The 72,089-nt window shown below is 43.7% G+C and overlaps 1 protein-coding gene across 1 annotated transcript; it reads right to left on the bottom strand.

Moving 5' to 3' along the window:
* Positions 1–33,193: 33,193 nt before the first annotated feature.
* LOC138579936 (sulfate transporter-like) lies at positions 33,194–69,047 on the bottom strand. Its single transcript, XM_069650156.1, has 2 exons — positions 68,436–69,047; positions 33,194–37,062 (listed from the first exon to the last, which is right to left on the bottom strand). The coding sequence occupies exons 1-2, from the start codon at positions 69,045–69,047 to the stop codon at positions 35,440–35,442; spliced, it is 2,235 nt and encodes a 744-aa protein (XP_069506257.1). The 3' UTR covers positions 33,194–35,439.
* Positions 69,048–72,089: the final 3,042 nt, after the last annotated feature.

Here is a 72,089-nt window from a genome sequence, read left to right as displayed (position 1 = left end):
CTTCCGCCTTTCCATCAATCAGTATTTTAGGGCTATGTGTCAATTAGTTGGCTGGGTATGGCCTCGGAACTGTAGCCTCTTATCAGGAAAAGTTATGGCATCCTCAGGTTCTGGATGACATCAGGCAGTGGTACCTCTTCGCGCCTGGCTTGTCATGTGTTGGTTCACCGTGAATCTGCTTCAGTTTCTAGCCTTTTGTGCATTTAATTATGTGTCAGCCTAGCCTCCTGCATTGGCCTCTCTTATCTTGACCGTCAAGCTGGGCTGGTATGCTCTGTAGTTGGAGTCTTGTGAGCTCATGCTCTCCTCCACTTCTCTGGTTGACCTCGATTTCCTAAGCATGAGTCGCTCTTTGATGAGTTTCGATTCCTCTCCTTCTCCTGCCTTTGGCTGGGTTTCGAAACCTGGCCTGTCAGGCCTCTGGCCGCCTGGTCCCTTTCTGCTTTTACAAAATGGAGTTGTACTTGTATAATGTGCCTTATTGAGGTATATGTATGATTGGTGCTTGCCGCTCTATCTTCTACTGAGCATTGCAAGCACTAACGATTTCTTAGCATCTTGCGTTTCAAGCCTATTTACACACGTTTAACAGGACGGTTGCTTCCATCTTGTCTCGTAGCACCATTTCCTTACGTTTTAACATTGTCTCTTCTCTGCGTACATTACATTTATTTTTGTAGCTACTTGCACTGGCGTGCTTGTCTTCAATAGCCACTTTTGCTCATTCATGAGTCTGTTCAGGCCCTTGTGTCATTTCCACTGGCCTTCCATTATGGCTTTTGGGTCTGTTCGTGGACCGTGTGTAGGTATTCCTCATTTTGTATCAGCAGTTGGTATGGCTATCTGATAGGGTACCGTGCTGCCCAGGGTTGTCAAGTTATGGTTGCTTCAACCGGTACAGATCTTCTTATGTAAACAGGGCAGAGTCCCAGTGCGGCTCTCTGTCAGTTTGTTTGCTCCTCATACGTCAGGGTGAGTACCCTCTTGGTAGCTCAAAATAACAGGCAGGGGTGCAGGTCATGTCTGGGGCCTACTTTACAGAGTGATAAGCTTGCTTGAGACCAAGCCGGAACTAATTACTTATCCTTCAACTCCTGCCAAAAACCAGTGCTTATCTTGTTCTCGAGGTACTGCCAAATTTAATTGGCAGCTCTTATGAAAAACTTCATGAGCTCATTTTATTTGTTGCCAACTAAGCAGTTGTTCTGTCTGATTAGTAGCATTCCCATGCCTTTATCTGATTTACTATCTATCATTGTCTGCTTTCCTTGCCAACATTTCTAAATATACCATCCCAGATATGCTTATCTACAGTGAACTGATGCCAAAGAATGGGGGTCATTATGACCTTGGAGGTAACCGTGCCGCAATTTGTGGTATGGTTACCCCCTTACCGGGTACCGCGTCCCGGTTCCCTGAATGAGGAATTACCGGGCCATTCCAACGTTGGAGGACCTGGTAATTCCTCATTCAAGGAACCAGGACCCGGTACATCCCCATTCCCATTCGAGCCCCCATAGGGCTCAATGGGAATGGGGAGGGAGCTAACAATGGGCCTGTTAATAACGGGCCCATTGTTAGCTCCCTGGTCTGTTGCAGGACCCGCTAAGGGTGCCTGGTTTTATCATGCGCCCTTTGCGGGTCCTGCGAGCAGACTCGTAGTGGGGCGGTAAGGTGTTGATGGCTCCGGCACCATTACCGGCGCCATTAACCCCTTACCCCCAAGGTTGTAATGACCCCAATATCTACTATTTGCATGAGTAAGGCTTAGCCCACCTGGCCCCCAAAAAACGTTTTTGTATTTGGCATCGATTTTCAAAACTTTCTCAGCCTGTTCAGCCTCGCTACCAAAAGGTAAATTGTTATTCATTTTTGAGTATAACTAATTTTCTATACAGTGTTCGGATTACATTTTTACATATTCATGATGTGCGTGTAACACCTGAGGTACCCTTCACTTCCTGAGTCATTTTGACCACAAAAATATCTGTCATCTCACATGCATTACAATACTGGAACCATCGATCAACCTATCATGTTATCTACACTCAGTTTGAGGGGGGACTGGTACCCCTCTACACACACACCTCTGGTCGATATTCGACCACTGTTCAATTCACAACCACTACGCCCAGTGTCCACCCTCCCCCCTGTAAAGTTTACCTATACATCCCTGTCTCAGTCACCACCCTTAGTGTGGTGATTTATCTCAACATGGGAGGTATCATAAAACATTGTCTTCAATCATTTTGTACTCTCTTAATATAAAAAAAAGATATGTATCTCCTTTTACTAAAAGACCATTGCAACGTTTTGCCTTCTTTGGACTTTTTTTATGCGCGCATCCTCAAGAAAAAATGTATTTGCTTCTATCTGGATCCCATCCCCATTACCCAATTAAATGTAAACATAATATACACATCAGGTGATTTCCCTTTTTCCACCATGAGAATCGAGAGAAATTCCTTGAGGGAACACACCAGCCCCTTTTCTCTTATTTTTTCCATGTGCAACTTTTACTGTACAAGTTTTCCTTCCTCCCACACTGCAACATTTCCTTGTTTCCCGCTCTCACCCCATGCACATTTTCTTCCATTGCCATATCTTCCACGATATTCATCTTGTTTTAGCTTATTCCGCATCCACAGACCTTCTTTAAGCTCAGTTCATTTATTTTTATTTATCCTTTGAGCTGCTTTACAGCAAGTTTATAGAACCTTTGTCCAAGGCCAGTCCTTTTGGTTTTCATTACTCTTTACAACTCAGAGTACTCAAACTCTTAGTTCTTTGATTCAAAGTCAGATAAAGGGGTGGGCATACATTTGTTTTTGGGGAACACAAGGATGGGAGAGTCTCATACGGACAAACATTCAAACACAAAGTGACTGCAACTGGGCATCTTGCTGGGTCCCTCAATCTTTTCTCTCTGCTTGCAGGATCGGTTGCCGTCAATCACCTGGTATGTAGGTATCTCTCGCCCATCTGTAATATAAAGCTGAATGAGTTTCTTAAAAAATAAGTGTCTCTTTATTGTCAGTACTGCCTCCTCAAACCCAACCCTTAAAATACCTATGTGTCTCTTTTAAACACCCCTGCCCCCTAAACACTGTCTGCTGCATTTTCTCCTTTTCTATTATAATAGTATGGTTGCTCCATTCTCTCTACTTGCACATTCTGGTTTTAGTTTATACTAAATACATACCGGCTCATACTGGGACTTGGCTATAATCTCAGGTCATAAAAAATATGCATGTTTTTACTTTTTCTGCATTGACCTATTTTTCATGAGCTTCTTTCTTTTTCCACAACTGTATAGTGCACTAGAGAAAAACATTTCCTCTGTGGTTGACATTCTCAAACCAAAGAATCATACATTCTCCTTCTTTATGATAAAATAATAAACAACAAGACAGAAAACAACAAATTCAAAAACATTATCTTTGAAAAAGGATGTGTTTTCTTGAATATCTCCCTTTCCATCTTCTTGGTGCATCCGGGGCAGTAGAAGAAGATGCTGGTGTGGGTTCCTGCTCTCTGTAGATATCCGAAATAGAGACACAGTCATGTTTTAGCTGACAAAGTGATCAATTATTTCCTCAGGGTAAACCTTTATTTCCTTTTCTCAAAATAATATTACTCAGATTATTTCTTTGGCATTCTCAGCCCACTGAATTGCAATCTGCTCTTCTGTAAGGTTAAAAATGTCATGCGTGCACTTTTTAAATGATCTGTCATTAATTGTCTTTTTTTAGGTTTTTCTACCATGATGAAAATATACTCTGTACTATTGAAGTCCTCCTTCTAATGGCGTGGGACCACAGTCTCTTCATTCTTTGTTGTGTTTATTCTGTTTAGACATAATTGACACTTTCCATAGTCCTACCTACACTAACCTTGCCTACCCATGTTATTTAGAACTCAGCACTGTTCCTATTAAATGCATGCAAGTGTAATATATAGGTTTACATTGTTTTGCCTATCCGCAAAGCCTTATGTATTTGCCAAATATACCTATTTGGCCCTTCTCTTTTACCAGAATTACAAAAAGGTTACTCCACCTTCTATCCAAAGTCTTCTTCGTTCTTGTCGTTAGATATGGCCATAATTGTACATCATATTCTATTCTATGCTCACACTTGTTTGCACCCTTCTTGGGAAAACTGCTATTTATTTAAAAGACTATCTCTTGCTGCCTTTTTCTGTTCTCACCTTGGTCCTCTTACTCCTAATAATGATCAATAGTTTGTTCACACACTTGCTTTGTCAACTGGTACTCACCTTTTCCTTCTCTACTTGTCCACTTAATACTTACCTTCATCATGATATAATGTTTCTTCTCATTATATTGCTATACTCTGCTAAGGGCATGTAGACATACCTACCGTGCTCAAAAACGACAATAATTTACATCTGTAAACATAAATTGACATCATCATATACATACAAACAATGTTTTTGTTACTTACTCTCATATGTTCTTTGGTATAGTTCTATTAAACAATTATTTTATATTATCAGATCAATTTGTCCATCCATACCCCTTTGGCCCTTCATTAATCACATTGGGCCTCATTAAGAATGTGCTGGTCCGGTAACAATGGTGCCAGTAAGCCAACCGGCACCATTGTTACCGGACAGGCACACTCAGAGTCTGCACGTGGCTTGCATCCCACCTGCCAGATCAGACCTGGTGGGCAGGACGGCACCCGCTCACAGACTTTCACGGAAGCACCAGCACAATTATTAACAGTGCCTTTGCATCCGTCATCCCCATTCCCATTGAGTCCCGTGGGACCCAAATGGGAATGGGGATTAACGATTTTCCGGCACCTGACTTCCAGGAACACCACGGTCATAATCCACTGATTTTTTCCATGAAGCCAGGCACTGGAAAAATTCACACAAGTCCAGCGGCAGCCCGCCAGTTTTACCAGCAAGGCTAGCGCCAGACTTGTAATGAGGCCCATTGTCTCTTCATCAAAATACACTACACTACTCAATTGTAACTAGCAACATCCATTGTGCCTTTTGAGTACAAATCTGAATATCCATTCATTCATTCATATATTCATCATTTTTTTATTTATTTATTTATGTATTTCACCCCCTGATTTTTTGTCAATCTCTTAAATATGAACTTCTTACTTCTGCGCTTGTATCCTTATCTATTTATGATTATCTTACTTTCATTAGTTTAATTACAACACAAACCTCATATGTTTCATATTACAATCCCTTTTACATGTGTGAATTTTATTTTGTTCCCCTATTTGTTTCAATAGACCCATGTTATAAGGGTCTGTGGTTCACAGAACACTTGGCTCTCTCTCTAAATCTTCCTGAAAATATGCTGAGTGCTGTCAAATTTTTATCATTCGCTGTAGGATTTCCCATTCTCTATGTTTGTATCCAATATGTGGTGCTCATAAAAAACAACACTTCTTCATTTGTTTAGTCTTCTCTAAATATGTCGTCATCAGTGACATCAATCAACCTAGACCCTTCTTCAAGAGTTATCCCTGTCCTCCATGGTCCACTCTCATTGTTCATTTCTTCAAGCATTTCTATTTTCTGTGCACTATGGCTGCATTCCAATTCTTCAAGGATTGTCTATCCCCCCTTTTTGTCCATAAGCATCCATAATTTTGAACACAAATTCATCAAATATTCTCACAATTTTCTTCACTAGGCCCGATAGCCATGTTAATAGACTCTTCACCTCATGGATAGAAAAACCTCCAACTCAACTGGAACATCTCACAGAGCCACTTGTCCTGCGAATGCCAGTATGAATTTGCTGCATTTAAATCGTGTGCTCCAGAAGTGGAACAGATTAATCCTTGTTCAATACATAAAATCATCATGTTAAGTTTTGTCATTAAACTCCCTTCCCAAAATATTAACTGGTGCCTGTCACAAATAGAACAAAGGATCAGTCATGTCACACTCTCCACAAAGACTGATAATCTGTCAACAAAAGGAACTCAACCCATAGCTCCAAAAGAAAAACTGATCACCCATGTCAATTCACACAATTGAACACCTTTCCTCCTTCGTTCATGGACGTACAGTCCCAGAGTATGTTAATAAAGCAAAGGTTTCACCTCCTACCATCACATTAGCCCTTGACTCTTCTTGGGGTTCTAATATCACTGATAATTCTAAACACATCAAGTAGTCCTGTGAGCTATCCTATTGTGGGTGCATACATACCTCTTTTTCTGAGAAAGGATTTCCTCCTACCTTGTTGTGCCTCCTATCCTGAGTGTCAATACCTGTCCTGTGTTTGCATATTGCTGAATTTGCATGGGGACTCACTGCAATTGCCCCTATGGTGAATTTGTCTTGCACTTTCTCTAGCTGCTGTACCTGTTGCACTCTTAGTGCTTGTGTCTGATACAATGTCTGATCCTGGGTGAACTCTTCCCTAGCTTGTGAGCTATATGCAGGAGGATAATATGTGCCCCCTTTTGAGAATTATCCATTTTGTACAACTCCTTGGCTCCCGCATGTGCGCGCAATGTGCCCTGTCATCCTATATATCCAATACGCAGGATGATGAGCACTTCTGATTACTCCCCCTTTGGGTACATGGTCCTCACACATTCTGATTATCATTCTTTATTTTCTGAAATCCGCCTTGGTTATTCTGCAAACCACATCTTCCTCTATTTCACATTCCTCTACCTAGTGGCACAAATCCATTCACTCCTTGGCCCATCTGGTGCTGATTATCCACCTGTAATGTACCCATTGCTTTCTGTATTTCCAGTCCTTCTCCAATTTATCAATACTGCCCCTTCTATGGCACATTTTTACAATTTATTCTGAACTATCTTGGCTTCCTCAATTTTCCTATCATCATTTTTCTTTTTATCCTTTTCCAGTAACAGTCAACAGTAATGTACTATAGTCAACTGTATCTCAGGTTACGGTTCTGCTTCCATTCTTACTTACTTCTTAAGCACCTCTGTACCTGCCCAGACAACCCCTGACATAAAATACAATAAAATACTGCCACTACTTTTCATCTCAGCTCGCAATCTTCAAGTGTTCAGTGCTCCTGAACATATGCAAGCAGATACTCATCTTCCTAAAAAAGGAAATCAATTTTTTATATCACATTTTTAGCAAAACACAATATCCCTGACTAGTGTTCCTAATATAAAGCAAAAGCATCCTGTATATATGTGTTTGGATTCTTATTGCGGTATTGAATTCCTTTTTCTGATTACCTGTGTGTGTTTTTGTGTGCATTGAGCCTGCAATCCATTGATTGCCTGTACTTCCACAAGATAATTGATGTACTTGTATGTGCATGTCTGTGTGTGTGTGTGTGTGCATGTGTATCCATGCATGTGTGTGCATGCATGTGTGTGTGTGCATGTGTGTGTGTGCATGTGTGTGTGCATGTGTGTGTATGCATGTGCGGGTGTGTGCAAGTGTGTGCGCGTGTGTGGGCATCCATGTATGTGCATGCATGTGTTTGCATGTGCATGCATGTGTGTTTGCATGTGCATGCATGCATATATGTGTGCATGTGTGTGTGTCTGTGTGCGTGCATGTGTGTGCATGCATGTATGTGTGCGTGTGCATGTATGTGTATGCATGTGCATGCGTGTATGTGTGTTACTCCTCCTCTTCTTGTAAGCATATCATGACAGAGATTGTAACCTTAATCATCTCTATTTCTTTCCCCCATAAATCAATTAATCACATATAATAATAATCCATGTTGTGCTTCAATAATTGTGCCAAGCCTCCCTCATTTTTCATTATCAGTGCTTATCCTGCTTATTCAAAAGTACATCTTCATTTAACAAAACCCTGCAAAACCCCTAAATAGTGGACAACTTATTCTTAGAAGTAAGGCCACTCAGGGTATTTACTTCTATAAAAATACTTGTTTAACCTAATGTCTTCTCAATACAATTGTTTAAATATATCATGCCCCTTGTCCACATTGTGTGACCTTAGTCCTAGTGTGTTTTGCAAGCACTTCCCCTCATTACCCACTGCTTCCTTGTTTTAAATACAAATTATTGCATCAATGAATGCTTTTCCAATATTTGTCCCCAAAAAAGTGATTTTGTTTCATTTATTCTTGTTATTCCCCATAAATATTCACTGTGATTAGTTTAATGTCACTCATTACTGAAGTAATGCCTTTTTTTACTGTACTCATAATTATATTTCTATTCTCGGTGACACCTTTTCGTAATTTGTGTGATTCTAGACACATTCATCATTTTTCTTCTTTAAAATGCTCCTATATTGTATGATTATATTTTTATAACGGGGAAAACACTGTCCCCCTCTTGAAACCTATCCACTCCTGTCCGGCCCTGGTGTACATGCCTGAAATGTGCATGTTATAATATCTCCATGATTCTACATTGTATTGTGGTGCATGTAACATGTCTTCTCTCTGTCCCCAACTGCCAAATATTCTCCTCATTCTGGTCACCCACAGCACTCTCCTGTGCTTTCATTTATAATCTGTCATTCATTTCATAGCACATTTAAAACCACAAACCAACAGTACAGCCAGTGACATAGTGCCTAAGAAAGCATGAACCCTAACCAAAGTTAACACTCAAGTATATATTTTGGCAGTATATGTGTTCATTTCTTCACACTGCCATTTAGCTCCAACATGTTTCTGTTCTTCTTGTTTTAGAGCAATCTTAAGGCGTAAGGGAGTATTTCATATCTTGCAGCCCCATTCAAATGGATCTGTTCTTACAAATTTGAAATATGCTGCATGTTGTGAAATGGATCCTTAGACTCTTCATGTCTATCAGGGTTTAAATACGCCACCCAATATTCAGATACCCTAAAAATAGAAATGTACCCTTCTACTATGCTTTAGACAACAAACAGGATGTATTCTCCACAATTTTGTAATGCTCCATTTGTATTTATTCAATGCTGTTGTATGGATTGGACGTTTTAGACTCGTAGATAAAATCTTCAGAGGTGTACCATGAGTGTCTGACCTCATTCAGATCCACTCAATGTAGTCCGTACATGCACACTGGGGCATCTAATATTCACTCTCGAAGAGACTCAGGTTCTTTCCCAGTCTTCATAAAGAAGGAGTATTAATTGTCTCCTATACTTTTATAAGTACCACTAAGTGCCCTGGAAGCATCCAAAACTATCCATGCATACTTAATTTGTAACACTTCTGACAATAAAAGTATTACTCTTCTTAAAGGGAAAATAGACCTATTATTCTCTTTGTACTAAAAGCAATGTTATAAGACAATATATAACTTTGTTGTTCATATTTGATTACAGTGAATAAGGTGTTGGAAAGGCAACTGTAATGCTTGTGCCATGCACAATGCAAAGTACTGATTGCTTTTTTGATACCCTCTGCCACAAGAACCAACACGTGTTTGTTTAATGATATTTGAACCAATCAGGAGATTGATAAGGTGCATGCCAGACATTCAATTTTGAGACACACAGTGATCCCACATGCTTCATTCAGCAGCGTAGTCATTCACAATGGATTTGCATGACAGGGTGTCTACGCACAGCACGGAAGTGCTCCCTCTGACTCCTATCACTCTGCCCGTCGCTTCTCACCATCCTTGCAACACTGCAGCAGTATAGCTAATGCAACTGCATGTACAGGGCATTCCATTATGCGATAGAGACTTTGGACCACTGTTGTAATGGTTTTTTGATAAGCCACCCTCAACAAAGGGAATACCTTCCCTGCCCACTCAAGTGGTTAAGCAGCACACTATTTGACAGATTATTTTTTTATTAGCCCTTTCTCAGACACATATCATGCCCCTTGGATCCGTCTCTGCTGAGCTAACAATGAGCCAAGAACCAGTCGAGTGTACGGAAAATATATTGCTATTTATTTAAATTAACATTAATAGAAATTAGCATGAAAATGTCAAAACACCACTTTATCCGTGGCATAAAAGAATCAACTTCTCTCAGAATAAATAAAACACACAAGTGAATTAAAAAAACACAATCACAAGTCTTACTTTCTGCAAATTTCACTTCATGAAATAATTGCACTGATTAATAACAAAGGGACGTATGTACTGTTGTGTGATTTTGATTTTCCTGTAGGATTAAAAGGGTAGCAGTAGGATTTCAAGTTTGGTAAAAATACATATGACAATTATAGTTTTGCCCACACATTTGGTTTAAAATACACACAGGGTGATGTATCGCTTTGTTTTTCAGAACACCCCCTCGCTTTGGTCTAGGTTGGGAAGTCAGACAGAAAAATTGGAATGCTTTAGGGAATTTTGGATTTTAGCCAACCCCTTACTGAAAGACCTGTGTTGGGGAAGCTGGATAAAAAGGTTGTACTGATTAAGAACAGAGACACCCCTCTGTCAGGGTCAGATGGACAACAAGGATTACTAAATTAAATTATAGGCTATAGTTTTAAGCGTACACTGGGAAGTGAGCTTTGTTAATTTCAAATTTTAACAAAATCCACCCTGTGGTGTTCTGCCAAATAGGAAATTTATTTAATTAATATTTTTGGTTATATAGGCCAAGGATCTACACAGTTTTGCCCCCCCACCCCAACTATAAAGGGAAGGGATTCAAGGCAAGCACACTGCCCCACCTTTTGGTTTCCCAGGGCTCTGTTCTACTTACATAGCAAGCCTCTGTTTAAGGTTCAGAAAAGCCAGCTGCACATCAGGACACTCTGGAAAGATACAGTAGGGGACTGGTTACTCCACTCTCTAAGATGGCCTCCCGCTCTCCACCATAGCACCCAGTCAGCTTTGAGGCCTTCGTAGAGACAGACAGCTCCACCCAGATGCACTCTCAGCATTCTCCTCTGGTGTTTCCTTGCAGCTGTCAGATGGTATGTTTCAGCAGCCTTCCTGATGATCTTCTCTCTGTCCTTCCTTCTGCCTCTGTCATATTCTGCCCCTCTGTCCTAGTGCAGCCCCCCCTTATATAGCAGCAATGACACCACCAATTTTAAAATCTCGGGGAAGTACCCTGCAATAATTGCTGCCATTAGGATTGGACAGTTAACATTCTTTCTCCTCCCAAACCCAACCTCGAAGTTAGGATTGGTTTGGGGGTCTGGAGCAACATATTGTAATTCACATTTTTCCTTCATCCTTTGTTCTCTTTTCAGATTTTTGGCAAAAACTAGGTATGTATCACAAATTTTACTAGCAACTGCCAGACTAAACATATGTTCTATTTCAGTTAATCATGGGAAATTAGATAAGCCAAACACCAAATTTGGCACCTTTCAGCTGTTTCCATAAAAAGCACAACAGCTATGAATATGTAAATTATAAAGCATATGCCTAATTTCAATTTCCACCCGCTCACCAACTCTCAGATTTGGAACATGTTCAGATCAGCCAGAAACCTAGTCCAACTAACCCTTACAGTTCCCAGAGTCACAGGAAGATTTATATCTCCAGAACTGCCCAGAAATTAAATAAACAAATGGTACATATGATGACTGAGAAAAAGGTCTAGATGATAATAGTCCTTTTAAATAAATTGTGAATCTTCATGTGGGACAAATGGTCCTGCTCCTGCTTCAGGCCATTTTTGTTCACTGGGTCAGCCCGTGCTCACAGTTGTTTTTTGAATTTTTTTTATCTCCTTTGTGTCGGAAGCTTGCTCTTTGAAGTAAGTGCCCAATTTTCACACATATTAGTCATGCTCCAGCCAAGGGTAACTTTTGCTTTGAGAGCCAGCTGGTCTGGAGAACAATGAATTTCAACGCCTTTAGCAGGACACTTTTATTGCAGTTGCGTATCAGACGGGAGATGTGACAACCAGGCTGGGAGTGGGAGTTTTCCTTGTGAAGTTTTGCCCTCAGCAAGCAAAAGGGTCTGCTTTGGGCTGACATTTTTTTTCATGAAGACAAAGTGGCTCGTCAAATGTCACTGAAGTTTTGTGGGAGAAACATAATATACATTGCTCTTTGTAAACCACACATCGTGTATTGTTCTCATGACATTTTTCTGTGAGCACCTGACATTTTTCTGTGAGCAGTGATATTTTTTTCACTTTTACTTTTTCAAACCTTTTTTTATTTGCACACACATGTGCAGGCCATTTTTGCTTTCAATGTTTAAAAATCTTGTTTCAATATGACAGGGATCTTCCACTCCTCCTTCTTTTGTAAATTAAAATGCTTCTTGTCCATTTGTAATAACAGGTAGGCCCATTTCCACATGGCTCTTTAACTTTACTTGAAAAACAAAAACAAATGACAGGCCACTTTAGTTTCCCATGCCATTTTTGTTTCAGTGTTTAAAATCTTGCTATTCATGTCAAAGGGGCTTCTGTTTGTGGCCTTAAATGCACCCCACAGTTTCCACATCAATGTAATGGGGTAAGTATGTGACATGCATTTTAGTGTTTCCTATAAGTGAATACTATTGCATTAGTGTACAGGTAGGGAGAAATGCCATATGAGGAGGGAAACAAAGCTTGTAGGTGATTTTTGGTTATTTGGCCACCAATTGATTGCCCATGGCCATGCTAATTTATATAGCCATTCTCAGCCAGTTGCTGGCCCTCCCCATCCCAAACACTGCCTTATGGGAACTCTTTTAGCTCACTTTAATCAAGCCTTACCATCAAACATTGCACCAGAAGCACCTGCCAGTGTTTTCTCAAAGCAGTTTTCTGAGATTTAATTAATTGCCCTAATAAAGACTGGTGTCATTAAAATGTTGTAACCATGTCTGCTTCAGCTACTCGATTAATAAGTGCTATGGGTCTCCTTGGTTGGAGTCATGTTAAAAACAAACATTGGCAAAGCCAAAAGATTTGTCTTGGGTATAGGTATTAGGCATTTGCAGGCACTGCTATTAGATGCCCAGGTACTCACACCATTTTGCACCTGCTACCATCAATAGCCAGTTAATACCACGGCTGCACTGCCCGGCAAGTGCCTTTCATATGCTACACACAAGCACAAACTCTTGGCATTGCCAATGCTTGTATTTATATCTTGCTAGTTCTTGGCTGTCATCCCCACTCTGGCGCCAGCAGTGACCAGCATGTGTTCAATCAGCAAACAGATGGTTTCCCATGTGGTGGGGGCTGGGAGGTCCACTAGTTGGGCTAGTTGTTGGCAGAGTCACCTATAAGCCAAGACTCTTGAGTTAGAGTACACCAAGTGAGAAATTGCATCTTAGGAGGTACACAAAGCTTGAAGGAGTTGTTTGGTTATTCACGTAACCATTGCCTGACCATGACCATTCTACTACCTATGGCCATTCCCACCCTGTTCCTGCCATCCCACCCAAAACACCTCCTCATTGGAAAATTTCAGCACACTTTCATCAAGCCTTACCATCAAATCTTGCTCTCAAAGTGCCTGCCAGTATTTTTTCAAAGTAGTGTTTTGACAGTTAATTACTTATTTTGAGTTCTAAACATGCTACTGGTGTAATAAAAGTATCAACCAGGTCTGCCTTCAGCCACTCCATTTTACCTATGCACTTTGAAACACTTGCCTGTGTATAGGTGCTATACAAAAAACATTACCATTACTATAAGCACTATGCATGTTACAGAGGAGCAGGAGGACATGTCATCCCAAGCACCTGCCCCCTCACCTCCATCTTATTGGAACAGCAGGAGAACAGCCCATTGTGGGATACCAGGTATTATCCCAATACTGCATCAAGTGTATGAGATACAATATGCACTCAGGCAACTGTATCGAATGTGCCCCCGCAGTGAAAGGCTGGAAGGATGTCTACACACACCATCGGACATCAAAGAGATATAAGTGAAATCTGACGATAGCAGAGTGCCTTAATGAGGAAAAGACACAAAGACACACTGAAACAATATGCAAATACTTAAAGAATAAAGATGTAATTGAAGTAATAAGAGAAACATGTCATCAAAGACTTACTAATCATATGTACAAAAGAAATAGAAGCGTAGAGATCAAGTGAATGTATATACGTAGAAACGCAAGGTAGCTGAGACATATAGTAGCTTTCTGCTGAAGAAAACTCAACATGGCTAAGGCGACCATTAGAAAAAGATGGGCATCAGACTCGTGTTGAAAACTATCAAGCTACCTCAGAGACAGATCAGGGCTACAGAGTCAAGAGATGCTGAAAAACAGCTTTGTGTGAGGAACACAGAGGATTCTATTAGCCTAGGATCAAGGATGCCACATCAATTAATAATTGCAAGGCACAAGGGGAGTCAAAAGACTAAGCCATGTACATAACACGTATTTCTCTTAGATTAAGCAAAGAAGTAGACATATGCAAGTGCCAAGCATTGGGTAATCAAAGATACGAAAAGCCTGGACAAGGTGGAGTGAGCAAGTCTCCAGAGTCCAAGAGCAGTAATGACAAAAACGAGTTATGTATCACAACTTCATAATTTTACTAGCAACTGCCAGACTAAACATAGGTCCTCATTACGACCTCGGCGGTAGCCATGCCGCTATTGGCGGCATGGCTGCTGCCGAAATCACGTCTGGGTCCGGGTTCCCAGAATGAGGAATTACCGGGCCATTCCAAGTTCGAAGGGCCCGGTAATTCCTCCCTCCAAGGACCCGGACCCGCACCTTCCCCATTCCCATTTCAGACCCAGAGGGCTGAATGGGAATGGGAGATGGAGCAAACAATGGGCCGATTATGAGTATCCCGTTGTTTACTCCCTCTTCCCCTCGCGGGACCCGGTAAGCACGCCCTTGCTTTCGTCTTTATTGGGAATTCTAGCAGAACAATTAGAATGATTTGGGGAATTTTTGATTTCACACCCCCCCTTGCTGAAAGACCTGTGTTGGGGAATCAGGATAAAAAGGTTGGATAGATTTAAGAACAAAAACTCCCCTCTTCCTTAAAGAAGTCGGGATCAGCTGGACAACCAGGATTACCCAATTAAATTATAGGCTATAGTTTTCAGCTCACACTAGGAACTGACCTTTAATCATTTCAAATTTAAACAAAATCCATTCTGTATTTTTCTGCCAAATTGGGAATTAATAACATTAATATTTTTGGTTACATAGGCTAAGGATCAACACAGTTTTGCCCCCCCACCTACTATAAAGGGAACAGATTCAATGCAAACAGACTCCACCACCTTTTGGTCTCCCAGGAATCTGTTCTACTTACATAGCAAACCTCTGTTTAAGGTTCAGGAAAGCCAGCTGCATCTCAGGACACTCTGGAAAGGTCGGGTAGGGGCCTGGTTGCTCCACTCTCAAGGATGGCCTCCCGCTCTCTACCATAAGACCCAGTCAACTTTGAGGCCTTCCTAGTGATAGACAGCTCCACCCAGGTGCACTCTCAGCATTCTCCTCTGGTGTCTCCTTACAGGTGTCAGGTGGTAAGTTTCTGGAGCCTTCCTGATTGTCTGTCTCTTCTCTCTCTCCTCCTGTCTCACTGTTTTTTCTCTCCCTCTGTCCTAGTGTAGTTCCCCTTATATAGCAGCAATAACACCACCAATTTTACAATCTTAGGGAAGTACCCTGCAATGATCCCTGCCACTGGGATTGGACAGTTACCCTTCTCTCTCCTCCCAAACCGTTGTTCTCCTTTCAACATTTTGGCAAAAACTAGTTATGTATCACAACTTCATAATTTTACTAGCAACTGCCAGAGTAAACATATTTTCTGTGTCCGCTAATCATGGGGAATTAGATAAGCTAACCACCAAATCTGTATCATGTAAGATGGCCATGTGGCACCTTTCTACCATTTCCATAAAAAGCACAACAGTTATGAAAATGTAAGTTATTAAGCATATCCCTAAATTCAATTTCTACCCGCTCACCAACTCTAACATTTGAAACATGTTCAGATCAGCCAGAAACCTAGTTTAACTGGCCCCTACTGTTCTCAGAGTCACAAGAAGATGAATTTTATATCCCCGAAATTGCCTGGAAATTTTCTTACAAAATACTACATAGATGAAATCCATCCGCCTTATGATGACTGAGAAAAAGACTTAAATGATACTAGTCCCTTTTAAATAAATTGTGAATGTTCATGTGGGACAAATGGTCCTGCTCCATCTTCTAACTACATGTTTTCACTGGGTCAGCCTGTACTTCTATTAGTCTCCTTTGTGTTGTAAGCTTGCTCTTTCAAGTGGGTGCCCCCATTTTCATGCATATTAGTCGTACTCCAGCCAATGATTACTTTCATTGAAGTCCCTGCTTTCAGAGCCAGCAGGTCTGGAGACAACTGAATTTGAGCACCATTAGCAGGACATTTATATTGTGTTTGATCATTAGATGGGAGATGTGACATCCAGACTGGAAGTGGTAGATGTCCTTGTGAAGTTTTGCCAACATGCAGCAAAAGGGTCTGCCTTGGGCTGACATTTTTTCATGAAGACAAAGAGGCTCTTCAAATGTCACTGGAGTTTTGTGGCTGAAACATAATATACATTGCTCTTTGTCAACCCACACATCATTTCCTGATATTTTTCTGTGAACAGTGATATTTGTTTCAGTTTTAGTTTTGCAAAAACTGTTTGTATTTGCAGACGCATGTGCAGGCCATTTTTGTTTTCAATGTTTAAAAATCCTGTTTTCCATGTGAGAGGGTTGTTTGATTCCTCTTCCTTCTGGAAATTAAAATGTGGCTTATATATTGGTAATGGCAGATAGGCCCCTTTCTACATGGCTCTTTGATTTTACTTGAAAAACAAAATAAACACCAGGACGTTTTTGTTTCAGTGTTTAAAATCTGGTTATTCATGTGAAATGGGGGCCTTTAAATGCACCCCACACAAAAGTGCACACTTCAACTTGTTCTTAATTGATCATTGCAGTAGTTTACTAATGCAGGAACATCTAAACGTGTTAGGTCAAGAGGTAGTGCTATCCAGACTACAATACTGCCTATTGGTCTTTCTTGGCTTATCCGCAAAATTACTTTCTAGACTTGAGGCTGTGAAAACCATGCAGTTCGGGTGATTTCTGGTCACCGATTGAGAATCAGATTCAAATGTGGCCCTTTACCTAATTTGGAAATTCCTTAATTGATTAGTGCTGAGTTATCTCTACTCTGTGGCTCAGGTTTATGTTCCTGCCCGCACCCTTAGGTTCAGTTTAAAGAAACTGCTAGTGTGGGACGGCACAATACACCTCGCTATGAAGGTAGGATGTTGAGCTCCCTTGGGTGTGTACTATTGTACAAAGTGCCAGCATACATTCAACACAGTGTGCCCTTATTGATTTTTAAATACAGAAATACGCATTTTGATGCTCCTGATGTCAGCTAAGTTTTAATGTAGAACATTTGCAGTGTTACAGCCCTTTTTTAATATATTGTTTGGCATTGTAGTATGCAGTCCCTGCTGCAAGGTCATATTAATGTCTATGTTATCAACATAAGGAATTGTTGAAACATCAATCTGAAATGGCAGTATGTGCTGCCATTTGTTATGTAATGTTGGAATATGTCCAACCTAATCTGTTGAAAGTGAATGGCAGGTGGGCAGGGCTTACACCATGTGACATAGATCCACTTGCACCTGCTCCCCAACTGCAAAGAGAAGAGGCTGAAGGGATGCTTAAGAAGGGAAAAGGGGACAGCAAAAACAGGAAGTCACCAACAGTTTAAAGTGATTGACAGGCGGTAGGGGCTTATGCCACATGACCCAGATCCATTTGCACCTGCTCACCAACTGCAAAGAAGAAGAGGCTGGAGATCTGCTTAGGTAGCAAAAAACTGCAGCAAAACAGGAAGGCACCAACAGTTGAAAGTGATTGACAGGTGGGCAGGGCTTAGGCCACAAGACCTAGATCCACTTGCACCTGCTCACTAACTGCCTTTGTTAGGTAGTGTTTGAGTCTGTCTTAAATAATCTGTGTGTGATCTTTGAGACACTTTCCCATATGGATTTTGGTTTTAGCCCATGTGGTCTTGTTGTAGTGCCAACTTGTGGCCAGAAAAATACTTCATTCAAGAGTCGGAAGTAAGGTGCACTGAGAATCAGAATATTCAGTTAGCAACATCATCCTGAAGACTAAGGCAAACTGGGACACTTGCCTTCAGTGTAACGCGCTGCCGTTGACAAGACTCAGCGGGCACGGGTATGAAGAGTGGAGGGACTTAAACTCCTTTTATCGGATCTGATCAGTATTATCCGCACCTGGGAAAGGGAAAGACAACATTTGGTCTGGGGAACCAGAGAAAGGGGATAAATAATGGAGAGAGAAAATGGAAGGTCAAAGGGAAGGCAGGAAATAGGAAGCTGTAGTTTGTTCCGGAGAGGCACGAGGAGGCAGAGGCAGACCCAGAGACCAGGCAGAGGAAGAACGGTGCAGAGGAGCGCGGAGGCGGAATATTCAAATAGGGTTCAATGCAGGCTGGTGAGAGGAAGTGGTAGTTGGTTTTGAATGAGCTTGTGTTTGATTGGAGTGGAAGGGCACAGTAGGGAGTGAATGAGAGGGTGGCTGAGAAATGGATGAAGGAGCAGTACAAGTGTGGAGGAGGGAGTAATAGTTCTGTGGAGGAGGACGTACTAGTAATGTGGAGGAGGGAGTAACAGAAGTGTGGAGAGGGGAGTTACAGTGTGGTGCAGGGAGTAGTAGAAGAAGGGGAGGGGGAGACAGTAGTAAGCATTAAGCGCAGAGGGTGGAGGTAGACCATAGAAAGGGGAACATTAGAGGGAAAGAAGAGGAAGAGGCATGTAAGGATAAGGCCAAGTGGAGCCTGAGTGTCTGAAAGGCGGGAAAGCCACATCCTAGTGGGACTTTAGAATAGGGACCCACAGATTTTTCCATGGGGGAGTTTAAACTTATGCAGCATTCACCTTTTGCCCATCACCTTGTGCTAGGCACGATTTTAGATTGCAGGATCTAGCCATTTCTAGTTACCAGCTTGGGGTTGAGGGGCACTTGGGCTAGGGGAGACTGCTAATTCATAGTTTAGAGGGACAGCCCTTACAGCCCCCCTCTTGAACGGTCTTTGGATGTTGGTGTATTCTTGAGGTCATCTGTAGCACAAGTTTATGGCGTGCATTAGCTGCATCAGTGATACCTATTTCTTGTGTGTTTGGCCATGTCAACCAATGAGGGGTTATTATAGTAAAAGAGTCCCAATCAGGTGTAACGATGTATGAATGTTCTCTGTCCATGTCCTCTGCGACCCCAGACCTCAAAGAGCCTGCCCCTCTTACCCGAACCTCCCTCTCCATGCTCTTTGACTTTCCCTGCCTTCTGGGATATCTCTAGATTGCTTTAAGGTGGCCACAATTATAGCCACTTGAGTCTTAACACCCTACGTCACTTCCGCCTCACAATTCTAAAGCCTTAGAGCACCTTACTGGAAACACATGGACTCACTGAACCCGTCTAGTATGGGTTCCACAATTGTCACTCGACAGAAACTGCTCTTGCCAGGTCTCTAACTTCCTTACAAATGCTCATCACTCACATCTATCCTCTGTCCTCATGTATCTCTCTGTTATCTTTGATACTGTTTCCCACACATCTCGCCTCTGGACCCACTCTTACCTACGTTTGTTGGGCACTGCCCTTCGATGGATCGCCTCTTTCCTGGCCAGCTGCTTCTTCGGTATAGCCTGGAATGCCAAAACATCACCTGCAATGCCCCATGGAGTGGAGTGCCTCAAGTGTCCGCTAGTGTCTCTTTTATGCATTCTTTGCACCATCTCCCTTTCCCAATGAGCCTCTTGCATCATCTCACTGAGAATCCAATCTTTGTCTCCTTCCCTTCCCTCATCCTGGACTTATCTCTCTGCATTCTATCCTGCCTCTCCCCTATTTCACACTGGGTAGCGTCATGCTCAAACACTTAGCTCCTCCAAATACTCGGGTGCTGTATCTGCTAGCTCCCATCATTTCAACCCCCATTGCCGCCCTTCTATCCCTTCCTTCAGTCATCCTCACCCCGTGTCCAAGAACCGGGAGATCTGTTCAACAGGTGTCTCATACTACAGCATTACATTACCTTTCCCACAATGCTTACCAGTCTAAACCTCCTGACCATTGGAATATGACCCATCTCACCTGTCATTCCACCAACACTCTCAATCCACCGTAGTCATCTGGAGGCGGGATTACTGCTCCAGCCTCGGCTCGAGACTCCCTTTGTACTCCTTGGCCCCACTTGACAAGGTGCTATACTCTTCTATACGTGCCCTTTTGGGCATCTCCTGATTTTGTACCAGCTCCACAAATCCCCTCCATGCGGGATGCTCGTCCATGTGTAACCACTCTCACTTTACATCCCTTCTTGCAAGATTCACACTTATGAACCAACTCACCCATGGCACCAGGCTACATTTCTTCATCGCCTATGCTAGCTCTGCAGCTCGTTAACCCCTCCCTCCCCACTACTGGAACTCTCTACCCCATGACATGACGTCCGTCGATATTATATCAGGATTGAAAACTTCCCGGAGAAAGCACCTTTGATCCTTGATGGAGCACTTGAGTCGTGCAGGGCCATCTACAACAGCCTGGTCCATCATCCCGCCCAACTGATTCTACTTATGTTTCAATATTGTTTATGACGCTCTTATTCTGTCTCTTGGTATATATGCAAGTAACGTCCTGATTTACTGCCTTAAAACATTCCTACTCAACACCTGATTAATGTCACTTTCAATGACTTTAAAGCACACAATTATGAGGCACGTATCTACCTTGTTCTGCGTCATCAGTGGGGCGAGGCTGAGGCGCAGTGTCTATCTATGCACAGTGAGCATGGCGTGAGCGCGTGGATTTGCAAGTAACAGGACAACACCACAGCAGCACCTCTCTGACAGCTTGCTCCTCTGGTAATCACGTGCCTGGGGTGGCTGGTGGCGCTCTCATTTAGAGGAGAACATGTGGCCTCTGGACTGTCCTTGTGGGAGGAATCACAGTTATCCAAGGGGGAATCCATGTACATAGTAACATTCACCATTATGTCATCTAACATCATAGAACATAAAACTCTCAGTTTAATAATTCAGTTTTATTCCATGAAGTGCACTAAAATGTTAACAATGAATACAAAAATACATGTATTGTGCCTCAGATTTCATAGCACACCTTTGTTTGTTTTAAATGGGAAAGACCTTATAATGTCATATAGTTAGTTACCTGCATACATTGATGGCATTACATAAAAAATAAACAAACGTGTATAAATCCATTAAGAGGGAAAATAAGCTCAGAAATCTAATAAGAAATTCTAGGTGTTTCGAGTCTACATATGTTTCCGCAGGTTGGTTGACAGTTTCTGGGGCTTCTCTCCATCTTCTTCAGGACAAACTCTTCTTTAGATTGTGACTTGAAGAATGTTGGCCCTATCCCACTAGTTGTCAATGGAATCCCAAAGAGGATTCTGCAAGTAGAGAAATATATTTTTATCAGTTCTCACTGTTACCCCTGTGGTTATTTTATTTTATTGAGCATTTGTAAGGCGGTTTATACTACAGAATTGTGTCTACTACTAGGTCTTGTGGCATTCGGACGTGCAAGTGCATAGAGGAGAAGGGCAGGGGATGGGGATGGAAGGAGCAGCAGAGGAGTGGACAAGTGCTGGTGGAGGTACCAGGAGGGAAGTGCTAAGGGGAGCAAAGGGGGAGAACTTCAGGATAAGTGCTACAACAGGTAACTCTCAGGCATGCAATGTGGAGCCACCAAGCAGAGGCCCGGAGGGCAGTGCAGTGGGTGAGGGGGCGGATATTTCACAGGGTGGAAGGGCCTGAGATCGCATGAGCTTCTTGAGGATCAGGCCACCGGCTGTCCTTTGCTTGGCGGTCCTTATCTCATGTCCACCAATGTAGCCCTAATATATATTTGAAAGTTTAAGAATATGGAGGGGCCAACAGCCTTGATGGATCCACCATTTTCTGTTGGCACTTCTTGAGACCTGCATTGTATGCCTAGATTAATGATGTTCATATTCCATTTAGGGTCCACCCAATGGGTGCTGGCACCCTAAAGACAAGGCGAGCATCCAAATGCTCCAACTCAACTAAGCAGAGAGTATCAGCAGAGACAGAAGTAGCAAATGGGTGGGATAAGACTGACATCAAAACACAGCTTGCTCCTCTGGTAAAGCACAGCAAACTAAAATGATATTGTAGAACCTTGAGTGGGCACCTTTTGAAAGGGCGGTTATTTGACCCTGTTCACTCGCAATTGACAAGTTCACTTATTTTTTGCAAAGTCTGACTGCAATGTGTCCACAGAATCGGGGTACATCACAGCCATTTCCTCAAAGTGCACAGTCCCACCTATTCTCCTGTCAGCAGAACTCATCAGCACCTTCTCTCATGCAGGGTTCTGAGAAGCCAGCTTAAAAGTGCAACTAATTTTCTTTTAAGATTGAGACCAAACTCTCAATGGTCACATAGCTGAGCAGTAAGCATAGTCTGAGAGAAGGGCAGGCTTAGTGTGAAGTAGGCTTAGTGTGTGATACAGTTAACAACATCATTTTCGTATAAAGGATTATAGGAATAGAGGTCCACACGCGTAAATACACACATTTGCTATTTATTAGACACAGAACATCAGTACAACATGGGTTACCTACGACTTTACAGTACACTAAATGGCTAAAGAAAAGATTAAGAACAGTTTCACAAGCCTTCAGTAGGCTAAGAATACTTCAGCAACAAGAGAAACTCTAGAATTCCTTCCTTGGCTTAGGTACACTATATTACAAGCTTATGTTCTCATGAAGCCAGTAATTGTTAAAAGTCCATCTATGTTTAAAAGGCTCCTCAATCTATACATGAGTAGAATACCTGTCCCCAGTTCCTGTGTGGCTGAGGCGAGGGCTCCTAACCCAGGCACCGCTGTCTGTGGCTCTGTAAGGTCGCTACTTTTGACATAAAGGCTTTACATTCAAGTCAAATGGAATACTTACGCTTAACGAGCTGTAAGGCATGTCGATCCACAGCTCTTATCTGCAACACAACAGGCACCACAAGACAGAGAATAAGTGGAGAAAACAGGGTCATAGGTTATTCCAGAGGAGGTACACAGGATGCAGGTTCAAGGTTTACAGTAACAGTTAGGTCAGGCTCAGGGAAATAACCTAATACAGGGTTAAGATGGCTCAAAATCAGTTTCACCATCTCAGGAAGACCCCTTGGAGAACCCGATGGGAGTGGATGTTGGTATGACCGAGGGGAGGGTTGGAAGACCCTCAGAGCAGCGCAGTGAGATTTCAGGTTACATTAGGTCATTCGCTGCCTCATGGTGAGAGACGGCAGCAGCAAGTTGGCGAGGACCCATCAGAGATTTGAAGATAATACCAACGTCTCCATTGATGAGGCAAAATGGTTCTCCTGGAAAGCTGCAATCCAACTCCAGTCACAAGCATGTCGAATACAGACCTGGTGGTGACTCAGATTGTGAAACAGTGATGCATGTAGAGCAGTGATTCGACTGGCTGTTCCCACCAGTCGAGTAGGAAGCCATCTGGTTCAGGTCTTGCCAGTCAATTTGAAGACAGTGACTCCAAATAGGGTGGTTCACTTGGCCGATGCTGGTCATAGCAGCAGTCCAGTGGCGGGTCTGTGGCAGTCCTTTGGCTTCAGATACATGGATCGTGAAGTTGAGAATCCCCAGTGGCTCCAAGTCCTCTCTTTCGATCCAGATTTCTGGCTGGTGGTTGCCAGAGAGACATGGAGGGGGAGACACAAAACATTCAGACAGATGGAGGATGTACAATTAGGGAGACAGCTATCTCAAAATCTGCTGAGCAGCAAGACATACCCTGGCTGAGGTATGGGATGCGACCAGATAATCCCAAATCCCAGTTTCAGCCAATTCACAGAAGCAAAGCACTGACCAGTAGTCCAGAGATAGGCTGCCACACAAGAGCACGCCCTTATTTTGCCATTTCCAACCCGAAAAGGAAAGAAGATGGGACACACCGAAGATGCCACACTGAAAAATCCATTATCATGACGAAGTAGAATGGGGTGAGGCTTGTGCACTGGGAATAAGATGAGAAATGATTCACTGCCACAAGCCTATTCAGTCCACACTACAAAGGTAACTGGGATGCTGCTTAAGTAAGAAATAATAGAGATATAATGTATCCCTACAGTGCCTTGTCCTGCACTATAAAAAATAAAGGATAACAATGAAAGGAGGCACATTCCCTGCACTGTTATTTCATTTATTCCATTTGTTGGTATCGCCCAGACCCGGAGGTATCACAGCACTAAGTAAGCAGCACATAGTGTGTTACAGGACGGTTAGAAACAGTAGGGTTACATTTCATCAGAGACAATGGCATTCATAAATTGAAGACAGTCTGAGGAGTTACACATATTTGTTAAATAGTAATGTTTTTACTTGCTTTATAAAGAGCGTGTTGGATGGTTCGTTTTGGATATGCTGAGGGAGGGTATTCCAGAGTGTAGGAGCGACGGCGGTGAAGTAGGAGCCCCCAGCTCTCTTTCTGGGAAATCTGGGTATGTGCAGGGCAGATGTGGTGGAAGAACGGAGAGTGTGTGTGTTGTGTTTCTTGGTGATACGTTTCAGGAGGTGGGGGAAGTATTTTATAGGCAGCGGTAGGGGATAGTGAGGAGTTTGAAGTCGATACTGATACGAGCTTTGATGGGGAGCCAATGAGCCTCTCGTCTGATTTGTCAGATGAGATCGTAGATGTGTTAGCCATAAGGATGGACCTGTGTACCCCAAACGAAATGTAGTTGAGTGAGGAAAAAGCGCTTCACTCACCCCAAAAATCAGTGTGAATCCAGACAGAAAGTAGTGTTCCTGGGGGACTCCACTGAAGTCAATGGAGGAAAGCTGCAAAAAGGGAAATGTGCCCCGCGCCCTAGAAAACCATTTCTGAGGTGATGCTGAGTCTGACAAATGTTCTTTCTTAGGAAAAACCACTGCTGCTGCATATGTGGCCAGGGGCAATTGGACATAGGAAGCCAATGCGTCTGTCATGTGTTCACAGCAGAGAAAAAATGGGGTTCTGTGCACGTGTGTGTGTGTGTGTGTGTGTGTGTGTGACCTTTGAGAAGGAGCCCTTTCCTGTGAATCACTGCTTGCATCTGGTGAATGCTCATTTTAAACCTGCGGGGAGAGAGGATGCAGTGCTAAATCACCATTGAATACCCCGACCCTTGAATGTGCAAGCAGTCCAACCTTTCCCATTCCATTCTCCTTCTGGCAGAATAAGATGACACATGCTCATGTGAACGATGGGGAGGGTCTTGATTATACTTGCTCATCCTTCAGCCCCCTGGCACCTCTCCCCCCCACCCGCTCCCTGTATTTGTGAGATCTGATTGACACAAGGCCTAGTAAGATTGTTGTTTTGCCACCCTTCTGTACCCCCACCACCCCTTGTCTTGTCGTGCCTAGAATCACTTGTGTACAGGCGCGTTATAAAAGACTTATCATATATCAGCGGAGAAGGGGAGAATAGTCGTTAACAGCAGAGGCAGGAAGAAAGGGCACTGCTTTCTCAGACCTGTAATGGAGTGTGCTGCTACACTGAGCAGACAGTGTTTACTGGTGTGTAGAATTGCAAAAACAGTTTCAATAGCCATGTGTTTCCAGTGCTTCCATTATTCATCTTTTAGGAGAGGGAAGTGCACAACCCCCTTTAGAACACACCGCAGAGTCTCAGCTGGCGGGGAAGAAAGTAATTATTTGATTGTTCCCTCGGTACAAGCATGACAATATGGTTTTGTGGGCCACAGGCAGTTGGCTTCCACGCTTTAGAATGACAAGTCCCGGTGGGGTGCAAATGCATTTCATGCAATTTGGTGGCCCACCTGTATCCTTTGTTAGGCAGGAGCCTGCTCTGGTGATGGTGGGGGACCATTGTTGGAAAGTGAGGGTGGGAGGAAATCCTGATCCATGAGCAGGTGGACACGACAAAAGTAAAGTGTCCTTCATTGATGGCCACTCCCGTCCCCTGCACACCATATAAGCTGGTAGTATAGCCAGTCAAGATTTGAGATGTTATAGAGTTATATTCAAATTATTTTCATATAAACAAAAAAATCTCTTTAGTGGATATACTCATTAATTCATTCAGTAGATGGTGTCTACTGTATACATGTATTCATAATTGTATGAAAAATTAGTTTCAACAACAAAGACATTTAACAAATACACTTGTATTAAAAAGTGCTTGACATGTTTTGGGTATTACAATCCCTTCATCAGGAGCAGAGGTTATTACAATTCAAATATCATGCTTCAGTGTCATCTAGAAAATACATGAAATAAACACCTGTGTCAGTATTGGTTCAATAACTTGGTGATTCTTCTGAGCAATCTTATTTATATAAATAGGTAATAGACAATCTAAACACTCTATGTGGATGCCGCCTTGTATGATGTCTCTATAAATGTGCGTCTGTGTGGGGGAGATACAAGGATCCTCTAAATCTGTTTCTTGAATATGACTGTGGCTTCTTGTCTAATAGTTCTGTAAAATATATAGAATAATGTATCACGTGCCAGTACTACTAACTGTGGACATTGTATCCGAATGTGGCTAAAGATAGAGGAGCATACCTCAGATGTGCTCTGGCTGCACTAACCTGATGGGCAGGTGCTGCCTTTACCAGAGTTGGTAGAATCCTATGGTTGAATTTTTGATGTTGTCTATTAAAATAGATTGGAAAAAACAAAGTTGTAAAAACTATTTGTGTCAAAGGCTCATAAGTATCTGGATGTTAGGGGCGCCATCTTACCCCAGACTTAAGTGTATGTGTGTAATGGAGCTTAGGCACAGGATGTCAGGTGCGCAGAGAACAAGACCTGAAACCGGGTTCTGTATATGTGATTGACATATATATTACACGGCCCGCAGTAGCAGGCGTGTAGTTATGATTAAGTCGCTAAACTCATAGGAAGAGCACTTTTTTGGCGGCTTATAACTTCGCTCCCCCTGGATGAATCCTCACCAAAGTTTGTAGAAAAAGTATATGGGCGGCTCTGAATTTATTCGCCAAGTTGGGCAAGATTTCGTGCGGGGGGGAGTTATAGGAGGGGACCCCAAAATTATTTTTTTCCCATAGAAAGAATGGTGAAAAACTTTGCGCATAGCTACAGGTTGAACGGCTGGATGGATTTTCACCAAATGTGTGCCAGGGGCAGGAGCTTGACCCAGAAAGTGTGCTTTTGCGAGTTTGGTGGAAATTGGACTGGTACATTTCTTGCAAATACTGAAAAAAAAATGTGTGATATCTGGGTCTGCTCCACTGACCCATTTCCCTGTTCGCTCCGCGAACAGAAGTGTCATTGGAATGCGGTATGGCATGGTGTCTGAGAAGTTTGGACGCGGCCGGTGGTTGGCTGGAGGGAAGCGTGCTGTGTGTCAACATTTTTGGGGAAAGCCACTATGGTGTATCGGAGGACAGTGCGGCAGCGGAAGGGTCTGGAAAATGTACCATACGCATTGTGTTGGCGGCGAAAAAGGAAGGAATGGCTGGGGGAGTGAGAAGTGGTTTATATGTGACATATGTAGGGTAGTATTTTCTGTGATGATTGGAGGCAGCTGTCGTAATGGTCCCTTAGCTTCTGCCGCGACCTGTTTGCAGCTAACTCTTTCCGTGGTGAGTGGTGGCTGGTCATTTGCAGATGGGGAGTGAATTGCACATGACATAGGTGAGTGGGAGCGTGGGTGATGGGCTGAGGATGGAATGTGGTAGTTTGGCACATGGAGGCATGCATTGGTGAATGAAGGTGCTGTAGGTCTGTGGAAGGATTGCACTATTGGGTGCATGACCAAAGCCCGTAGCCTGTAGGCTGTAGGGCATGCACTGAAGAGCGTAGGGCTGGAACATACACACCACAGGAAGGCATGTTTCAGTCTGCATCCCGTACAGGGTGGTGCTTGCATAGTGCGGTGTATGCCGATTGGTTGCAGCAGCGTTATGTCTGCAAACTGAATGTGGGTAGGTTGGATGTGACACAGTACTTTGTGAATGGGAGTGGTACGCCTATAGTATGTGAATCAAAGTGTATAGGGGTGCAGGAGAGAGTGTTTTCTTTCCACATTGTGTTACCTGTTGCAATTTGTTGCTGCATGGTGGTGTGCAGTTTGGGTAGGACTGCTGGTTGTAGTGGTGTGTATGTCAATGGTCGTAGTTGGTTAAATGGTGAAATGCATTATGGAATTACGCTGCTGTAGGTGTGTTCAAGGCCTATGCTGTGTGCTGAATTGTTGAAGTAGGTCGAATGTTGTAAACATGTGGTTAGTGACACAATACTTTGTGAATGGCTGTGGGTAGAGGTGGTGGAGGGTGTGGTATGTTTGTGCATTCTGGTAAGTACAACCTGTGTTTGTGATTGGGTGTTTTATGGTGTGGGGGAGTTGGGGTGAGGTGCTGCTAACTACTTGTGGCATGTTTGTGCAAAATGGTAGCTGCCCACATGGCCATTATGTTAACTGTTGCCATTTGTTGCTGCATAACGCCATGGCAGTGTATAGGTTGGGTAGAAGTGTTGGTGGCAGTGGTGTCTATGTGGATTGTCGCAGATGCTGATATGGAGACATGCATGGTGGCATTATGTTGCCGTGAGTGTGTTCAAGGCCTAGACTATTGGATGCATGGCCGAAGACCGTAGGCCGTAGGAACATGCATTCAAGGGCGTAGGCCTTGAGGGCACGCACACCAGTAATGCATATTTCAATGTGCATGAGTTAGGGGGTGGTCACATGTAAGGAATTGGTGTGGAGCCCATTTAAGCTTTTATAGGCTACTGTTGTACATAGGTTGTGGGTATGTTGGCAGTGGCACAATACTTTGTGAATGGTAGTGGGTACGCCCATGGTATGTGATTGAAACTGCACAGGGATGCAGGAGTGAGTGTCTTGTTTGTACATTATGGTAACTGTTGCAATTTGTTACTGTATTCCTGAATGGTGGTGCTCTGTGGTTGGAGATGCTGCAGTGAAAAGTCACGTTGTGTGGGCACTGGGTGCAATACTTGTATACTGTCAGTAAGTTACAGCATATGGTTGAAGAGTAGCTTATATGTGCTTGGATAGTGTGCTGTGTGCACAATGCTTGCATTATGGGCAATGTTCTAAACATGTTGTGTTTACGTTGCCAGTAAAACAATCCTTTCTGAGTGGAAGTGGGTAAGAGAATAGTATGTGAATGAAAGGGCATAGGGGTGCCAGAGACAGTGTAATGTTTATAGATTATGGTAACATCTGTACGTAATGATGTGTATGTCCATTACAGTGTTGAGGTTGATTATGAGTGCTGGTGCCAGTGGTGCATATGTGCATAGTGGTAGTTGGTGATATGCGGACATGTAATCTTCAATTACAGTGGGGGGAATGTATGCAAGGAGCAGACCCACTGGAGAGATGCAGGTTTGGCAGTGTATGAGGCACAGGGTGGTGATCTTTGGAGAATGCATATGGGCACATTGTCGACGTGCTACAGCAGCATAAGTGAGTTGAAAAGTGTGTATTGTGCATTTTACAAGTGACACATATTTGGTGCTTCAAACTCTCTGCTGTGCTTTGATGAGTTTAGCATTCATGGGGCAATTTTTGGAAACAGGTTTACAGCTAAATTACAAGCTATTTGTTCAGTGGGGCAGATACGTGCAGACAAAAATACATACAATTCCAACTTCTCTAAAGAAATAGACTAAGCTACAAAGCAAACCCATTTGCTAACACTGCAAAAGACCAGTTGATGTAAAATACTGGTATTTATTTTTATTTTTTGGCAACACAACATTGAAAAAGACCAGTCCGTGTAATATGCTGTCTGTTTATTTTTTTGGCAACACAACATCTTTTCACATCAACCATGTCAATAAGATACATTGGGCCTCATTACGAGTCCGGCGGTAACCGCGGCGGTAAAACCACCTGGTTACCGCCGGACTCGTATTACCATTCCGCCTCTGTGATTCCCGGAATTACTGGGGCATTACAACCCCGGTTTTCCGGGAATCACGGAGGCGGAATGGTGTTAATCCCCATTCCCATCGAGTCCTATTGGACTCGATGGGAATGGGGATCATGGAAACACTGGCAGCATCTCGCAATGCTGCTGGTGTTTCCTCGGCCGCCTGCAGGCGGGCGGTGTTAAACCCACCAGGTCAGACCTGGCGGGAACATCAACTCGCGCCTGCAGGAGTCTGGATCAGGCGGTCCGAAACAACGGTGGCGGCGGGTTTACCGCCACCGTTATTTCCGGACCGCCTGAGTTATAATGAGGCCCATTGATTACAAAATACTGATCGTGAGCAGATGTTTTATTTCACCCACGCATTTAAAGACATTTCAGGTTGGCTTTTAGGCTACCATCACAAGATCTTTTCCAGACCTAGCAACACCCCTGAGAATACAGAATGATTGGAGATAAAAACATGCATCCTTTCCCCAGGACAACTAAAGATAAAACTTGAAAATGGCCAGTGTGAAACACATATATATGCAAACTGTGTAACCAGAAAACCTGGGCACACACAGCTAACCTTCCCTGTTTCACCAATCTATGTGATCCTGGACAGATCATCCTTCAGTAATGGATCCTATTTTCTTTGTCTGTCAAATGCCTCACCCAAATTAGCTTTAATCTGCAGTGCTGCTGGGTGGATCTATATGGTAATAACTTTATAGTGAACATTGCATGTTGCATTGCGCCTTAGCTTGATCATTGCTCATAGCACCATCACTTCTGAGCCATGGTACTTTCCTAACAAATAAGTTAAATTAGGTGATACGGTGTCTGGTTAGCGAGTGAGCTTTCTTGGCCGTGACTATGCAACAAGTATGCCAACCCACTATAATCTCAGCGCCCTGCATTAGCCTAGGGACATTGTTCGGGTCTCCATTTGCTGCGTAGTTAGTGAGTGCTGTGGTGGATTAGAAGAAACCCGTCTTAAGCATAGACCTTACCCATTTTGGGATATGTAGAAAGAGACAAATTCACCATTTACCCACCATAATGTGAAATGACACATTAACCAACATGTTCAGCTTGGGGGAAATCCCAGGTCAAGTGTTATATTTGTGTGACATGATGCTGGCTTCTTTTATAGTACCTGGTTAGGTCATGTTAGGTCAGGCTATATTATGTGATGTTTCACTGTCCTTTCACATTTCTGTCTCCTGTTAAAGCTCCTGGAAACTGCCATTACGTGGCTGTTAGCACTCCCCCAAACAGCAACAAAAACCACAGGTGCGGCACATCCCTGTTTTGACCCAAGATTCATATTCAACAGCCCAGTTCAGAAGGATATTTAGACGGGATTGTGCAGACTAATTCCCAGAAGAGCCCAGCCTCAGTTTAAGAGGAATCCTGCCTCGCAGAGCGCTACAGCCATCCCATTAAAGGTCCCAGCAGGCCTCAAGAACTTCCAGAAAGCCTGGTCTAGGGATTTGCACCTAGAGGAGCCTCATTTCAGAACCCAACCTCATATAATGCCTGCATATAAAAGTTCCCATAGTGCCTTTCAGTGTTCTTGTCTATAAAACCGACCTGTCTGTGGCTGTTGGGTGATGTAGGGTAGTATGTATAAAAGTTCTGCTCTCCTGTTTCATTGGGCATGGTTTCAACTTGTCCAGTTTCATGATGACACCCTGACTCTGTGGAAGGCATAACAGCCTGACCATTGCTGAGTTAAAGGGGCAGTTCACTCAAAAATGTTAATGTTTACATTGATGGTCCATATTCAAAAATATATATAACAAATATTTTTAAAGAAAGTTCCTATGTAACATTTTAAGGAAATGAAGCTCAAAGTCAGAAATTTTAAGCACTAGGAGGCATCCATTTAGGGAAATGAATGAGCCTCTGTTCCTTAAGTTAAGCTCTGCTCTCGTGGTAATAATAAAGGAAACGTCCCCTACTGGAAGCGTTTGCTTATTACAGCCGGAGATCAGAGAATGCTGTCAGCCCATGCACTGTGCTCCAGGTGAGTGTTTTTTTTCTTTTGACCACTTTCCCGGGCTCCTCCAGCCCAGGGGAGCCCAGGAGACTTAAAGCAATAGTCCTGGCAATCATAATAACATCCCCACAGGCCGTGATAGGCATGCAGCGAGGTAATTATAATTGCCATGCCTTTCGCTTTAAGTCTCCCGGTCTCCCCCAGGCCATTTCGGGGGAGCCCGGATACATAAAATGAAAGTGGCTGCAATTATGAATACTACACCGGATGCCAACAGAGTACTCATAATTGCTCTACCTTTCGTTTTCAGTTTTCCATGCTCGGCCGGCGAAGTATTTATAATTGCTGTGTCTTTCATTTTACGTTTGGTGTGCTTCACTGGTCTTGAGGAACACAGAAAACGTAAAATGAAAGTCAAGGCAATTACTGTGGCGGCCTCCTCGCTTCATGTTAAGCTCTGTTCTCTGGCAGCAGTAAGCAAAAGATTCAAGTATGGGGCTTTTGCTTCATTAGTGCTGCAAGAGCAAAGCTTAACATAAACAGAGGAGGCTGCTGCTTTTCCAAAATGGAAGCCCCCATTTAAAAACTTTGAGCCTAATTTCCCCAAAATTTTACATAGAATCTTTCTTTAAAAATATTTGTTTATATATATTTTTGTTTATGGCCCATCTTATTAAACAATACAATTTTGAGTGAACAACCCCTTTAAAGCGGAACATTTTTTTAAAAAATTTATTTTACAGAGTTGTGAAGATGGCTAAGTCACATTTCTGATAGACCACCCCTTACAGATGCTGTCATTAATAGAATTTCCAAGTGTCCTCGCTGTCCGGATCACTATTTCTGAACGCGAAAGATCACACCGTGCTCCTCAGTTCTATGAGGTCGACTGTGGAAGAAAGCGCTGTACAAGCAGCAAAGCATGTTATAGCCTTATGGCAATAGCCAAGCATAGTAGCATACCAAAACATATAATAACAAAAAGTTTCCAGACTGCCAGTGCTTAGAGAAAGACAGGAATCTGGCCCTTTTCTCTCGACCTACCCTGTCTGTTGAACATATACCTCGACCTTATAAAACAGTCTAAAGAGCACAGCCTGCATGGAGGAGAGATCGGGCTATACTTGTTTTCCATATATAGCTATGCATTGCAATAGACAGATAGCCTTCTCCAAAGAAAGGCACCACCCTGCCTCACTGTGAACTAACTAAATACCAGCACAGCAACTCATGGAACAGACTCTTAATAATAGCCTTTTTAACATCAAGGTTGAATGTTTTTTTATTTTTTATTTTACCTTACTCCTTAGACCACTCTGTTCCTTGGCCTTCTGTTTCCAACAACATTCGCATGTATTCACAGTCTATCCTTGACTATGCCACTCTTAGATCAGGTTTGGAAATCACAGAATTAACATTCTGGAGCTTGACCTGGGGGTCAAACTGGGGTATTGGGATGCCTGGGCAAATGCCCCGCAACGCCTCCAGGATTGCCCGAGCACATTCTTGAGCCTCTGATGAATCCATCATTGCATTATGTACCGACTTACATTTCTCCAAATATGCCTTGGAAACACAGCCAGCGTGGCACAACACTTTATGGCATATCCGCCTCCACTCCTCTGCAGAACAATGGTCCACATTACAGGACGGATGTGAATCCATGCTATCGCAAAACATCCTTCCCCTGCTGCATCCCTCACGCCCCGTGTTTGTAGCACCCATTTCCCACCTCCCCATCCTCTGATATTCCCCTCACTCATTTCCGTTGTTCCATCAGGCTAAACAAGGTCTGGATATCCTTCAGGGTGCACCGTATGCTACCCCACAGATAAGCTTAGGGGCTCTGAAACTACTTGGTGCATAACATAACAAGTCTAGTGTGCCATGCAGATCTGCCTTGGGAATGTATCCATCCATAGCGAGTGCTGTAGGGCCTGGAGCTGGCTCTCACTCACTTCCATCTTTTGCTGGCACTGAACAAAAAGTCCTTCCTGTATGCAGAGCTCACACGTTTCCTAGTTCACTGAGTGAGAATGCCTACCAGTCCCTTTTCCCTTTAAATTCTGGGACTTGTAGTTTTGCATTTTCCATTTGTAATTTGGGACTACAAATCCCAGAACCACAAGATAAAATTGGACTGCGTGGCTTTCTCACTGGGAACCTTGAAAGCTCTCTGTATATTTTAAATACTGGTTTGTCAGGTGTGTGTTGATTTGCTGAGCTAAGTTATTTTGAAGATGTGGGTTGTTTTCATATCTAGGCTTGCTTGGGGCTGGGTCTGGTCATTTCAGGTATAGCAAGTAATGTTATGCACCAGTCCCTAGAAATAGAGATAATGAATTTCCCCAACGTAGGCAACTTGCCAAATAAACAATAGGTCAAAAAAGGCAATGGCACACATTTATCAAATGTTTTTAAAACATTTTCTTCACAAATTATATTAGAAGGAGCGGTCAAACACATCTTCAATAATGTAAAAGACATGTTTGGCAAAATCATGGTGTGCCGTTCTTTATACAGAACCCTCCAAACATTAGGCTTCATTGAGTTTGCTGAATGTTTGTCACAGTATAAAACCGAAGTCAAATGTTGCCAGGTAGCAGCACAGGTCTGCTCCATTCTCCAAGTTTGGAAGTAGACCATCTGCTCACAATTTGTTTGCACCATGTTCCCTTCAGCGCAAAACTACACAAAAGAACTCAGTGGTAAAAAAAAAAAGCTATGCTCTAGGATTTAAATTAATTTTTAATCTAACGAAAGCCAGGTCAGAACCTCTAGAACCTCATTAGGAGGTTTGTAGTGAAACGGCCAGAAATCCTATGTCGGGTAATTACTGCATAACGTAAGCATGCAGTAACACAGCAAGGGTCTGTGTGAGTCCGAGTAATGTGAATACCTCAGTTATTAGCAATTTTGGACCTCGCTAGGACTCCATGGGGAAATGCCACACAACTGCTTGTTGGATTATTACATATGATGATATCACAACCAGTACTGCTTTTTTGTGTAGGAAAATTCCTCCACGCAAAGCTAGATGGTGTGCAAGAGTTTCAAGTCTGAAACTCGGAATTTTGAAGCGCGATTAAAATGGTGGCATTAAAACAATTCAAGATGTTCAACCACTACCGCCACGGTCATAATTAGACATCCACCTACTTTCAGTGAGCAATATCTTCTTCATGCAGGTTTAATACAAATAATGTAGCACTTCTCCAATTTGAGCTTCCTAAAATTCCCCACGGGCCCAAATACAGTTCAATAGAGCCCAAATAATTCCCTTTCTCGTGTTCAATTAACCTATCACGATTTTCTATATGGAATGTTGTGGGCTGGTATGGCGTTGGGCCTCATTATCAGTTTGCCAGTCTCAAATGGGAATGGGGAGCATTTTTTTTCCGGTTCCCGCGAAAGGGCAATTACTGGGTTTGGCGGGGCCGTAATGACCTGGTATTTGCCCATTTGTGGGTGCCGGAAAAAAAAATGATACTGGTGGCAGCCATGCCTGTTATGCCGGTACGGCTACCGCCGGTATTAAATGACCCCAATGTCTTCCTTACTATTGTCCTGTCTGTACTAGCTGCCCATTTCTAGAGCTTGGTTAGGACCCCCGAATCCTCTGTGTTAAACAGGCTGGTGTTGGAAGAAGAGGCAGTGCTGATAAGTTGAGTCTCTCTCTGCTTCTCCTTGTACATTGTCTCTGCATACAGGACCGCGTCATGAATGCTGTGAAAGACCAATTGATGTGGGCCATGGCCCGTTCTACACTGGGCGAGGTAACCACCCTCTCGAAGTGAACACCTCACATCAGGGTTGCAGTTTGCAAGAAGAACATGCACACCAATCTCCTCATAGTCATGATGGGTCTCCTTCAACATCGAAAGACCAACTGTGTCTATGAACTGCATGGCCCCACAGTCAATGATTAGGGAATGCATGGCAATATTTGGGGTGGGATGCAGAGTTGGGTTCTGGGATGTTCTGGATCGTCTCGCAAAATTAAACCTTGAAAGGAAACCAAAGTCAGTGGAACCAGAAGCTGCTTCTTGAGCTATCCTGGTGGACTTTCTGTGCAGAGCTGCCACCAGGACAGGGTTCACTTTGGTCTTCTTATGCAGCATGCTCTTGAAATAGCTCTTGTTGGCGTAGTAGAGGGAGGTCTCAAATCGGAAAATGTTAACATTGGGTATGTCGCTGAGCTCTTTGTAAGTGGATTGGTCCTCGTAGATCTCTGTACCACCTACTTTGGCAAGGAGGGTGACTCGTGGCCTCTGGGTGCGGAAGACCACACAGAGTATTGAGAAACAAACCGCCACCAAGAGACCGATCTGGACGGTGATGAGGAAAGATGACAGCATGCTGACCCACCAAATGACAGTGTCGATCTTGCTGAGGTGCCACATGTTGGGAATTTCCGAAAATTTCCGTAATGCTCCTCTGAGATTGGTGATGATGATTACACCTAGGATGCAGATGGGCAAGGAGTAGAAGAGTGGTGCAATGACCAGCAGCACCAGCAAAAGCACCAAAGAGGAAATGGCACCAGAGGCTTGGGTCTTTGCTCCAGTGGAATCCCTCAGAATTGTTTTGGCAATTGCAGCACAGGATGTAAATGAGTGTAAGAAAGAAATAACAAAGTTGCAAATGCCAACGGCCAACATCTCCTGGCTGGCCCTGACAGGGTACCCATGCTTTGTCCCAAAGATCTCGGCGAGTGAGATGGTCAAGGCAAAGCTGATGACTGCTATTGGGAATGCATCAGCTGCTAAGCTGGGAATGAGGCTGACGTCTGGTGGCCTGGGTGACAGGAAACCTGTGGGGATTGTCCCGCAGATGGAAGATTTGTAAGTCACCTTGAAGTTAAAGTAATGGGAAACCAGAGTGGCTACGATAAGCACCACAAACTCCACTGGGATGGGGACCTTTATCTTGTTCTTGAACCAGTCATTGATCTCCTTGACGGGGATGATGATGACCATGGCAACAATACTGGTAATAAGATCACAGATGTTAGTCTTTTCAATATAGGTAAAGATGTCGATCCAGGTGAGTACCAAGGCACCAGCACCATTCCGGCTCGGAAGACTCAGGCCAAAGAGATATTTCACCTGGGATGTGAGGATTGTTAGGGAGGAGCCTGTCACAAATCCGCTCAGAAGTGGCTCAGACAGGTAAACAGATATGAAATCCAGCTTGAAAATCCAAAAAGTAATCTAGAAAATAAAATATTGTTATTGTTAATTCTCACATAATTGTGATATAAAGCTGGAATAACAAATAATTCAGAGGGATGTGAATAATAAAGTATATTTGTAAGTGTATCCAGGTTAATTCCTGCTAAGTAGAATTATACATTTTGGGACTACATTGTGGTGATCAGTCAGCTCTATGTTTAGAGGATCTAGTGGCCAGTTACTTGAAATATGTGCCTGGATCTATATGTTTTACTGGATGGTGCACCCATGCAGCATGTTATCTTAAGGGGCTTTATATGTCTGCATGTATCCAGAGTAGTGATTGTAATGTTGCCGTAAGCCACATGAGACATTGGGACTCATTAAAAGTATGGCGGTGTGGTAAACAATGGCAGTAACAGAGCAGTAAATTCATTACTGATGCATTAACGCCCGCCCGTACTACAATTTTAGTGGTGAAGTGGAGGATTTACCCCCAGCAAAAAGCTGCAGGTAAATCTGCCACTTTACTACCAAAAATAGGTAAAATATTGCAGACTTACTGCTAGCGGTAATTCCACCAAAATCCCCATGAAGTCCTATGGACTCCAATAAATGGATGCTAATACTGCCTACTACCACTTGTTATCCAGCTGTAAATATGACTGGCCAAGTGGCGGTAGAAGTCATTCTGTTTGGCAGTATTCTGGTAAATGTACCACCGGAATACCGTCAAACTTGTAATGAGGCCCATTGTGTGTTCTGTTTCCTTTCAGGTTACAAAGCAAGCAACTTTGCATTGGGCTAGTAAGTTTCATTGCTTCCTTTGCTGTGAGTAAAACCCTACTATTTCCATAGCTTGTGTTCAAAATATATTCCATTTCACTTTTGACTCATGTTGTTGCAAGATTAGACTTCAATAGTACATACCGAAGAAGAGAATTAGCAAAAATATATACACATACACACTTGAAGATCTATAGAAAATTAAACTTCTGACATTAGAAAACGATGATGCTGCTCCCAGTACCACATGCTTGATCAATGAATCAGACACAGAACACGCAGCAAGTATGGAGAATTGTCTGGGAAGTAAGTCTCGCTTTATCCCGACTTTATCTAATCAAAATGTAATTGACTTGTCCTTCAACTCAGTGACACTGGATATTAGGAAATGGCATTACAAATGTACCAAGAAATGACCTTTTACGAAATGTAATGTATCAAAAGATGCAAATGAGGTCATTACATGCATACGCACAGATAGAAATATAATGAACCTGCTGACAAAGGAGGTAATGTTGTTTTGAAATGAAAAGACTATATTGGGGGGTATTACAAGTTTGACGGTGCAGGAAAAAAGTGGAGGTAATTCTGTTACTTCAATTTTTCTAGCACCTCCAAACGTAATTACCACAGGCTGATATATCTAATGGGAATTCCGCCAATTTGTTTATGTTTGTTTATACATTTTCAATGTGCTCCCGGTACCCTCGGGCTTAAGGGCGCAACCAGAAAAAAAGACAGGACAAAAGACACAACATTTCATAGGACTACAGGTACTGATGTGATAGCCGCGAGTATTAAGCTATACGCAGAAGAGTCCAACAGAATATTAACGTCTTCAGTAGATTCAATACTTCTAATATCTGGGGGCAGAGCATTCCAGGCTGCCGGGGCTGTAAAATTAAATGCTCCATTACGAGTTTTAGCTAACTTACATTAGGGAATATTTAGGAAGTTTGTGTTATTTGATCTTCTGGATCTAATATTTTGTCTTTTTAAATGGCTTCCGTTAAATAAATTGGCATTTGGCCTTTAAGGAATTTATGAGTGATAAGTATCATCCTAAAGCACACTCTTGCCTGCACAGGCAACCAATGAAGACTCCGTCTTGCATCTGATGTCTGGTCCCTGTGACCAATCCTTTCACCGCTCTCGCCGCCCCATTCTGATTGACCTGGAGTAGATGGCGGTCAGCTTACGCGATGCCTAAAAGGAGGCTGCAACAGTTGTCCAATTTAGAGCCAATAATGGCTCTGGCTAGGGTTTCTGCATTCTCCTCAGAGATGAGTGGGTGAAGATGCTGTAGCAGGTTAATGACCTATGATGAGGATGAGACAAGGCTGTTAACCTTCATGCTCATATTCTTTTCAAGAAAGATGCCTAGGGTCTTTATGTTCACCTTAACCTCTGTTATACAATTATCTATACTAAAATTATTGTATAATGGGCCAAGCTTAGCCAGCATGTTGTCAGTGCCGACAATCAGAAGCTCCATTTTTGAGCAGTTCAAGGCCATAACATTCATGACCATCCATCTCTGAATGGCTTTATATACCTTATTGGTGTTTATTTCATCTTCCTTATGTGATTCTGAAATGGAGATGACATATTGTGTGTCATCTGCATAGTCAAGAAGAAAATCCTTCTTGATCAGACATGTGCAAAAAAGGAATTATATAAATATTTTAAAAACAAGGGGATACACACAATCCTTGTGGGACTCTGAATAGCAGGGGTATAGGTTTGGCTTCTGCAGACTCGCTAATATACTCTGTCTTCTATTACAAATATATTAAGCCATTGGGTGGCTTGGGCTGAAAAGTGGGCATAATCCTGGTGGACAAGATGGCATGGTCCACCAGGTTAAATGCCGCCAAGAGATCTAAAATCGTCAATAGGGCTTTTTGTCCTCCATTCATTATTTGAAGCAGCTTAGATTTTCAAGAGACCAGAGCAGTCTCGGTCCCATGGCCCTACTGAAAACCTGACTGAAATTTGTGAAGAATCTGGGAATTATTGAGGTTCTATGAGATCTGATTGTATGCAATTCTGTCCAATATCTTTAACAAAAAAGGAGTGTTGGTAATCGGTCTGTAATTGGTAGAGGTCAGGGGCAAAGATTGGGCTTTTTCAATAGCGCAGTGATAAAGGCATTTTTGATATTGTTTGGTACACGGTTCTGCTCGAATTTCGTGATGCCCATTATAAGTGAAGGGGAACGTTCATTAATAATCGCTGCTGAACAGGGGCCACCCTGGAAGCTGGTGTTTTTAAGTTGGGCAATTATTTTTTTATAATTCTACCTCTGAAATGGGTGAGAAATTAAAGATCTGAGGCTTATTGTCATTAATGGGTGACAAAGAGAGAGAAACTTCTGAGTTCTTTATGTTCACCGGGCTACACGCTGGTTTCATTGTTTGAGTCCCTTCAGCCCAATCCCCTTCTTGTGATCTTTAACAGCGGCCTCATGGGTTGGGGTTGTCAGTACCATGATCAGCCATGGTATTTGGTATAATGTCTCGTTGTGCTATCTCCTGGAGGAAAGGTGGTGGATCTACCTCCAGCTTTATGCTGGAGGAAAATTCTTCACTTTTCCTCCACTAGGTAATTCCGGCAGTGGTTCTTCTGCCAAAAATCCCCAATGCAGTCCTTTGCACTCCAGAAAATGAAATGGGGATTTACACTGCCCATCATCACTTGTAACCCTGTGGTAAATCAAGGGAACCAAGTAGTTCTGACAGTAATGAGGCCCTATATGCTGTTAAAATGAAATGGTCCAACAATAACAGAGAACACTGGAGGTTTTTCTATGAAGAAGATGAAGAAGACGTATATAATATTTTGAAATTGGGTCCACCTTAGAGTGCTTCAAGGAAAATGTGTCTTCTGGCACTTAGAGATCTTAATTATGTGTGTGATGCAGGGTGTTGTATATTTCTGACAACAGACAACTTTGCAGCAGTGGCACGTGTGGATAACTATATAAAGCATGGGCAACTCTATCTAGGATGCCAGTTGTAAAATTATTGTAAGCATTTGTAGGGGTTCTATAGTGAATAACTAGATCAGCCTTTTATTGCTTTGATATACTTCCAGAATTCGTTCGAAAAAGGGTTTCTATATGTCAGTAAGTAGAGTTAGAATGTGAGGACATGCAAAGTGGAATTGTAATGTATGATGTGTAGTTTTAATGCTTCTCATAATGTGTGTTTCTCCCTTTTCCAGCTATGGAACGCCTATGGAACAAGATACGAAAACCAAAAAGACTGATCCCTGCTATCCTACACTTCAGGTAAGAGCTGAAGACCCTACTCTTCAAAGAACATCTTGCCAATCATTGATTGCTTGACTCAAACCTTTCTCCCTCTCTTGTGTCCCCCCATTCTCTCGCCAACCCACCCCAGCTCTTCTGTTACTGCTACACCAGACTTGTAACCCCTGAGTGCAATCCCTTTGTACAGTGCTCCATTGCATCCCAGCTAGGTGTGTGGTTTATAAATCTCATACAAGCAAATATACATAAATGTATTTGATGTAATGAAGTGGTTGTTTTTATTGTACCTCTCAGTCAGGGGTCCCAGTCACAAGGTGCGTGTATGCAGATGGAATTGATGCAAGGGCAAGTGCTTTAAGAAATATGGTGACTCTATTAACTGCTGGGGAAGGGCCCACTCCTATTATTTCCCAGTCCCTGAAATATATGGACATATATTGCAAGTACTGACAAATAATGCTGCTTGCGTGATAGAGGGAGCTCTTGTCCCTCGATAGGTCCCTTTTAGACCATTTGCTGTGTGGGTTGGTACTAACTGCATGCTACCAAAGACCCTGCATCCCAATCTTGAGGATGACTCTCTCAATGCTGGGTGATTTGGCAGTGAAAAATATCTCTGTGAGAAAATGATGGAATTCCTAGAACATAATAGAGCCGGAACACTTACATGCTAACGTTTGGGAGGCCTCTAAACTATGCTTAAGAGGGGAATGTATTGCAATGGTGTCCAAAGTAAGTCCAATTATGTTAAGGCACCTACACGGGTGTGAGTGGAAAACAATGCCCGGGAATAAGTGCACAGTAACAAATGAGGCAGAGGTCAAGGAAGGGCATGTGAGCAGTCACCAGGGGCTTTGTGGAAGTACAATAATACCCATTATAGAGGAAGTCCCAAATAAAGCCTGCACTCCAGTCGCCCATTTTGAAGTACCAGGAACGTTCACACCGAGATATGTGACGTATGAGGAGCAAATAAGCCAGCAAAGAGCCGCAGTAGAGCTCTGCCCAGTACCTATAAGAAGAACAATACCTATTGAAGTACCAATAACCAGACAACCATGGACAGTAAGGTACCAATTAAGAAACCCTACGAGCAAATGAAACGAAATGAAGATTGCTTAAGTACTGTACAGGAATAAACCAAAAACTCCTTAATGGAAGACGAATGGTGACGTCACGAGGGCCTGAACTAACACACCCATAGAAGATATGACGACCCAAGGATGACACAAAGAGACAAACTGCCATGAACAAGTCTGTCATGAACCTATAAGAGGAAAGCGATGTTAGAATATAAAGGAGCTTAAGCTGTAAGCAGTATGAAGATATCCAATCAGCTAACGCCTGTACATATGCTTGTAACTGCAAGAAAGCCAAGGAAACAGTGTGGCTTGCTATGCTAAGTAGAAGAATAGAGCGGCAAGTGCCATTGTACACAATCTACCTCAAAATGAAGCATGATATACAAGTGTGAGTCCACTTTGCACAAAAAGCAGAACCAACCAAGGTTATTATAAGCCAAACGCAAGAGATTTCACATTCTATTAACACGAGGAAAAGGCTGAATCGAAACTCGACAGAGGCAGCTTGTGCCAGGGAAGCCAAGGTCATATCAATAGAAGCTATGAGCAGTAGCCACTTTTAATTGAAGCTAAGACCAGAATATCCTGCCACTGAAGGATTGAAATAAGATGGCAGAGGCAGGTGGCGGTGAAACGAAAATCAGATGCACAAATTGAAAGAAACAAGGTAAATCCATGGTGTTCTAGCACGTGACCAGCCCAGTGAGAAGAGGCACAGTTTCACACCTACTCTTGTCATTCGCCCAGACAGATATATCAGGACTTTTCTGAGACAAGAGGACACAGTTTTGAGGCCGACCAAAGCCAACTAATTGACACATAGCCGCTAAAGTAATGATGGATTGAGGGAAGGCCAGGTGAATCTTAGGGCACCCTGCACCTGGTTGACCATTCTGCATGCTGCTAAGTAAAATGGAGATTTATGCATGGGGTTGAAGCCAACCCAATCACAATGGACCAAATAATCTAGGGTCCTATAGATAGTAGAACAAATGGGACGTCACACTCATAGTGACGTTTACTAGAGTAATGTTAGAAGGAAGGGCTTAGACACCCACCTGATAACGTTTATCCAATTCTCTTACTCCATTACCATATACAGATATAGTACCTATAGTAAAGTTACCTTTTCGCAACTAATAGAATTGCATGTTAACTTTTCGAGTGTCACACGTCAATGATGACGAGTTTTTGGTATAAATGTTACTGTTTGTATGAACTTCTTGGGAGTTGAAGCGAGACTGGCTATCGCATCACTGTTGATTTCCATGTTTCCCCATTTTTTGTACTTTTCAATAATTGGACTCCCCTTTGCCAAACCATTGAGTTGTCCTTATTGATTGGTGTTGGATTAAGAAAACCTGCACCCTCATCCATCTCAAGGTGCAGCTATCTTGTCTTAAAGTACTGCAGAGAAAACTCCGGCTCTATGGGCCGGCCGAGGGTCTCTCCAGTACACTTGGTAGCAGATATTTGATGGTTTATCAACTATCGATTATTGATTAAAATAAGACCCCATTGGCCGTCAAAATAAAGTAACTCTGGGTCTTCGGCAATATCACGAGTCCTTTGCCATTCGGCTGAGTAGACCGTGAAGCTCCCCATAGACAATGGTAGCGTAAGCAAGAAACTGCAGTTAGGGCCTGAAGGGACCCGTTTTCACACACTTCCCTTCCCATTCCTACGGGCAGCCGATCGGGCGAAAATCTAAAGACAGCGGTAACAAAGGCGGTGATCCCGAGGGTCCAGAGAAGAACTATGCGAACAGTGAGTGAAGAAAAAATTGAGTGCTTTGGCAAACAGTGCATGCCTTAGAACAAGTAAATGGAAAAGGTAACGAAGGGAGGAGGAAAAATAATATATAGTTAGAAGTAGAGAAGACTGGGGATAATGACTTGAGAATGATTAAAATAAACAAAGGTTACTGGGAAGGGCACCCGGGAAGGGAGAGGTTACCGGGGCAGACACCCGAGAAGTGAGAGGATTAGCCTTATTCCTACTCTTTAAATATAGCGGCTAGAAGAAACGTGTACCCAGAGTCCCATATAATGGGGAACGATTAGGCTATCACAACGTTTAAAGACGTCGTGACAGGGGTACATTTACACTCCATGAAGGGATACTGATTAGAGGCAGAGATATCTGTGTCCAGCTGGTGTCCGTCTAGTCTGTCAAGCACCTGTTTTATATGTTTTGTTGTGACGTCATATGTAATATATTTTTTTAAGAAAACTCATTTAAAATGTTTGCGATTTAATAGTGGAGTTAGAATCGCACATGTATTGATGTTTTTTTAACAAATCGGTAACAACTTTTTTGTGGAAAATTTGGATTGGAGCTTGCAGTGTTTGGTGCTTGCTCATATTGTTAGAAGCTGTTTAAAAGACACAAAAGCATTGACAAGTGTAATATAAAAGGAAAGGGAACAGATTTAAGCATGGAAGACATAACTCCATTAGCACACTTATGTAAGCAATTGCCAAAACACGCACCCAAGCTAAAGAAATAGAGCACCGAGTGGGTTAAAGGTGCTGCCCACAAGATGTTTATGCCTTGGCCACAAAACGGGTCTTTATCTAAAGCCGTCTGACAACATATGGCGACATAGTTGCATGCCACATACACAGGCTAGAAGTTAGAAAAACGCCTTGCTGTTCCAGTTGTGGAGAATGTGCGAACAGGTAAAGGAGGAGGAGTCGCCAACAGATTGGATACTTAATGTATGCACAGAGGGGGGTGAGATGCCTACCGCATCACCTGTCCCTCCCGAAATGAAAATTGAAGGAAGTAAGGATGAGGTTTTATACCCGTTGAGGGAACTTAAAGCAGCCACGGGGTACAGCAACCCTGCATATGAGTCACCTACACATAGTAGTGATGAGAATAAAGGGAAAGATAAGGACAAGAATATTACCTATGCAGCCCCAAGGGACAAGGGGAGACGCGATGACGAAAGAAGAGATCAAGCACAGACAAGTGCATCTCTCGACAAGGAGAGAGAAGGGAAGAGATGGAAAGGGAGCGAAGACAGAACTGATGAGATAGCATTCGCCAAAGACGAATGGATGGAAGGACACACTTTATTGAAATTCGATGGTAAAGGCATTGATGATGCAAGACAAAGGGAGAGGCTTGATGAGACACAGAGAGAGGGGAAAGAAAAGGAGTTAAGAAATGAAAGGATAAGAAAGGATAAGACAAGACGAGAACAGCTATATCGCGAGGAGCAGGAAAAACAGCTCAATCGCAATCCAAGAGCAGTCTACGATCCAGACAGACAGAAACAAAGGCTAGAAGAAGATCAAAAGATACGTGAGAAAAGGATAAGGAGACGAAGAGATGAGGAAATGCAAAGGGCAGATGAATGTAGAAATGAAAAGAGAAACGAAGCAGATAGGGTCAGAGAAGAGGTGAGGAAGCGCAAAGAATTTGATGACGATATTGAACGTAAGCGAAGACAGAGAGCACACAATCTTGAATATTTGGAGAGGGAAGTTAAAAAACCCGATCCAGTTGTAGACTGGGAAGACATTGAAGAATTCTTTCCAGCGTACAATTCAGTACCAGGTACGTCTAGGGCAAATATTGAAGACGACTTTGACACTAGAAGCAGAGAAACGGTCGATAAAATATATGATGAAATGGAGCTAGAACAAATACCCCAAAGAGAGGGGGAGGACGAGCGCTTGGAGAGCACTCAGCTGTACGACACTGAAGATGTCTCCCGAAATAGTGGAAATAGAGACTTATCCCTGGATAGGCTAGAAATAAGTAGGAACAATGAGGATACTAGAATTTGCACTAGTTGGGGACAGACAATGTCCAACTCTGAAAGGGAGGAGTGTGTCATGGTGCATGCCCCCAGACGTCAGGAGCAGACCAGCCTACCCCAGTTGCGAGCACCCCTGGGGACCTTTAAGGTCCCAAAAGGTTGCCTCAAGATTTCCTGGAGTCAGTCCTGGTGCCGTTGGTGCCAGCTCATATTATTAATGAAAATCAGGTTGCAGGGAGCATGGAGACACACATAGCCCAGCCTGAAGAACTGAGCCATACAGTCTAGCTTCGGGTGTGGCTGGAGGGACTACTTTACCTGGGACTACTTGTGCAGGGTGTGGCTGGAGTAACTAATTAACCTGGGACTACTTGTGCAAGGCTATATAAACCACACCCTAAGGACAGAACACGCGTTGCGTTATTCTGCACTCCTGCAGCGTAACGCTCACTGTGTCTGCTTAGCTCCAGTTTACCCGGTCTTCAGCCACGCCCACCTTGGGAACCACGAGCCATCAGCACCTGTTTGAGAAAAGGAAAGGAAGAAAGAACAAGAACAAGAACAGAAGTTGAGTCCTTACCTGAGAAGCAGTCCATCCGAAAGGCCTTCCCTTCTGCCGCTCTTAGGAATCGTTGCATCTAGAGAAAGGTAACACAAGCATAGAAAGCCAATATTCCCCCGGAGGCTGCACTCTTCATGTAATCCATCGTTCACGCGATCACCGTTCCGGAGTCACACCGCGCCTGCAGAACAGAAAAGAAAACATCAGGATAGTCGCGCAAGAGAAAAGAACCATTTCTAAATACAATTCGACGCCGCGCTCTCGTGCTAATACTCACCTGCAGGAATACTGCCCAGCATCGCACAGAGGAGTCAATCCTTCATCTGGCACCTCCAAAACCACACCTGCAAAGGAATAAGTGCAATAGTGAGAACTTTGGCAACAAAGAACATTTAAGCAAAAATGATACCAAGAATCTATTGGCATAGAGACTTACCTATAGAGTCACAGTTGTTCAGGACTCCGCTACAGCCCGTAGGATCAGTGACGCAACTAGATTCAGAAGAGAGGCTTATGAACATTAACGCGCCCCAGTATTTAGTAGCAGGATGGAGAATCCACCATTAAAACACCTAAGGTGAGTCACAAGCAGAGGGGAGCACTAGGAGGTTACGGGAGGTGGGAGTCTAGCCCGCCCCTCACGGCTAGTTAACATCTCGTTTCAACTTTCTAGGCAAACGCCCACTCATGAAAGAAGTAGTGTGACAGAGAAGACACATGCAGGCATTCATTACTAAGCTTCGTGCGATGCACGTGCAGACATTCATCGCTCAACTTCGTGCGACATCCCCGTGGAGACCAGGAGAGCGTAACAGAGTGCGAGGAGAAAGAGGAAAAGGGATGAAGCGAGAGACGATTCCCAAGGGAAAAAGGGATACAATGGTCAAACACCAGCGAGTCTGCACCAAGGGCATCAAAGTCAGCCACGCATTTTGGCCGACATGAAGGAGTATCACATGGTCATAGGGGGTGTCTTCACCACCCTATGTAGACAGACTAAAAACATTGCCAGGTAGACGGCAATGTGGGAATATTACCCCTGCAATAGACAGGAGAACAATGAGAGAAGAAAAGGAGGGCTATGCATTCCAATTTCTGCTGCTAGAGAATGGGGGAGCAAGACCACAATATATTCCATGGCCACACATGGATCGAGAAAACTTGAAAAACAAGCTTCCAATGCTGACATCAGGAGCCAGAAAATGGATACATGAGTTATGAAAAATGACAGGAGGAAACACGTTAGCTATAGGGGACATTAAGGGTCTCCTAATCACCATACTTGGTGAGAGAGCAGACGATGTGTGGGACCTATCAGGCTAACATGGCGTAACCACAATTAATACCGCACATAACGGAGAGCCATTTAACAATTGTAGAGCTGCAGTATGGAAAGTGCTACGAGTACTTTACCCAGATACTTCCGATGTGGGAGCTATAATGACTCGAAAAATGAAGGATTCTGAAGATCTGTTCATTTATATACAGAATTTCCAAGACACATGGGTTCTCTAAACGCATGAATCTTGGACGAAATCAATACCTGTGTTTTATCATATATTGTGCCAAGGCTTGCCAGAACCAGTGCAGAAACAACTCAAGAAGTTGATAGGAGTTGAGGCTAAACCTTGGGCTGCAATACATTTGACTATGGCACTTTATTGTAGACTGCTGCAGGAAAAGAATCGCAAAAAGGAAGCAAATCGAAAGGGTGAGGAAGCAAAATTTGTGCAGAAGAAATTATCAAAGTATGCTCTTGAAGGAGCCATGCTAACTAGCGCAGCTGAACAAAACATGCAGCAGGTGGCTAGTCCACAACAGAATAATTAGTGTAACATAGGGTTTTACCCACGGGGAAGAGGATTTAGGGGAAGAGGATGGCAGAGCAATCAGGGAGGTTTCCAAAATAATCAAGGAGGCTTCCAAAACATGCAAAATGAAACCTGGATATGTCAAATGGGCAAGTAATCCGTCCACCGCCAGTATGTTGGTTATGTGGAATGACAGGGCACTTGGCGCACACATGCAGAAATCAAGGCATGATACAGAGCGGCCAAGAAATGGGAGCAGGCATGGTGAATCCACCTGCAGTTTTACAACAGGGCATTGCACAGAATCACACGGTGCAACAACTAGTGCCAGGATCGCAACAAGGAGTGCAACCTCAGAACATGGGCAATTTTCCACAAAGACAGACCCAACAGACACCATTGCAAGTGTCACACACAATGAGCACAGGGCAGACTCCAACCCTGGAAAGGGAAATAACATTGGGAGTGATGGAAATCCGCAAGTACACAGTGCGCCAAATTTGTACATGGACTAGGTCGGCTCACTGGGAACCCTGATGTGCTCCATCCTATCAGTGACACCAGACCCTCACAGGGAACCTAGGGTGGATGTTGTTATAGGGGGTAAAGAATAGTTCTTCCTAATGGACAAGGGTGCAACTCGCTCTTGCATACGTGAAGGCAAATTTTCCTTGTCTGGTGAGGCCAGAGATACTCAGAGTTTTACAGGAGCTCACAGTCGAGTTCCCTTTACAAACGCACTCCCAGTCTTCATAGGAGAGTGCGAAATGAATGTACCTTTATTGTATTCACGTCAGACCCCAGTAAACATTTTCGGTCGAGACCTAATGATAAAATTGAACATGACAATCTCGTTCACAGAGGAGGGCATAGTATGCTCCACTCCAGGAATGCACTACTCAAAGGTATGTGAAATGATTAGAGCATGTTCAGGACACAGAGCCATGAGGGCCATACCACTAGAGCCAGAAACGTTTGCATATGGAATGCGTGTACTTATGGCGGGATTGCCAGGCCTTGCAGACAAAATGATGAGAACCTCTTATGAGTTCTTATTCAGACCAAGAATACTGATGCATGTGGAGGAGGGATAAGTATTTCCCTTGATGATACACACAGCGGCAGTGCGAGGGAAAGTGGTACTGGTTGACAGTTACGATGATGAAGGCAAACAATGGTGCGTGATTATCACCATCAAAGAAGGATATCGAGTGACTGACGTCACCGATGATGATCTGTTTGAAGAACAAGCAGAAATGGGGGAGACAATGGTAGAGGTAAGCCTCACCTGTCTGGTTAAAATGATTAAAAGAGAAGTACCTCAGAGAATGATGTTGGCCCTAAAACGTCCCGAATATTTTGATGACGACATAGCCAAAGTGCCTGTCTTAGTGTGGACTACAGGACCCTATATCGTAGGCCTCTTGAAGGGGGTTGGGGAAGTGAAGATTAAATTAAAAGCAGGAGCAATTCTACCCAAGGTACGACAATATCCCATGTCCCGAGAGGCAGATGAAGGGATTTCTAAGACAATTTCTGCCATGATGGACAAGGGAATTTTGTAATGAGGTCAGAGTCGTTATGCAACACCGCGGTTTATCTGATCAAAAACCAAAGGGAGGGTCTTGGAGTTTAATTCTGAATTTACACCCAATAAATGATATTTTTGAGGCCGAGTTACCTTTAGTTCCTAACCAGGCTACAATTCTATGTAATATACCCGTTGAGACAAATTATTTCACGGTGATTGACTTGAAAAATGCATTTTTCTCAATCCTGTTGCACTGTGACTCGCAAGATCTGACATCATTCACTTTCAGACAAATGTGTCTGAAAAGCATGAGGCTGCCACAGGGATATTGTGAGTCTCCATCTATTTTCAACAGAGTCCTGCATATGGACTTGAGCAATATTGCACTAGAATGTGTCGTCTTACAATATGTGGATGACATCCTAATTTGCAGCACAACAGAAGAGCAATGCAGGCATGATTCTATTCAACTGCTGACTGTACTGGCTGAGGTTAACAAGGAAAAGTTACAATATTGTCAACAGGAAGTGCTGTACATAGTCTAGCTGATCTCACATGAAGGCAAGAAAGAGACTCCAGAAAGGGCTGAAGCCATATTGAACACGGCTAAGCCACACACGATAAAGCAAATGCAGAGCTTTCTAGGGCTGTGCAACTATGTTAGGGCATGGGTTTTCAATTACAGCCCTTATACTAAGCCTTTAATTCAGGCCCCAAAGAAGGCCCAAGTGACGAAAGAAAAGATTGAATGGTCTGAAGCCATGGAGAAAGGGTTTGCTGAACTCAAGAGAGCGATCTTTACAGCTCCAGTTCTCGGAATTCCCAATCTGCAGAGGAATTTTACCTGTTTTCACACACAGATGGCAGCGTCATGACGGCAGTGCTCACTCAAAGAATCTCCTTGGGGTACAAGCCCCTAGCATACTTTAGTGGGAATCTGGACCCAGTAATGAGAGGTCACTTCCCATGTGAACAAAGTTTAGCTGCCACGGCATTCGCCATAGAGAAGGCTACAACCATTGTGATGGGATGCTCCATGACGTTGTACGTCGAGCACTCATTATTTGCCATTCTAGAGAAACCAAAGGGCACATTGACATCTCAGAGAGCTTCTGCTTATGAAGTGATCATATCAAAACCATCGATTAAAATAGTCCGATGTAAGATAGTAAACCCAGCTATGTTCATCCCAGAGCCAGTCACTAAGGGAGAGCCGATACATGACTGCGCGAATTATGAAGAATTCTATGATGAAATTCACAGGGTGAAAGAAAATGCCTTGGCAGGAGGAGAGATTGTCTTTATTGAAAGGTCTTCGAGAATCGAACACAGTGATGGGAAAAGATACACAGGGATTGCTGTGAAAAATCACACTGCAAATGGAGAGTTTCAAGTTCTTCTTTTGGCACAAATACTATCTTATTATTCAGCACAGGCTGCAGAATTATTGGCTTTGATACTCACCATTGAGAATCATGCAGACCAGGAAGTAATGGTGTACAGTGACTCCGCCTATGTGACGTCTACAGTGCATGCAGGCTTAGCGCGCTGGAAAAGGAGGAGCTACCTCCAAGCAGACGGCACGCCAGTTCAGCACGCAGCTTTATTGGACAGGCTGATCAAGGCACTACTGCTCCAAGTGGGCATAGCGGTCGTGAAATGCGCCGCCCACACGAAAAGGACAGATTGTGTCTCATGCGGAATCCAAGCAGCAGACACGGAAGGCAAGCGTATGGCATCCAAAAGTGAGACGGTTATGGAAGTGGAAGTCACCTGTACCAATGAGCGAATGTTGGTTGCACAAACAGCACCTGAAGCCTATAACAATCTTGGGCAAACACAGTTAATGAAACTCCAAGAGAGGCACCAGAGGAAGAGAAAAACCTGTGGAAATGCCGAGGGTGTTCTTTAAACCCTTCTGACAGCTTGTGGAGACAAGACAGCACTGGTAAACCAGTAATGCCTGTAGCCCTATTAAAAATAACGCTGGAGCAGTTACATTACCCAGCACATATGACAAAACAGAATTTAGCAGCCACGCTCGCGGAAGACTGGTTCATACCAAATTTAGCAGAGCACGTTGCATTTTTATGGTGAACTGTTTAATCTGCCAGCAATTCACCACTGGGCACACATTAAAAGTAATGAGAGGAGTCATCCCCATGCCAAATGGGCCTTTTCAGCACTTGCATGTCGATTACGTCGACATGATTCAAGTATGGAAAGGGTACAGATACTTAATTGTCGTGGTGTGTCCATTCTCTAGATGGACAGAGGCGGCTCCATGTACACACCCAAACTCTACCTGTGTGGCCACATTTTTTGTGAGAGAAGTGTTCCCCAGGTGGGGGGTGTGCAAAGTCATGAGATCAGATAATGGCCCTCATTTTGTCAATGGAGTGTTTGAGCAGATTAGCTTGCTGCTTGGTATAAAGCACAAGTTCTCGTCAGCGTATCATTTACAAGGTAATGGGATCTGTAAGAAGCTCAATGGCTTGTTGAAGGAGAGAATAGCCAAGTTGAAGCTTACTCTAAAGAGTAGATGTTGCACTGCCTTCCACTGGCACTGTATGCTCTTCGGAACCAACTTGGCTCTGACCATCATTTTACGCCATACAAGATAGCCACAGGAAGAAGAATGAGAACCCCCTAACACCCTGATAAAGAGCTAGATGTGATGCCCAGTCAACAGGAGAGGTTTTAGGATCTGAAATGCAAAACTATCTGAACTGTATGACATCTTGCCTTACTGTAATTTCAGACTAGCTGCAGCGACAACAAAAAGGGTGCAGTGCAGCACAGAACACAGAAGGGGACACTACACCAGACTCAGTTCAATGTCTACATGTTCCACTCGTCTTCCCTGAAGATGCGGTCTTGGTGAGAAACTATACAAGGAAAAGGTGGGATGAGCCAAGATTCAACGGTCCTTTTATCATAGAGGACTGCACTCCGTCCGCTGTGAAGCTAAAGGGCAGGAGAGCATGGATTTTTCTCGGTGATATCAAACCCTAAATCAAAGAAAGCCCCCTGCCTGCACCCCACTGAGAGGAATCGACGAGCAATGGGGAAGAACCACAGCACGTGCATGGTGTCCCACAGTAGAGATATCACAAAAGACGTGGGCCCTCATTCTGACTCAGGCGTTAAGGGGTTTACGGCGCCGTAAACGGCGCCGACCCTTAACGCCTGATTACAAGGTTCCCTTTGCGGGATGGCTTTTAACGGCTGCTTTTTTGCATGCCGCAAAGGGACCTTGGCGATAATTACGGCACCGTAATTTACGGTGCCGTAATTATCGCCTTTCCCCATTCCCATTATGCCCTATGGGGCGAAAATGGGAATGGGGAAGGGTAAAATGGGAAATGGGGATTTACCGCCCCACTCACCTTGGAATGGGGCGGTAAATCCGCCAACCACCATGGCGTAAACATAGTTTACGCCTTGGTGGTAAGGGTACGACCCAGGCGGTAACTTACCGCCTGGGTCGTAATGAGTGGCCACCTATTTCAACCTAGTGTTAAGATCATATCCGTCATTGGTAGGGAGGCTCACCACTGTCACAGACTTTCTTCAAGATCCTGAAAACGAAAAATTTTTAAGACAACTGCTTACTGTCATTGCCGAACAATTTATTATACTCCCTGAGTACAGTGAGAAAGAAGCAAATGTTCCCAACACAGGCGGAAATAAATGAGATTGTCAACACACTACTCTTTCGCATAATCAAAGACTTTCCAACCATTGTCGGGAGAACAACTGATACATGTACATTTTTTCGAGATCCAACAAAAACTGAACATTTAAGCCATCTTTTGAATAAGATCATTATTTTGGTCGCACTCCACATGACTAGACAGTGCAGACATTGTTTACATCAAAGAAAAAACATCTAATCCTGAAACCAGCAAGACATGATGGATGCCCTTGTCACCAGAAGACAGCAGATTTGCATACAACGTCTTCTTTCGCCTTGTTGAGAACTTTCCAGAGCTAGTGGGAAGACCAACCAATGTTGACGTACTTACATTTCTTGGAGATCCATTAAAGTATACTCAGCTAAGCATGCTCTAGCATGCCATTATAGCTCAAATCAAAACTTCCAATCTCCATCAAATCCTTAAGAAATGACTGTAAAGCTTTCCGCCAGGGGACAGATCAAGGGAGCAGAGTCAAGAATTCCATTTGTTAAATTTTTGTTATTTTTCCCTATTTCTTCATACCTTCCAGTGTCCAACATGTCCTCAGGACTGAAGCAGATTTGAGGGGTGGACTGGGACCTGACCTACTTTGAACATGCACAGTAAAAGAGCTCACTGAAGTGTTATATAATCTGTTTTTCCAATAGTCTAGTAAAGGAACTGTAACCTGAAATAAGAGACAATCCGTCACCCACGAGAGGGGGGACACTTGTGAACCATCTAACACTTGCAAACACAGTCTTTGGAAGACGATGTTGGTTAAGGAAATAACAACATTGACATTTGGCGAATGATCGAGGTGGGGGCCCAGAGCAGCAACCTGGTCCTTTCACAAGCAAAGAGGCTCCCCCGCTTCTCTGGAAGGAAATGCTGTCGCCTTGCATATCGAACCATAATGTACTTATGCATTGTATTTATCATTATTTTACTGTCATTAATGATCAGAACTGCATTCATATCAGGAACTCTCAAGAAAACAGAAGCAGTCTCAGAAAAACTCTCCACAAGGACACAAATGTTAGCAGACTTACTATTCCCGCACATTGACAGAGCAAGGAAACTGTATGTGGAACTGAAAACTAAAACCACAGAGACTGCATTACCCAGCATTTATGTTCCAACACAAGAGACAAGTACCAGTTCCACAATACAGCCATATACCGGACCAGTGTCAGGCTGGTTGGCATGGGCATTTGCATGCAGCAGAGAATAAAATGCATGAAGAAAAGAAAAGAGCTGCCAGACTCCTGTCCACTCAAATGGCGCAGATGAGGAGACCTGCACCATGGACCAGGATACCTGAAGATCCTCCAGCGAGAATGAGCCATACAGATACATTCAGAGATGTAGTAATAGCAAACTACATGAAAACCTTAATCAAGAGACACATGCATGAAGATGACAATGAACTAAATGATTACCTGGATAGCACAGCACACTTAGGTAACAACATTTGGTACCAGCACACAAAGGAAGTTGGAAGACGAAATTCCGAGGGGGAATGTTTCGTCTGCGCACTCCTACTGTACAGAATGGGGCAATCTAAGATCTTTGTAGCTGTAGAAATTGATGTCCAGACAGCACACTGTCTCTCACACGTAGCAATGTGCAAGACCAGAGGCTAGTTCATGGGAAGTGATGCCTGATTGATATTGGCAACTGAAACAGCTTACCCTCATGAAGATGATTATGTCCAGGACATTAAGACGAGAAACAGAGCTCATACTAGAAATCATGTGATCAGGTACGCGAAGCCTGGAGTTAAAGGAGCAGGAATAAGATGGGAAGTGAACCCGAGACTAAATGCCGAAAGGAAAACTCCAGCAGAGGCTCAAATTTGGAAAAACAAAGGTCAAAGGCAGATTTGGGGAAAAGTGCTTTCACCAAACGGATGGGAGCAAGGACTAGTGATCTGCCAAGCATGGATGGTCCTCGAAGCCTGCACGGAAGCCATCAAAAACTCACAAAGACTCTGCAAGCCAGCATGGCCAAAACCTGAAAAACTACTGAAATGGGTCGAAGACAGAGGAGGACCCTTGCAGATAGTGCCACTAGAAAATCCGAAATTGTGCTTCAGGAACAATGGGACAAGAAAGATGGGAGAGAATCAGAACTGTGCCGAATTTTTGATGCTTCAGGAATGGATCACGGAACCACAGTAATTATGGATCATTATTGGGCATGCAGACCCAAAGCATACATCAGACTGCCGAAAGACTGGGGAGGAATATGCACGATAGTGAACGTTCACGTTCCAGCATTGGTGATCCCAAAAATTGACCTGAATATTGACAGTTTCCCAAAAACAAATGCTCACCTGAGGAAGAAAAAGATCTGTGGAACTACTGACGCGAATGAAGAGAGAACATTATTTCTCTGCTAAATCAGAGAAAGCATTTCAGGCAATCCCATATGAACACAGGCTGTTCAGCCTCACCTCATCAGTGTTCACAACGATTTTTATGCCAAGAATCCAAGTTGGAGTAAACACTATATGGTTACAGATAACCAGATGGGAGTTACTGCAAACCATCAACACGACAATAAAAAGGATTCAAAGCAATCAAGGAAGAATTAAGGGCCATCCGACTGATGACTCTCCAGAACAGATATGTACTTGACATGATCACAGCTATGGATGGAGGAGTTTGTGCAAAAATTGGAGAGTCATGTTGCACATTTATACCTTCTCACGACGGAGAAAATGTAACTTTAACGGAAGCTATAGGTATGCTGACAAACCTGCAGAACCAGATGATCAATGAAACCGACAAAGTTGATGATGACAGCTGGTTTGGATCACTGTTTTCATGGGTTCCACAATGGATGGCAGAGGCATTCAAGTTCCTGGGAGTCCCGCTATTGATGATATTGCCAGGATTTGGTGTTATCAAGATAATAATCTCACAATGCCAGAAAACTGTGAAGAAAGCCACAGGGATGAAGATCATGATTGATGTCAAACCAGGATGGAAGCGCAGAGATCTGATTGATGAAGAAATAAGAGACTTTGTGAAGGCTAGCAAGCATGCACCAGAAGGTACAACTTTTCTTTATCCCAGGAAACACAGAAATTATGTGGGAAGACCGATTTATTGCAGCCCAAATGGACAATGTCAGCTGATGACATGGAACAAAGACGAACAGGTAAGGACAGCAGGAAGCCTGAGAGGATTAATAAAACTATGGACTCCAAAGAGATACTTCTTCAAACCATCATGTACAGACACAGAAGATGAAGAAGGAACGAATCCAGATGACAAAGTGAAGATGAATACAGAGGAACCAAGTAAGATGAATCCAAAGGAGGAAGTGGTCGATGAATCGACCAGAGGGGGTAGTGTGGAGGAAGTCCCAAATAATGCCGGCGCTCCAGTTGCCCATTTTGAAGTACCAGGAACGTTCACACCGAGATATGTTGTGTATAAGGAGCAAATAAGCCAGCAGAGAGCCGCAGTAGGGCTCTGCCCAGTACCTATCAGAAGAACAATACCCATTGAAGTCCCAATAACCAGACAACCATGGACAGTAAGGTATCCACTATGAAAACCCTACCAACAAATGAAACTAAATGAAGATTGCTTAAGTACTGTAAAGGAAGAAACCAAAAAATCCTTAATGGAAGACGAATGGTGACATCACAAGGGCCTGGACTAACACACCCATAGAAGATATGACGACCCAAGGATGACACAACGAGATGAAATGCCATGAATAAGGATGTCGTGAACCTATAAGAAGAAAGCGATGTTAGACTACAAAGGAGCTTAAGCTGTAAGCAGGATGAAAATATCCAACCAGCTAACGTCTGTATATATGCTTGTAACTGCAAGAAAGCTAAGGAAACAGTGCAGATTGCTATGCTAAGTAGAAGAATAGAGCGGCAAGCACCATTGTACACAATCTACCTCAAAATGAAGCATGTTATAAAAATGTGAGTCCACTTTGCACAAAAAGCAGAACCAACCCAGTTTATTATATAAACGCAAGAAATTTCATATTCTATTAACACGAGGAAAAAGGCTGAATTGAAACTCAACAGAGGCAGCTTGTGCTGGGGAAGCCAAGGTCAGGTCATATCAATAGAAGCTATGAACAGTAGCTACTTTTAATTGAAGCTTAGATCAGAATATCCTGCCACTGAAGGATCGAGAAAAGACGGCCGAGGCAGGTGGTGGTGAAACGAAAATCAAATGCACAAATTGAAAGAAATGTGGTAAATCCATGGTGTGCTAGCACATGACCAGCCGAGCGAGAAGAGGCACAGTTTCACACCTAAGTTTGGCATCCACCCAGACAGAACTTTTCCGAGACAAGAAGACACAGTTTCGAGGCCGACCACAGCCAACTAATTGACACATAGCCAGTAAGTAATGATCGATTGAGAGAAGGTCGGGTGAATCTTTAGGCACCCTGCACCTAGTTGACCATTCTGCATGCTGCTAAGTAAAGTGGAGATTTATGCATGGGGTTGAAGCCAACCCAATCACAATGGACCAAATAATCTAGGGTCCTATAGATAGTAGAACAAATGGGACGTCGCACTCATAGTGACGTTTACTAGAGTGATGTTAGAAGGAAGGGCTTAGATGCCCTGTTTATCCAGTCCTCTTAATCTGTTACCATATACAAATATAGCACCTATATTAAAGTTACCTTTTCCCAACCAATAGAATTGCATGTTAACTTTTTGAGTGTTACACGTCAATGATGACGAGTTTTTGGTATAAATTACTTTTTGTATGAACTTCTTGGGAGTTGAAGCTAGACGGGCTACCTCATCACTGTTCATTTCCTCATTTCCCCGTTTTTGTACTTGTCATTAATTGGACTCCCCTTTGCCAAACCATTGAGTTGTCCTTATTGATTGGTGTTGGAGTAAGAAAACCTGCACCCCCATCCATCTCAAGGTGCCGGTATCTTGTCTTAAAGTACTGCAGAGCAAACCCCAACTATTTGGGCTGGCCGGCGGTCTCTCCAGTACACCAATGCTTAATAAGACAACACAGAGAAAAGTGGCAAGCCGGGGAGAATGTTGGCATGGCTTCCTAAAAGGGAGAATGGAATAAAGGCCATTAAATCGCTGAAAATAGACTCACAATATCCTGAGGGAAGCAAATTGAATTTTCTATGATTTCCATAATGAGCTCCACAGGCAGCAGTACATCCAGGAAAAATGAGAATTATCTAGAGGAAGCCCTATTACCAGCACCAACACCTGCTGCGTTAAAGATTATGGCAGGGGACCAATTTCGCTCCCTGGAAAGGAGAACGCCATGAAGCAATGGTAACAATAGACTATCCCATGTCGTCCACAAGTCCCGTGTGAGTTTGCTACCTTGCCTATGGCTGGATCTATCCAGGGGAGTGCAGAATAAAGGTTAGCTGTTTCCAGCAGGCCAGAGTGACAATGATTTTGAAATCCGATAGAAGGCTAAAGAATGCCAGCCTCGTACTGGTGTCTGCCCTCATTAAATACAGATGTAAAAATCCTGAGCAGCATGCGAACGCAGAACATACAGTATGTCATCTCTAATCTATGCCGATCAGTGAGGTTTTAAGCCAGGCAGAAAAATCACGATGAACTGCTGCAGAATATTGGCAGCGCTGGACTATAAGAAGAGCTCAGAGGGGGCTTTGGTGGTGGCAACTCAAGTGGATAACTCTCTTCATGAACCCATATTGGTCCACTGGTTGAAATGTATTTATTTATTTCATTTGTTACGCGCGCCCAGGACCCGGAGGTATCACAGCGCTAGATTACATACAGTAAAGAATATGTAGTTACAGTACAGTCCAGGGTTTTGGTTCAACAGTAGTTACTGAGGTAATCATGCATATTTGTTAAAAAGTGCAGTTGTGATGTGTTTGCGAAAGGCAGGGTAGGAAGATTTGGTCCTGATTGCAGGAGGGAGGGTGTTCAACAATGTGGGAGCGATGACAGTGAAGCAGGAGCCCCCTGAACTTTTTCTGGTTAATCTAGGTATAGTAAGTGAGATGGCGGAAGTTGAACGTAGGGTTCGGAAAATTGTTACATAAGAGGAGAATGGGCAGAATACAGATGTGAGTGGGAACTGCAGAGGGGTATCAGGGCAGGTAGTCCTCTCTTGTCACTAAACTTCGCATTGGCCTTGGAGCCACCAGTATGCAGACTAAGGGTAATATTCCGGGACCTGGCCTTACCAATAGGTGAGGACGGGGTGGAGGGGCTGACCACGAAGTGTTACTCTGCATGCACGGTATTCTGATAGACAACAGGAATTCGGAAAAGGGTCTCTAGAAATGTTATTGGAGAGTTAGAATTTGGATGAGGTTTGGAGTAAATATCAACTGGGAAACTTGTATCTATTCCCAGCTAGGGCAGATTAGGGACGACCGAACCCAGAAGCAGACACCCAGTGGTCGCTGGTTAGATTCGAATAACAACAAGGGATGAATGCAAAACAATTTGTACAAATAGAAAATGTCTGGCATTAAAAATGTGTTGGCATTTTGAGTGAGCGCTCAGTGTCCCTGAGATGGGTATGATTACATGGCGTGAGATGGTGCTGTTGCAGCATGCGGTTCAGTGGGTGCTAGGAAGGGTGCAATGGAATAGCTTACAGATGGGCTGGGACTAGACCACTGCACTGTCTCTTAGAGGGAGGCAAACAACCGAGAAATACAATGCCCAAACAGAATCGACCCACAATGATGAGGTGGGTAAGCACGCACAGGAGGCCCATATGGGAGATCTGTTTGACCCAGAAAGGACATTGAATAGCATGCGAGAGAAGCGTGGAAGTGTCGCCTCATAGCTGTGGGAGATGAGCGATTGCAATAAATGGGCCTGCTGTCTAGAGATGAACACCTTCAGGGGCTGTGATAGCCCTGACATATTCAAAACTTCGCGCAGTGGCCGAAGAATTATGGGGAATGTTCTGAGCAGAACCATCCCCCGCCACTGGTGAACAAGCTATGGCAACATTAGCAGAAGGGCTGAAGAAAGTAACAGTGATATACCACACACTAACTTTACTGGTACTTCCTAACGCCATTAGTATCCGGCCAAAACGGGAAGTGTGTGCAGAGCTTACAGGCCCGGAATGGGGAGAATATTCTTGCCTAATGCTTGGTTCCAACGTATACGATATCGGATGCTATATAGGGGCAACCGGACACCATAAAAATGTATGTTAATGCCATGCTGAACGCTCTCCTAGGTCTTAGGGTGGGGCACCAAACAGGGGATGCATGGACTTTACACAGCGAAGATATGTTTTTGTCTGTGTAGAAATTGTCACAACTACTCATCCGTTGATTTATGGTGTTGTTCTGTGGGTGAATAATGTTAATAGCTTAATGTATTGCGGAAATGCTTTTAATTATATCAATTAAAAAATAAATAATATATTGTGGACTCCATTCATGCACTCACTTTCTCAAATCCCCAGTGGCTAATATACCCGTGTATGCCATCCTTTAAAATATCTATTAATAAACCTACAAATGTGAGCAACATTTAATTGTCATCACACTCCTTACATTCCTTATCCAGAGAGGTATCCTTGGGCCTCATTCTGACTGTGCCGGACCGATAACAACGGTGCTGGTAGCCTTACCGGCACCGTTGTTACTGCACCAGCACAGTGAGACTCTGGTGTCAGACCTGGTGGGCGGAACAGCACCCGCCCGCAGAGTTACACGGAAGCATTGGCACCGCTATTAATGTTGCCGGTGCTTCCGTGGTCCCCATTCCCATTGAGTCCTACGGGATTCAGTGGGAATGGGGATTAACAATTTACCGGCGCCTGACTTCCCGGGACGCAGGGGTTGTAATACCCAGGTGTTACTGGCAGGCCATGTGCCAGTAAATATTGCAAGTCTGGTGGCAACCAAGTGCGTCTCACATAAAGAACACTCCCTTCTTTGGAAGGAGCTTTGTTGTCTCCTTTTTGTTTAGTGTTTCTTTTCAGCCATTTTTCATACGTTTGATTTCCTTTCACTCATGTTTGTAACCGAAATTACTTTGGTGGATCCTACTAAATACACAATAGTCTGTGGGAGATTTAGGGAGGCAAACTAAGGAGTGGAGGGTGTGCCTCCAGCCGCCGCACATGTAGTTGTGGTTCAGAAGGGTACACTTCCTGTGTCCTTCGTGCCCAGTAGGATGATGGAGAAATGGGGAACGAGAAAGAATTTCTGGGACTGCAGGCATATGGGTCAGGCTCAAATAGGGTTGATCTGGTGGTGTCCCTTTTGCATAATAGGACCTTTTTCCAGGCCAAAGGACAGGGTCATGGAGTGTTGCTGAGGGAGATGTCAGGCCCTACTAGATTAAAAGTAGAGGGTAAAGACTGCCAGGTCCACGACACTCAACAGGAGGTCATACCTGCTTATGGGGAAGTTGGGGCTAGAGTCCCATGTCCCCTCCTCAGTTGGTCAGCGCGAGTGTGCCAGGATTATGAGGCCTGGTTGGCATAGGGAGCTCAGGGAAACTGCTTGCAGGCATTGTGGAGCATTTTCATAAGCTCTAATAACCCTAACAAACAAAATATTTTAACTTGTCGCCAAGGGAGAGCTGGATTTAAAGGTTGCAACACACTTTTTCAGACATTGTGGAGCTGCATGCCACTGTTTACACGTGTCCCTGAATTTTAGAAGGGTGGAGCATTCAGGTTTCTATGGCTGCCAAATAGGAGGTCATTTGATCCAATTACAAGTGAAGATGATTAGATAAGGAAAAGATAAGAAAGAAACCGACTAAAAAAAAAAACCCGATCAAAGAGAAAAAGCAACCAAATGTGTTAGGAAAGAGATTCTGCATATACCACAGGTGATATTGGAGATTAGTTACTTTACCCAGTGCTGGGTAATGCACATGGAAGATAATTGGGGGATGGACAAGGAAAGGAAAGGCTAGTACCCCAAATTGAATTCTATCCAACAGTGGCAGTGACATGGTGGAGAGATTGTGGGTGTGTGGGGTCTTGGAAACACGTTTGGTAGGAATGCCCATCCATCCAGTCATACTGGGGCAAGATCCAGGCAGCACCGGTCAGTGGGCCTCATTCCGAGTCGGGCGGTAAGGGTTAACGGTCACCGGTAACGAGACCGGTGCCGTTAAACCCTTACCGCCCTATTCCGAGTTCCCTTTGCGGGTTGGAACTTAACACCTGCTTTTTGCAGGCGTTAAAAAACCAACCCGCAAAGGGACCTTGGAGCTAATTACGGCACCGTAATTTACGGTGCCGTAATTAGCACCTTCCCCATTCCCATTGAGCCCTATGGGGCAAAAATGGGAATGGGGAAGGGCCCATGGTGAATGGGGAATTACCGACCCCGCCAACCTTGGAATGGGGCGGTAATTCCGCCATTCACCATGGCGGAGTCGGAGAGATAACGGCGTCAACCAAGGCGCTAATAGCGCCTTGGTTAACGCCAGGGTCGGAATGAGGCCCAGTATCTTTGGGAATCTATTGACAAACAACTGAGAGATGGCCATCTTGGGACTGGGAGGGGTGCTCGAGACTCTACCATCAAAAAAACAAAGAAAGGCCTATGAAATCCTGATGGTGGCGGCAGCATTGGTAGTGGCCCAGAAATGGAAACAGAACGAACCCCCCACTGAGCACGAATGGGTTGGAAAAGTTTGGAATTTTGTGGCACTGGAATGGGTGACCTATTCTATTCATGGGGACCACCAGAAATTCCTCACAGATGGTGCCCGAGGAAAATGAAACTGCTGAGTTTGGCGTAGCCACATGCCATCAAGAGGGCTTGCCCAACTCTGTAGGTGAGGAGGACTGAGGGAGGTGGTCTTCAGGAAAGCAAATCTTTTATGGAGGACATATGAGGGACAATGTGAGAAGTGGTCAGCAGGAACAAGACCCGCTTGGCCAAGGGAAAGGGGGAATGGGAGGAGTTGTGGGGGGGGCTGGAGAGGGGGAATATGGACTGGAAAGAGAATGGGGTCAAGGGTGGGATGGGGAAAAGGGGGAATGAGGAGGAGGGGAGGAAGGGATGGCGTGTTAACATGCTTATGTTTTTGAAAATGCCAATACACATTTTGTTTAAAAAAACAAAAACAAATTGAGGGAGGTAGGAGAGAAGTGGTCTCACCAGTAGAGACTTGTTTGGGATCAGATTACCTGGGCTGCAGCAGGCAATCTTGCAGGGAGAGGGCGATATGGGGATGATCAATCAGCTGAGAACTATATCTCAGACTCTGGCAGGTACCCCGAGAACCAAGCTGCCTGGAGTGAGTAAGTGTACTTCCTCAACTCGTGAAGCTTTATCTAAGATCCTGGTGGGGAGCCAGATTACCAGGCCCCTATGAGAAAACTGCAAAGGAGGGCTATGCACTGTGTACCAAGGGGTCATAAGGAGTTTGATGGTATCCTGCCGGTAAATCTGGCGGGATACCACCAAACAGTATTACTGTTCCTGCCGCCTTATATCCGGGAATTACCAGGATATTACAAGTGGCAGTGAATCCCCATTCCATAGAGTCCCATAGGAATCGATGGAGGGGATTGTCAGTTGTACCGGGACCAGTAATAGCCGTGCTGGTAATACCAGCTGTTTTCTGCTGGTGGGGGCCTGCTTTACCTCCAGTTCTTGTCTGGAGGTAAAGCAGGTAACCCCCACTGTCAAACTTGTACTCTGCTGGTCTGGAAAACAGCCAGTATACGTAAATACCAGCACTTTTTTTCCAGACAGTGTTCTAATGACCCCCTACCTCTCTGACACTGGCCTCTCTGAGGCCAGGATAGCAAACCTACAAGTTGACATGTGTGCTGAAGGTTGGTACAAATAGTTCAAGGATCTGTGTGAAAAATTGCCTATTCGAATAAAAAGTGGCATAGTTCAGCTGGGTCACGCGTCCAATAACGGTATGCTTAAAGGACGTTGATGGCCAAATTCCCACAAAGGACATTTTGGGACAAACACCATGTTCTGAGCAGGAAGACATACCTGTGAAAGGTTTATGGGGTTTGCCGATACCATCAGGCAGAGTCAGGGAGCCTCTAATTTGCCAATGGTGTAGGGTGACCCCAATTTTTGTGTCCAGCTTATAACCCTGCCCTGAAAAGGAATTGGAGGGGAATGTTATCTGAAGGCCTGAGGTTGTGACGACTTAAGTGTTGTCAGGCTGGTTGGTCCATGTCTGCCCTGGAGAGGCTTCTTGATGATTGTGAGTTTCTCGCTGGGTGGCTGTCCAGGAACATACAGATTCATTTTAATTTTTAGGGAAATACTTTGGACCTTTGAGCCTACTATGTCCTTCAGAGTTGGTTATTTGTATTGTGTTGTTTGTTTTGTCTAATACATCCATCCTGACTTTGATACCTATAGAGATTATTTTTCTTTAAACTTGACCCACCACTGGGAATGCAAATGTACAGAAGCAGAAATCTATACTTTATGTTTGTATGCTATTAATAATGGAATTGATATCCAATTTTGGTGCGAGCGAATTCAGTTGATCTCACAACCTTCACCATACAATAAAAAGGTAAAGGCTAGAAACGTTGGGAATGTCAACATTAAGATACGAGTTCTCAGCCCAAACAACCAAATCTAATGTCTACATTGATAATGTCAATGTTGAGGTGTCAAACGTTAACCCAAATGTGCTAATTAAACACAATACAGCTACAACAAAGTCAAGCAAACTACAAATTGAATCTGAAACCAATCTAAAATCAATTTATATATTAGGTACTTACATCAGTTATATAGTTAAAATTAGTCTTCTTACGTAGTGATGTAGTGTCAGTTATGGTTCAAGTTGTACTGAGTTGCACTTTGTTTAGGCTACGCAGTTTGTATATTTTTACTGCAACTGTGAGGAATTGCCACTTGGCAAGGGTGCAAAGCCCTGGCTTTTTTTTTAAATTTGTTATCAGCAAATAGAATGTATAGGGTAATTTGATCTCCAAAAAAGGAATCTGCCAACCATATTCCCCTTTTCCTTTGACTCCATGTCAAGCATAACATACCTTTTCCCTGCTTCATCATAGCACAGAGAAGGTTTGAAGTCCACAAGATGCCCACTTGACATCTGCAGTGACAGCCAAGGCCCTACGACGCAGGGGCAGCATTTAAGATATGCGCCCCCTAAACTACGAAGATCATATATTACCCATGCTGGAGGGTGGGTAAAATCTAAATAAAAGCGATGCCTGAGTTTAGAGATCACTACTTATGTTCATAGCTGCCAGATCCCAATTGATTTTACACACGGGTCATCTCCTGTGAGGCAGCTCTGCTGTGGAAGGTGATGTGTATTCTGGTCAGCCGGATGTAGACTGCCAAATGGCAGGACCTCACCCTGGAGGGAAGGGCCTCCTCTTTGATCTTTCTTGGGAGGGCAGATAACACCCTCTTCCTGATACATCCTTCAACATCAAAATGACACACCCATTCAAATGAAGTAGCCTCACAGCAAAATGCTGCATCTCAAAGGCCTTTGTTCTTCGCTAGAAGGGAAGGAGGCAGTGTTATAATAGGCAGGCGGGATCTGGTCAATAGAAGGATCTTCCACAATCTTGTTTCTCTCTGTCTCTCTTTCTCTTTCTCTTTCCTCTCCATCCCCTTCCTCTGGAGCAAAGCACTTTGGGATTTACATCAGAAGGGCAAAGATCACTCTATTGAAGAGTAGGGATTGGACACTAAGGTAAGCTAACTTTAGTCCAGCCCCATGGGGACATGTGCCTTTAAAAGAAGTGGTCTTCCACCCCTTCAGAACACTCTCTCAGATCCTCTCAGATCTTCTTAAGGCCACAGATTCACTCTGGAAGAATTCAGTGGACTCCTTTTGGAAATGTGTGCTTTTCAAAGACCTCAGCCTGAGATTAAGATGGAGCCATCCAAGGCAGAAGCAAGATCTGTCCCCTACCCACTCCCAGGGTACATTGGGAGTGACCTTTTGCTGTGGACTAGCACTTATCACTCTGCACTGAGCTGGGAGAGCTTAACCAAAATGGAACTATCCTGTTCTCAAACCCCCCTGGATGGGCCACAGAGCAACACGAGGGTCATACCAGCCGAAGCTCCCTATTCTACTGCACCTAACTGATCGCTACATGTTCATCGCACCTTGAACAGGAGGGAAGGTGCCAGAGATGGCTTTTGCGCTCCTCCACCATTTCGACCTTGCTTGCACTTCGAACCAGCTTGATGCTGCATCGTGCCCTTGCAAAACCACTCTCTCCTGCTAGACCTGAATCGACTGCATTACACTGGGACCCCTATCCTGAAAACATGAAAGTCACACGCTGACTATAACCAGCTAAGCCTTGAAACGTTTGTCTCATCAACCTGCAGATCGACGTACCCTAGATGACCACTTAGATGACCGTCAACTGCCAACTAGAATCACTGAAGCGTCACCCATTGCCCCCCCCCCCCTCGGCACCTAACGCGTTGACTCAACCTTTCCCAGTGATTCTGGGACAGCCCTGACCTGCGTCTTTGAGAGCCACCCTTCTACTGCACAGAGAAATTGCATTTGCCCCTACTTAACGCCTGCTTGCTGCTGGAGCCTACGCAATCCAACATTTCGAACTGAGCATGACCCGCTTGCATCAATGTTTGACACAAAGTCTAACTCTGTCAGTCCACCAAGAGCTGAATCCTGGTACCGTTGACCCCAAACTGACCCCTCAGTCCACTTGGACCCTCGAGACTGGTAAGGTCACAATTGCACCTGTTTTCCACAACATATCCTTTTCGTGGCTAGTAACTTACCTACCACCCCTGGAACCAGGCTCATAGTGCTAATTTCCTCAGTTTGTTCTTTTCCTTTGGGGTGGGTTTTGTACAGTAATTTCAATTTGTTCTATTTCAGGTAGTGTGTTTGATTGAAGTGTTTATATTTTTATAGAACCTTGATTGGGCATTCCCTTTCTATGGGACTGTGTTACTGGTTTGTTTGGGTCACTAATGGTTCACCTTCACAACCCTCTTCCCTTAGCCCATGTTACCACAAAAGGCAATGGAGGTATGTCTCTTAACTGTGCCTGTTATTCCTTTATGATTGCATTGGGGTTTGGTTTGTAGAAGTTTGAGGGCTGAGTGGGCCATTTTAGCCCTACTCATCCTTGTACTACTGCAGAGTTGAATCCAATTCGTCACAGTAACCACAGCTTAATCGTGGTTAAAAACACAGAAGAAGGACAACCATTTGTATAATGATCTAATAAACTACAACTCCCATGGTCCTCTAAACAATTGTGTAGAAACAATGAAACAATGAACGGACTTCTGTGTATTTTAAAGTGACAATGGGCCTCATTCCGAGTATGGCGGTAAGGGATAGCGACCACCGGTAACGAGACCGGTGGCGGTGATCCCTTACCGCCATACTCCGAGTTCCCTTTGCGCCCTCACCCTTAACGCCTGCTTTGAGCAGGTGTTAAAGTCGAGGGCGCAAAGGGGCCTCCAAGCCAATAACGGTGACCGTAATGAACGGTCACCGTTATTTGCATCTTCCCCATTCCCATTGAGCCCTATGGGGGCTCATTTGGGAATGGGGAAGAGCCTTGGTGAATGGGGAATTACCGCCCCGCCAACCTTGGAATGGGGCGGTAATTCCGCCATCCACCAAGGCGCTGCCGGTCCGGGTACGGCGTCAACCAAGGCGTTAATAGCGCCATTGGTTAGCGCCGTACTCGGAATGAGGCCCAATATGCATCATTCAAGTATAACGTTCTATAGTGCAAATGTACAAAAACAGAAAATGCACCCACACAGTGAGACTGCCAATTAGGAAATGCCTGAATTGCTTACCTGCCTTATCTACAGTAGGACAAGGAAATAGAGGTTTTTCCCTATTTTTGATGTTGTGGTTAGACCATACGAGAAACCAATTGCAACATCAAATGAAGAGAGTAAACATATACTTTACCTGGTATACCCCAACTAGAAAGGTCAGAGATGTGGCGACTGTGATGGCATAGCAGCTTTTGTCACAGAAGACAGTATCATTGACTAATAAGGAAGAGTTTGTGAGTGACCCAGCACCAGGGCTTACACCAGTACTGTAGCCGGCAGCCGTCAGTTGCTTGCTGACCACCTCGCCAATCATTAGGCACAACACCCCATCAGCACCCACACAGTTATGGCGCGATGTGGCAAATGCAATGTAAATCAGGAAGCAGAAGAAGTTTGTGTATAATCCATAGATTGGATCCTGGTTGGCCAAAAGGGAGTAGGCTATAGTCTGTGGAATGGTGATCATTCCAATGATCAGCCCCGACACAATGTCTCCCAGCAGATACTCTTTGAACTTGTATCGTGGCCCCCATTTCAACAGTGGGCATAGTTTAAGGAGACACTTGAGGATAGTTTTGGGAGTGCATGTACAGATCTCCTTGGCTTTCTGGTGGATCTCCTCCATGGTGCTGGGCTTCGAATGCTCGTGCTCTTCCAGGTGGATTGGTGCGTAGACGGACGTCTTGCGGGAAATAAAAGACATACTTCGGTCGTGCTCAGAGAAGCCTTCTTCCCTCGACTCCATCTCGTCAGGTCAGCTGAAAAAAGGATGAATGGAAAAAAGCTCATGAACTTTGCACTCAATTCTACTTTCTAATACTTTAAGCAGATTAGCATATAATTGTGTTGCTAACACATTGCTTCATTGTTCCTCTTGCCTACTTTGAACCATCCTCAAAAGGGTCAAGAGGGTGAATTGGTAATAGAACCCCCAAAATGGCTCTTCAAGTGTAGGGCACCATCGTGACCCATTTGTGAATGATGTTAACCAGCCTCTGAGGAAAGCAAAAGTGGCTTAACACTTCAGAAATGTCTAAATAGTCACCAATGGTGGGAAAGAATAGCCCCAATCACACCATCTTTATATGTGTATGGCATGGAAAGTGTTCCCAGCAGCACACCATACGTAGCTACCGCCTAAATTACTAACTACTCATTATGTGGCCACCCAGATGCATTTGACTATGACTCCCATGATCCTTCACCACTACTTATGCTGGCTATGGATAGCGAGATTTGAAGTCCAAAACATCTGTAGGGACTCCTAGTGAGTAACCATGAGCCATCGTACATAACAGAGTCTTCACATTTCGACTATTAGTTATGTGTTTACCCTTTATAAGGGAACTCAGACCGATCTTATTTTTGACATATTTTGGACTGTAAAACCCATCATTTTCATTTGCGCTTTTGTTTTGAAATGGGGATTGATAAACACATTTTGATTACTGTCATCGACAACGCATTTACCACAGGGAGAAATGTTATCACCAATGGAGTGCAGAGGCGTTGCTAGCGGGGTGAGGGTGGTCTGAGGGTGCTAAAGTTCCCAGTCTTTTGGTTGTAGCCCCGGATAGAAGCTCAGGGGCTACAACCAAAAGGCTAGCCCCGAGTCCCGACAGTGCCGGCATTAGCGTAGCCCCAGATCTTTTCCAGCCCTAGCAACGCCCCTGATGGAGTGGATCTTATGTTGGGGCAGAATTAGGCTTTCTGTTTCAGGCTCAGTTGGTAATTCTTGCCAGTAGTATTCTAACCAACCTTTCCATAATGAATCCTGTGAACCGGGACAGCCGACCCAACCATTTAAGATGAGGTAGCAATACCTTGAGATGAATGGGGATGCAGAAATTACCCAAACATCAATAATCAAAATAACTCGGGAAGTTGGCAAAGTTGACCGTTTTCTTATCAATTATCTAAAACAGGGAGTACAACGGACATCAACGGATGTTTCATAGCATGGTCTCTCAATTCATTTAACAGAAAACATCATACTTATAGTAAAATCTCGTCATTGATGACGTTAACCTACGTATTCACTAACGTCATCCTGTGTAGCAAACTACAAAAACCTAGTGGCAATTGTGATAGTTTTAGAGGGAACATCTAGGTATGTGTTCCATACTAGTTTAGAACGAGATAGGTTCTTCAACATCAGGTGGGACTACTAAGCCTATCCTTCATACAAGTCACTATGAACATCATTAAATACACAACATCCTATTGGTTATACAAACTGTAGGGCTCTTAATTACACAGCCCTCTACAATTGGTTGGCGCTCTTACATTCGTCAGTACTTTTCCACCCATGTTAGCAGCATTGAGGATGGAATTCCAGGTGCTGGTGAATTGGTCATGACAATCACGTCCTACCAATTAGCATATCATCTATCATCACCTCAGTAGTCTGCACGTCAACTAAGGCTTTGAACTTTGCCTTGGAAATGTTCTTTGCTCTGGAGAATACAGGGGAGTATATGCATGCTTTGCCTTTCTGCGTAGGTGTGGTTTGTCATGTTTGTCCAAGTTCATCCCTTCATGTGACTGAAGAACACAAATTTGAGCTTTGGGGCATTTAAAATACTACTATTTAATGAAATTCTGACGTCTTGCTTGTTTTCGTCCATGCCTTTTGAACAGGAGTTTCATTCTTTGACACAATTGTAACTAATGTCTGCTCATCCCAGTCTGATAAGACCTTGGCTTCTTGAGGCTAATCCAGCCTCACCTTTCTGAGGTTCACTTCTGTAATTTCGTTGTTTTTCAACTGCAACACACTGGAAAAGGCCTTCCTTCTCTGGTCCAGCTCTGCTGTAACACGTTGTGGAAACATTCATTCTTTACTTACTCCTATATATGTATATGTTGGCGCATGCCGCAATCTATTCACTACTTATCTAGCCTCAAGAATACTTTGTCTGCTTGTATTTCTTTGCATCTGTGCACTTGTAAAATGACTTGATATCTTCATTGTTTCTGACGCATATGTGTCTTCATCTCAAGCCTGAGATGTCACTTATCTTTGATACTTTCTTGATGCCTTATAGAATATCTTCACTCTCTCGTCTCTGCATCTCTTCCACGTACTTTAGTCTAGCTTCATGTGACATCACCAATCTACTCTGTCATTTATTGGTCCTGCTTCTTCTGGGATTTCGTTGAAATTACCATCATACTACCTGGTATGCAAGCATGGTTTTCTTAATGGGAATCTTGCCTCCAGGATTCTCTTTGGTATCAGTATTTTCACTGGTACTGCACATGTCTCAAACTCGGGTTCCCAACATATAGGCAATATGGGCGAGATGGTTGAGGTAGGGCTACTTGTCTCCTTCTCTACACCCCACATTATAAGTGTGCATATGTATTAATGACCACAGAGTCTACGTGCTGTGCCTCAACAAATAGGTTGCAGAACTGCGCAGTCTTCCACCGTCAATCGGAAAGACGACACGATGGGCACCAAGTGCTTTATTTTGAAAATCACACTTATCCACACCCTTCATAAACATACATTAAAGCAATATACATCCTGAAGTGTCCACAGGGCTTACACATTGGCAGACATGGTGCAGATCACCTTAGTACAATGCACGCTTCCCTTTAAGCCTCAAATACCCAGAGTCTTACAACCAATCCAAATAGCTTATTCACACATTATGTGGACCGCCAATATCGAGGACAAGCGTATGTACAGCGTTTCTAGGTTACCTCTCAGGGCTCTCTGTTGCCATAAAGATCAGGGTGAAGGCTTAGTATCAGCACCATGACGTGGGAGCACTGGGTT

The sequence above is a fragment of the Ambystoma mexicanum genome, chromosome 3p (assembly GCF_040938575.1).
Source record: "Ambystoma mexicanum isolate Mex_15411 chromosome 3p, UKY_AmexF1_1, whole genome shotgun sequence".
NCBI classification, from domain to species: Eukaryota; Metazoa; Chordata; class Amphibia; order Caudata; family Ambystomatidae; genus Ambystoma; species Ambystoma mexicanum.
The sequence above is the reverse complement of the archived record's forward strand: the minus strand, read 5'-3'. Positions and strand labels throughout refer to the sequence as shown.

Coding starts and splice junctions, on each gene's coding strand:
- LOC138579936 (XM_069650156.1), bottom strand. CDS start 69,047: ATGGAGTCGAGGGAAGAAGGCTTCTCTGAGCACGACCGAAGTATGTCT. Junction 37,063..68,435: donor TTCTAGTTGGGGTATACCAG/GTAAAGTATATG, acceptor TTTATTTTCTAG/ATTACTTTTTGGATTTTCAA.